At 35.1% G+C, this 72,089-nt stretch overlaps 1 long non-coding RNA gene across 7 annotated transcripts; it reads right to left on the reverse strand.

The window, feature by feature from the left end:
* Nucleotides 1-18,274: 18,274 nt before the first annotated feature.
* On the reverse strand, nt 18,275-40,038 carry LOC149787000 (uncharacterized). Of its 7 annotated transcripts, XR_016425063.1 has the most exons (10): nt 39,458-40,038; nt 38,830-38,951; nt 34,338-34,549; nt 31,652-31,766; nt 21,280-21,405; nt 20,845-20,934; nt 19,796-19,992; nt 19,138-19,295; nt 18,836-18,942; nt 18,275-18,385 (listed from the first exon to the last, which is right to left on the reverse strand). It is a non-coding gene; the product is annotated as an uncharacterized LOC149787000 (long non-coding RNA). The 7 variants fall into 7 exon arrangements; XR_016425064.1 differs by having other exon boundaries at nt 19,796-20,961; XR_016425062.1 differs by having other exon boundaries at nt 20,845-21,405.
* Nucleotides 40,039-72,089: the final 32,051 nt, after the last annotated feature.

Here is a 72,089-nt window from a genome sequence, read left to right on the forward strand (position 1 = left end):
TATTTATGCGCTAATTCTCTCATAGAATCGTGTAGAGACTTATTTCTGTAAATATCGCCGCGCGGTAATACAAATTGATCATATTTATCTTCGCTCGAGAATAACCAAACTGAAATTGGATCTGATTTACTTAATTCGCTAATAAATTTAAATATATTCAAGGAATTTTATGCGGAAAATTTCCGCGGAAAGAATTTAACCTTGCGTTTCCGTGGAAATATCGTTACCGCGCTTGACCATGCATGAGAGTTGTGATCGACAATCACTATTGACGATCCGCGAGATTTATACGGAGAGTCGTATAAAATTTCGCCCGATAATGTTTTGACCGCGATGGGAAATTTTAACTTTCTTGACAACGCAGCTACGTCATTTACTGATGCACCATCAACGACCGTTTCCGCCCATGCATTTATTTTCGCTAATCTTAATTCGGTCAATCCCGATCCGCGTTTTGAATTTTTCATATGTTCTATCACGCGCTCGGCAACGCAATTTATTACTGAAGATTTCTTCATCGGGGGTAATTTTTTCACGTCCGGGTTATTTAGCGGATAAATTCCATAAACAACAGCGCTAACTGGATAAGCCTTAACGTAGTACGGTTTATCAATGCCTAATAATAATCCAGGCCGGCTATTTGCATCAAGAATAACATTTTTCTTGCCCCCAATTACAGGATGTCGCTTATCACGAATAATCCATACGCCATTTGGCATTTGTACAATAAACTTTATTCCAAAGATAAATTTCTCATTAGAATGATTTTCTTGATATAATCAATTATTTTCTTGGCTCGTTCATCCGTCATCGTATTGTCGATCGAATTTGTTTTCCAAGTCGACCATGCATGAACCGCTCCGTCCTTCAAAAATTCATCTTTGGCCCGATTAGCCTCGTAAATCTCATATTCAGCCTCATCAAGATCAAATAATTTCATATTATATTTTAAACAAATATCTAAATAATAATGAATCAATGCAAATGGCTCCCAGTTGGTTCAACAAATTGCTCCGATAAATCATGCAAAAAAGAATATTGTGGCGCTCATATGCAAGCTGTTCGCGAGGGAAGTTTAGGACCGCAGCGTTGCATGAAATATCAAGTTGGCACGCGAGGAAAAACTCGATTGTACCTAAAATGTGGTGGTAAGCGCTATCGAGAATTAAAGCGACATTAAGATAACAAAACCGTCAATGGCGTAATAACCTGCGAAGAAGATTATCTTAATAGATTTCGAACAAATTATGATTTAGACTAATAAATAATTATATATGAATCCAATATTCAAGACTCACCCAATCATTAGCAGCTACGAAGCATCACGAGAAGGTATTGTTAGAAATATCAAATCAAAAAATCACGTTGGTAGCATTAACCAATTTGGTTATCTTAAATTTACTTTTGGTACCAGCAAAGAGAGAAAAACTTATTTTAATCATAGATTCATATATGAGTGTTTTCTCGGACTCATCAAGGATAAATTTGTAATTGACCACGTCGACGGAAATAAACTCAATAATGAATTATCCAATCTTCAGGCGGATTCTCCTGGCGAAAATAACTTACGCGGTAATACTGGCAGATACTCGAAGTATCCCAAAGCCGTTAAATCAATAAATTTAGAAACTAACGAAGAAATGGTATTTACATCAATGAGCGCCGCTGGTAAATATGTTGGTATCAACGCAGTGTCGGTTCGATGTGTTGCGGAAAAAATAACTAATTCGACATTTTCGTATAAATTTGGCGTGTGGATCGAATTCTCCTACATTCCTCTAATACTTGATGATTAAATTTTACTTACGAAATAAATTTATTCACAAAAAAATTTACTTACAAAAAAAAATATTTTTTTTACTCGATAAATATTTATTGAAGATATAATATTCATAATATGAACGAGGAAAATATTAATAATATGATCGACGCTATCGAAGATTTGAAAAATAAAAATATAAATTTACACGCAGATCTAGATACGGATAAAATTATCTCCGAATATGAAATGCTAGCTCAAAATAAGCTCAATCATAGATATGTTCTGCCGTCCGAATATAAATTCATAAAGAAAATTCAATCAGCGATGTATCAATCGCTTGCATCTGTCAACGAGATACAAGTTAAGATTCGTTGCGTTATCTGCAGCCGTCGAAAAAATCAGATCGGAGTTGTCTGAAGAATACGAATCAAGGAAAATTATTAATACTCGCGCTAGGCAACTAAAAAAATTAGTAAATGAAAATTAATTTACTGAAATTATTTATTTACTGAAATATTATTTTTTTAAACAAATTTCTTGATTTTGAGTACTAATTACCCCCCTCAAAAACAAGAAAAAATCAATATTTTTTTACAAAATACAACAAAATTGCACAAATTTCTTCATTTTGAGGGGTTAATTGGTAGTCAAAATCAAGAAATTCTTCACTTTGCTAAATTAATCCTATTTTTATTTTTATTTTACAAATTAATTTTATTTACTAAAATATTATTTTTTACTGAAATATTATTTTTTTTACTAAAATACAACAAAATTGTACAAATTTCCTGATTTTGAGTACCAATTGACCCGTCAAATTATTGAAATTGTGCAAATGTCTTCGATTTTGACCTCGAGAATTAAAAAAAATCAAATTTATTTATTTTTTGCCGTATTTTATCTATTTTTTTATGTCTTTATTTGAGGGATAATGATTAAGATTTCACTAACAAATTAATACTTAATGTTTCTCCGCGAATATCGAGCAAGCGTCCGTGTTGATCTGTTAGCTTGAAATTAATTCTCGACAAATATCGATTATGACATCGCAGGTAAAATAAATTGACCGGCTCTTTTATGATCAGGTAATCCGGAGATACGTCCGGCGAGAACGAATATAAAACGAATCCTTGCTGTGCTCTTTCCGATACATCCGCGTCAATGTTATAACTACCGTTAATGATATCCGCGTGAAGATTAACCGCGACAACATTATTTATATTCACGATGCCTGGCGAGATATGTCTTCCTTGTCCATCCGGATCATTGTCGTGCTTGAGTATCGATGATGGCGGTAATTTTTTTCTCCACGCGGCAACTAATTTTGAAAATAATTCATCAATTGTGTCGGTGACGGATTTTCTCATCTCAGGTACTTTATAGCCGGGAAATTTGTAATTTGGTAGCGTTGCCTCGGTTAGCCCGTACGCGTCCATAAATGTTTGTTTATTGCCGGATTTTTCAGCAACTTTTCCCCTTCTTTGTCCGTTCTTCTATGATAAGAAATATCACCAATTAGTCCTTGAATCGCTCTTTGATGGTAAAATTCCATGTCAGATGCAAGTTGATTTAGCATTTCTACGAGGTTTATAATCTTGCTGCACAATAAACTCGATAGGTTAAAAATACACTCCTGAAAATACAACCGTAATTGCTGCAATATTCTTTCGTGTTCTTGATTAACATTAGTAAAATACTCCATCATGTATCCAAATTCGAAGGGTCCAACACGACCCAAATGTGGAGCAGTGCGATAAAAGTACCATTCCATGCGATCTTTATTATAAAAATTAAAACCGGTCTGAAGATAATGATATCTTGTGATATCAAATCGCGTCTTATGATACCCTTTGATATTTTGATCACGTATCATATCTGCTGGAAGATTCTCCCTATCAGTGACGTAATCGGATTTTTTAGGTTCTGGCGGAGCTGGTGGTGCTGGCGTCATATTTTCAGGCCAACCTAACACGGATCTGATCGAAGATTGATAAACATCGACGATATACGGTGATTTTAATTCAATTATCGAAGTTAGTGTTGGTTCGTGTAAAGATATTTTTATACCCGGTTCCTTATCGCCGGTTATATTTACTATCCTGTAAATAAATTCTGTATTTATTTGTTCGATCTCGTAGCTACCTGTTGGTAATCCAACTGTGATCCAGTCCGGAGTACCATCAGGTTTATTTTTATTGGCAAAAACGAGCATGTTATTCGATGATAATCCGCCGAATGATTCTGATCTAATATTAGGCCAACAATAATAAACGCGCAACTGTGATAACGCAATTTCGTTGACGGGGATTGCCGTTGAAAAATTAACATTAAATTCCGGTTTAGTCGAGTTTGCCGATATCATTGTTGTTGTTGGCGGCGTTGTGTTTGTCACAATCTGAGATAACTCCGACATTATTAATATCGACAATCTTTAACATTAATGAAAATTCGTAATCGGATATAATTCCGTCATTGAGACTTTCAGAAAGCAGCGATGATAATTTCGAATACGCGATCGTCGCTGTATTTAACTTATTCACGTACGAAGTTAATTTTGCGTTCGCGCACGAAGATATTTTTTTTTATATAATACTAGCAACGCCAGCTATCGTTGTCGATGCAGAAACAGCGATAGTTACAACGACCGGAGCCATCATTGTTACCGCGGACAATATTATTCCAACGCTAGCGATGACCGCGCTTGTCGCGTACACAGCCACGTCGATAGCGACTAATCTACGCTGATATTTTTTTACCTTTGCCGCGTATGTATCTACGGATAATTTCAGCGAATCTTGCCATGAGCGCGCCTGATTATATCTATAATCGCTCATTATTAATGTCAGGTCCAACTAAATGAAGAATGTATTTCGGAGATGAATTCCGCGCACCACCAGTAATCGGTTGGAGTTGTTGTTGCGCGATCAACTGACTCCAACTCAAGTATTTCTTCGGAATCTTTTTCTAGCGGAATATTTAAAATTCCGAGATATCTATCGCTGTTGTGACGTCATTTGTATTTTTTAGATATTATTCTGAATCTCACCTTGGATAACACGTATACTTGATACGGGCCTGTAATTGGCGCCTTGCACGTAAGAGTATTATTTTCTGGCTCGGTGTTGCTGCTGGCGGAAATTTAATAAAACTCGTCTTAGTTATAATTCCAGGAATTAACGCGTTGACTCCACCAAATAAATCGACGGTGGTTTTAATCTCAGTTATTATTGTATTAATTTCGGCAATTTTTGCGTTAAAATCACGAATTTCTCCGTCGTACAACGATATATCAACTTTGTTGCGTATCAAGGCATTAATGTTAGTTATCAAATTATTCAACGCCGTAACATCCTCGCTGATTTTCTTGACGGCGTTAAATTCATTTACGTGCGCGTCATACTCGTCTCGCTTGATTATATCGCCTATTTTGACATTACTAGTTCGTAATTTCCCATGCTGATCCTGAAAAATAGCGACATCGTTAGGATCTATTCCTGTTATCGATAGTAGATTATTAAGATCGTCTTTGGTTGCGTATTTGGATAAATCAATATCAATACCAGTTGGAATTTTTTTTATCCTATAGAGCGATCTTCCGTAAATATCAACCATATTTATTAGATGTGTATTTAAGTAATGTTTTGCGATATGGATCGATCGCACGCGAAATTGCATCAAGAACGTTGATTAATTCTGGCCCACATATTGGTGGATCCGTTAATGTTTGAGTAGGTAGCGTCGAGTAATAAACCGGAACATTTAACTTTGATGTGTATTTGAGAAATTCCTTCGGCGGCGCTAATCCGTATGAATCAAAATAAATAGCTTCGCGCGGATTTATCGCGTAGGCGACCCAATGTGTCCCCGGACCAATACTTGAATCAAGATTTATTATTCCGGTCTCGTTGATATTCGGTTTGTCGGGAAGTTGATCTCGCATAAATACGCCTCTGAAGAATTTTATTTTTTTACGCGCTGCCTCGTTAGATAAATCTAAATTTGATATCGGAGTCATGCTAACCTTAGGCCGCGTCCTTATTTTGGTGGTCCCAGGCCAGCACCGCTTCCGTATTTTGGTCGTCCCAGGTAAGCGCCGCGCCCTACTATAAGGCGATTGCCGTGTGGCTGTTTGCCTGTTGTCCTCATAATTTCTATCAGCTCTGGACTCTTCGATAGGAGGGGAAGAAATCCGCCTGTTTTTACCGTATTTTCCTTGTTGACTTAATCCGCTGCCGCGTGCTTTACTTGACAATTCCTGTATAAACGGCGTCATCGCTTCCTTTATGACTGGTGCCATCGCGGGAAGCATCATTTTTAACATCTGGGGAGGCAGTTTTCCGCCTTTTTTTTACCATATTGCCCTCCCGTTATTTTCTCCAGTAATTTACTGGCTCCGAATCCGGCCGCGCCCGTTAATGCGCATTTTACTAATAACGGAGCTGCTACGGCCGCTTTTGCTGCTATAGCCGGAGCAGCGGCGGCCAGTATTCCTGAAATTGCGGCGAGAAACGGGAAAATTCCACCAACTTTGATCATATCTTTGATGGCGCCAGGACTAAGGCTAACGTGAACGCCTGAATTTGCCGATTTGTCCCCGATAAAACGTCCGTGTTGCGTCTTAGTTAACGATAATTTATTTGGCCCACCGTGAATTTGAGCGTTTTTTAACGTTAATTTTACCCCGCATTTTTTCGTCATCGACGATTGGAGTTTTTTTACCTGACTAGGAGTCAAGGTCACACTAACATGATCGTATGGCATTCTATATTAATTCGTTTGATCTAAATTTAGATTACATTTTCTCCACTGGTGCGTCAATGACTCTCATTCGACCGCTAACGCCTTCTAGAATCATCGTCCTGTCGCTGAGTATCACCGCGAATGCTCTAGCGGGCCCACCTGTGTTAATTCTAGCCTTGAAGTGTATATCGACGACGGATTGCTTTATCAAATCAAGATGCTCCAATGAAAAATAATATATAGGGTAAAGTGTATTAAAATCTAACTGTGATATTTGCAATCCCGTATCAATATTTTGATCTCTCCCCATGTAACTTAGTATGCGATGATACGCACGAGCCGTCAAATATTTCTCAAAATCGATCGATATTTCCTCGGATGGCTCTTGTTGTCCGTTTATTTTCAATGATATCTATGTTGCGGCAAAATTATCAAATATCATATGACTACGCGATTGAATGTGTCTATCGGCGGATTGAAGAGCAATGAAAATATGTCTTGGTGCGGAGACGCCTTGCTGGGCTGCAATACGCCAGGTAAAATTACCGTTGATATCTACGTCGATAGAGTCGGTCGATGTTGTTAGCCATGACATAATTGATTTACCGCCTTGTTCCATGAATGATATCAATTTTTGTTCTTCAAACATTGATGGTGATATCGCTGGCATCCAGAGGACAAATTTATCTAATATTACTTTACCAGCAAGAAGAGCATCAGCGTTAGCATCTGCACCAGCTTGTCGCCAGATGGCGCGATTACTACCATTTCGAATGAAAGTTATTGTGTGTTTCGCTCCAAAAATAACTTTCCTAAAATGTCTACAAAATCCAAATACATGCGATAATGGAATCGCGCAGGAGAATGTTCTACGAATGCCTGTCAACATAGCTTTTTGCGTGGCGAATCCGAGGTTGTAGTTGGGATTAATATGTTTTATGACGCTATATTGGGCACCATCAGCTAGTCTAGCTTCATGCTCACCATCCTCAACGGGCTGTAGAGTAACGGTGGTGACACCTGTCGTCATTCGTAATTTAATATGTTGTACGTGATCGGGGCGATCAGAATTATCTTTGGCGAACATCATACTGGGACCGGCCGATCTGGTAAAATCGTCTGAATATCTTGCTAGGCCGATAATTGTCGTAGCAATATCGACATCGCTGGTAATTGATTCGATTTCTCTTCCATCAATCATGTATGTGGCGCTCTTAAATAACGCCATAATGCCATTATTGACAAATCCGACTTTGAAATTTGCGTCATATGGAGTATTATCGTTTTTTATAATTTCCCCAGTAACTTCGATGAACGCCTCAGATGGAAGAAAATATCTTGTTGTGTCATGAACTTGAACTTCGGCGCGATTATCAGTATTAGGATCTACTGCGTAATACGAATAATATTGATAATCACGCACCGAAGTGTCCTTACTTACGTGTTCGTCCATGTCGAATGCTTCGTTAGATGCCCGTGCAAACATTATTATAAAGATTATCTTCTAAAACGAAGACCACTTCCTGATATAAAACTCGTATTTTCTAGTTCTTGACGCGCTATTTCCTTGCCGACTTCCTGATTTACTAATTCCGCTAATTTTTGATTTGCCGCGCCGTTTATTATCTTACTGATATCGCTAGGCATTACATCGGTGCTAGGTAATTTGACCGGCTCAGGCGGCGGTTTTTTCTTTCCTAGACGTACTAAATTTAATACTCTACCCTTGACAAATTCAAAGCCTTTACTAGCTAAATCACCAACTTTGGAGAGAACTGTCTCACCAATTTTTCCTATGGCTTTCATTGCGAGTTGCTTAGCGACTGGCCCAATTTTAGGAGCAACTCTCGTGAAGAGAGTCACGATATTATCGCCTAATCCATTGCCGTGAACCTATTTATATACGGGCAATCGAGAATTCACTACGCGAACCTGAGCTGGTCTGCGCTGATATTTGTGAACTATCATTATTTATTTACTATGATCTAATCGATTAGTTCGTCGATGAGATTTCTGTACACGTGCACATCCATGATGCCACCGCGAAATAATCGTTGACAAATATCCGAAGCTTCGTTAATTATTTCACGCGAGTTATTTCCGGCTCGTTTTCCCCCGATAAGTACTTCTAATCGAGATACGTCGTTGATAACACTGTCGGGACAGATTGTGTTATAGCCGCTGCCGAAAGCGGTAGGCGATTGTACTGGAGAGAAAAATTCTTCTTCTTTTTTTTCAATGGCATTAATTTGTTCTCGGACTACTCTAGATTTGAATTTTTTATAGTCCGAATTTTCAAGATCAGCTAGTCCACCCTTGTGGGCAAAATATAACGCGGGAATCCAATCATGAGAAGAAATTTGTCCAACATTATCTTCCTTCAGAAAATTTTTCTTATTATCGTATTCAAACGCAGCTACTCTAATCAAATTATTTGGATTCATTTCCCTTAATTTTTTAATAGCTCTATCTTGAAATATAATTTCGACTTGAAAATTGTTTATTTTTGATTGTTCCGGTGGAATATCTTCTTCAGGTTGTCGTTGTTGAGCTTGTTGAGCTTGTTGTTGTTGTTTCATCATCTCGTCTACTTTTTCTTTAAATTTTATGTAATCTGGATCCTTAAGATTAACAATTTTTTTCTTAGAAGCAAAATATACAGCAGAGAACCAATTTTGTTCTTTTAACTTATCGGAGTGCTCTGGTCTTAGATAATGATCTTTGTCCTTAAAACCAAACCTAGCAATATTAATTAATTTATCCTTGTCCTTGAAAGTTTCGAGAGCTTCTTCAGTAAAATAATTATGAGGTTGAGGTATTATTTTTTTTATTTGTACAGGCGAAGGTGACGATAACGGTCTTGGTAACGATATTTTTTTTGGTTGTGATGCATAATTATTAACCATGCCAATAAACATATTATAATCAGGATCATCACCTTTAACCGATTTGACATTTCTATATATATAATATATCCATCTTGCCCATTCTTCACGAGATACACCTTCGGCGTATTCAGGTTTCATAACCTTTCTTCGCCGATTGACATCGTAATTTTCCGCGGTAAATCTAACTAATTCGTCTGGCTTCATCGATTTTATATTTTCAATAACTTCGTCGGTAAATTTATTGGATCCAGGAATTCCACCAACAGCTCCTTCTTCTTCTTCCACTTCCGCTTGCAGAGCTATTTCCCTCGTCGCTGGTTTAGGTATGGGTCGAGTTTGCTCCTCAATCTGTTTTAACATAGGAAGAATTCCGCGTTTTCTCACCTCAGGATCTTTAATATCCCCGAGTAAAACTTGTTCAGTTTTTTCAGTAACAGGCCTGAATAATTCCGCGGACAATTCACTAAATCCTAGTTTCGCATCCTCGATTGCTCGGATTCTTCTCTTGAGAGATTCTCTTACAGGAATATACGTCTTTAACACAGCAAATTTTTCTCGTGCTAATCTAGCAGAATGTGGCTCTCCGACACCCATTATTATTTATGTACAAGTGATTTTAATTTATGACGATATTTTTAATCTAACCAAATATTTTAAAGTCTGTTTCAAAAATAATTTGTCTCCGCGCAGATGTTTTTCATATACATGTCATATGCATACCAGTCTGTTAATGACGAAAAATGACCCTTGTAGCAGCCCTCAAAAGTGAAAATAAAGGCTTCCTACGAAATTATTTCTGTAGAAGTGTTTATTTTCGTTGGAAAACCTGGTCTGTGACTCTCTTCTGCTGCTCACAGTATGAACACCTTTGCATGCCGCAGACATATAACAGTGTGTCAACATGCTTGGATGTCGCAGAGCTATACTATTGTGCAAACATATCTGGGTACAACAGGCATATTGCAATTTGTAAACCTTTTTGGATGTGATGTAACAGACATGTAACATTGTCTTAATGATTTTTGATCGCACAAAGATGTAAGGGTGTGTAAACTTGTTTTGTCGTCGCAGACAGTTGGGAAGAAATATATATATATATATATATATATATATATATATATATATATATATATATATATACACGTTTTAGGTGCGTTGTGGGCAGTCATCCCGAAAGTGGGTTTACGGGAAGGACATGATATAGTTTACATTTCAAATCAAAACACATATACATAGGTTGTATTTCTTACATAGTAATTATGTATATGTTGAAAATAAGTATATACACTTATGTTATAGTCCTATTCATGTTTTCGGTTCGTGGGCAGATATATAAATTTCATGGGCAGTTTTGACCTTTAGGTTGAAGATGACAAAGTAACTGCCCAAAAATACGTTCACGAAGAACAAACATATAGCATTCTGCCCGCGAATACGGCCCCGGGAACAATATATAGCGTACTGCCCACGAATACGTTCACAAGTAACAAATATATAGCATGACTTTCCGGTGTGCGCGCGCAAAATGGTTGTCAAGACACGACGATAAACATTAATCTATTAAAGCATCCTTTGCAATGGCCAGCGTACATATAGCGGACGTGAGGTTCGTTTTTCACAGCTTGTTTGAAATAAATGGATGATTATATATCCAGTGTAACAACTTGTCTTGACAGCTTATGGATGCTAATGTTTGACATTTATTGTGAAGATGATTGTTCACTGCTTGTTGATGAATTCGTAGCTTCTGTTAATCGATGCTATAGCTCAATTTAACTGTCATACACTGATATGTTTAAGTCTGCTTGCACAGTTAACTATGCAGAGTTATGGAAATATAACAAATTGGTTTTAATAACTTTCAGAGTTTGTTTTACTATTACTCAATATTTGTTTCAAGTACTATAAAGGCTGTGATAGGTTGGGTGGCTTAGATTACAAATCAGGCCCTTCTCACTTGGGGGGTGGGGGGTGGGTACTGCCCATTATGAATATTACTGGTCCTAGATGTCCAACCTGATATTTATGACATATAGGTTCAACATCTTACTGCCAGCAGAAATGGTGTTCTGTAGTATTTTTCCCAGTCAATAGTTTATGGATATATTATGTCATGTACTATGCTTGTTTAATTCTCTCATCTCAGTTCTGACGTTACCATTGAATGCTATAATGTTCCCAGACATCCGGTATTCTTGGTTATTAAAATTATATATATACACAGATAACTGAAGGTGAGTTCTCATTATTCCCTAACAATTGTAATTAGTGGGGCTGTAGCAATTGATGGTCTGAGAATTCAAGTTAACTGGTTCAAAACTTGGGTAAACAACAAACTGTTTTCTTCCTTTGACAGGCATCATAAAGTTTTGCATCTTTGTCACTCTGATGACTGTGGTACACAAGTTACAGACTTTGCCTTAGAATGAGCCTGATTTTTGATACTTGTTACTGAATGGGGTGGGGTAGGGAAGTAACAAAATTATTAAAGGTGGAATGTATGCAAACCATGCTGGAAATAGATATGTGCCAGCAACTGCAACATGTAAGCTTCAATCAATTTGGAAACTATAAGCTTTATCCTGTAAATATTAACAGTTCACACCCTGTATAAAAGATGATTTTGTGTTTGATTAACTGGAACTGTTAATTTATTATTTTAAGGAATTTATTGTTTTAACCCTAGTAAATGTAATATAATTAGGTCAAAAGTTCCAGTTTGTTTATTGTTTCCAGAGTTGATTATTGTAACTTGAAGAACCTGTTTCTAAGTGTTAAATGAAACGAAAGAGATATTGCTTACTCAAGTGATATAAAATAAAAGTTTAAAATGAACTGAAAGAAGTATTGTTTATTCAAGTGATACAAAATAAATGTAAAAGTGTATATTCATTAAGAAGTGTATTGTCAATTGCAAATAAATGAAGATTTATCTTATTTTGTTCTTTACTTGTGTACAAAATTATACCTGGATTGGGCAATAATTACTTGGACTCCATTTGGAAAAGAAAAATCTATATGTTCTATATACCTAATGTTCATATCTTAATGCTCTTTTAATGGATGATTATGCTTTTCAGCTGACGTTACCATATTGCCAAGTGAACTAATAGTATGGCCTTCGGTGTGGCCCACTAATCACATTTGTAAATGAATTATGCATACAATAGAGAAATAGCTCTTAAAATATCTTAGGAGTTGAACAATGTGTGTACACAAATAAACATGAAGCAAATCTTTGAACTTGTATGCCACACATGCAAGTGAATTGGTGGTTTTCATATTAACTTGTGTACTCTTATGGCTTTTGTCTATATTACTTTTAGCCATTTCTATTCACACACCAGAACACAACCTTTTTTGTCTGATTCAGGTACTAATGCAAAACTTATTTCAGCTGTAACTGAAGTATACAGAATTTTTCCTGATACTGAGGCCTACTGTGTAGACAGTATAGCTGTAAGTCATCAAATCAAATGGAAGACAACAGTGTGCAGTTGAAGAAAATGATATATACCCAGTACCATTTAGAGTTATCTTAAAGAAAAGTCACAATGCACACTGATACAAGTAGTTTTAGAAAATGCATTTGTTCCACATACATTTTAACTTAACCCAAAAATTCAATCAGATGTATGCATTTATTCCATAAAACACAAAGATATAATGAACCAAATCATTTTCATTATTGAGTTAGGTAGTAGGCTATGTTAAAGAGTGCAATCACTTTATCGATTTTTTTTTCCATTACATTTTTATTTATTATAAAATGACATTTCTTAGTGGAGTGCTAGCAACTGTAACTTGAGGAATATTTTGTACATGCTGGCCTAAGTGTCATGAATATACTGTGCTACATTTTGCTTTATTAGGTATAATACTATCATGAGACTTGCTTGATTAAATCCTGAATTTGTCAGTTACACTTACAAGTCCACTGGTAGAATTTAAAATCTGTGACAGTTTGGGAACTTTTTTTGCAGTAACTGCAAATCACTTTGCCTTCACAGTCAATGAATTCAAGCCATTGATAATTGTCAAACCATTGTGACTGAAAATGTGATTGTCTCTTAGTTGTGTCCTATTTGATAATTTTACTGCCACAGAGTCTGGATTGTGTCTCTGAAGAAATAGTTCATCTAGACTCTGTTGCAGTATTCCATTTTATATGTTCAATTTAATGAATTTTCTTTCTTTGAATCATTCTTATGTCATAACTTGCGAAAATAGTTTAGTTAACAATATTTATTCAAACAGAAAAGATAACCTCACTTGACAAATCATCCTACTAAAGTGATCATGGCATACACTTTTATCTTTGAAATTCAAATATTGCCCACTCGTTAATTAACATAACTAATATTGCACATTGAAGGTGATTATATGTATCATCAGTTTTAAAAAAATAAAGACATAATACTATCATTTAATCACTGCATACAGGAAACAGACACTTGTGTCTGTAAAATGCCTTTCATTGGATTACTTTGGTTTATTAAAACCAAACAGCGATCCACTCAGGATTTTCTAGGGTAGATACAGAGAATATATTATGGTCATTCAGAACGCTATCAATACATCAGACCAGATTGTTTTTATTATTATTTAGGCAAAATAACTTAGTAAGTCAGATGGCAAACATGAGGATGGTGATAGGTTATGTGGAATTTGCATTGAATCATCTGATCCCAGAAGATTTGATACAATGTCACTGGTTGTGGTAATCATCAAGTGCAGTTGCACGGCACCATAAGACTTATCAAGATACCATAAGCTAGAAAGATGAAGAAAAAGAAAAACGATGACCCAAAGACAAATCCTGCAAACTGTGTGCAAAAACGATTCCACAGATTATAGATGAAAACTTTACTATATTTAGCTTCAAGATGTTAATAAATTCGGATTACTTCCTCCAGTCTGCTACAGTAATTCATGCCCATTGCACTCATAAATTGATTATAGTCCTTGCAGTATTTTGTGTGGGCCACAATATTTTAATTGATGCAACTGATGCTCCATTCTTCAGTTCAGTGTTGATTCAAACATAGCAATGTCCCTTTGGGATGTGTGCATAAATAAAGAATGCCTGTCCCTTCATTACCACACTTGTTGAATTTATCGTGTCTCTCTGAAAACTGTACCATGTGAGAAAGAATTTTATAAACAAACTGGACATAAGTATTGCTAGACATATACTCAGACCTGAGACTTCTTAAAAGACTGCTTACTTGTGAGGCATTATTAGTGCTAGGGTTTGAGGTAATAACTTGCTATATGCTTGGTAAGGCAAAATAAGGGGCCTTATGACTTAAATTGAAACTGTGAAAAAACAAAAGGTTCAAATGCAATAAACTTTTGTTTTTCCTCATTTGTTATATTACAGTGCCATGAAAGGTCATTTCTTTTATCTTTTTAATCCCTTGCCAATTTTAAGTCATCATCACTAACCAAGTCTCTAAATCAATTCTTGGCATATTTAGCTAAAATGGTGTCTACTGTTCCATTATATCATTGATTGTTTAGCTTGCTTGTATGGAGCTTAACACCATTTTTCAGGACATCATAGACTTTACATGGCAGCCAACATATTTATTGGAAGAAATCAACACACATAACGCTACTGGCAAGCTTTCCCATATACACACATTGGTTGGACTAGAGAGAGTTGATTAGTGATGTGTATGCCTAGACCATTCTATAATCCAGGGCCCCATGATTGAATACAGCTTAAAGAAATTAACCCTAATTCAATTTCCTTGTTGCATTTAAATCATAACACCCACCATGCAAAGTGACACGTCTCAAGATTTTCAAATTTGTATATGTTTTGCAACTTTTAATTCTGAGTTGATGCATGTGGATGTGGAAATTCAGTTACTGAATACTTAGCTACTTATATAAGGAGCTCTCACACTGGTAAAATCATGCAATTGGGATTTTATTTGCAAGAGGGCAATTAATTGTTCAAAATACTGTTTTAGCTAACTACATATGCGAAGGGTTGATGTATAAAAAAGAGGATCAAGAAATCCTAGCTGGTAAAGATAATTGTATCCAACTTGATAGAAAGTCAGAAGGCCTTTTAATTTTGTACAGCAGTTTCATTAAGGAACCAACTATAATACCATTAGCAGTTTATGAGCAGCAAAAACCACATTTAGGACCAACTAGACATCAAAACCATATGCATAGTTCCATTTACGGCCAACCAGACATCAAATAGGTCATCTAGTGAAAGCACAATGTTAAAATGACCAGCCATCTAGGAGAAGTAGCAAGGAAGGGGTTTTCCAGATGCCCATTAAAACAGCCATATTGGAGGTTAGATTGGCACTATTTTCATTTACGTCCAACTAGACATAAGAAGTCTTTCACTGATATGACGATTCATTCAGGAGAAGTAGTTATAACAAGATTTTCAGGATGGCCACATTGGTGGCCTTATAGGATGTCTGTACAGCATCATAATTCTCATTCAGGACCTGCTAGACATCAACATAAGTATTTTGTACACATGTTGACACGCTGACACAATTATCCATTCAGAAGTAGCGATAAAAAGTTTCTTAATATGGCTACTGTGGCAACCACATTGTATGTGTGAGTGGCACCATCTTGTTTTTTCTTCCAGATATTTTCACACAAATATCATATTTAAAGATAACATGAATTCATACAAGATCTTGTCGGTTTATTTCATAACAGATTTTTCCCTCATATTAATATAACCTTTTGAAAACATTTATACATTATAGTTCTAGAAATTTTTGATGCTCTCAGAAACTATTAAAATCACAGCAGAAAGTGTTATGTTATATCTTTATTCAGCACTGAAAAATATTTATGAACTCTTAAAGTTTTTTCCCCTATATTAACTTAATTTAATGAAGATTTTCAGACTATAACCTTTCCATTGGATTTATTTTTTCAAACATGGCGTAAAAAGTATGTTATAGTAACCAATTTTTACATTGCCTTCACCATCGCAGAAATCTCTATAATCAATTTCCTAGTAAAGAAAAGCCAAGAAAATAAATGGACAGTTAATATTCACTTCAGGATCACAGACCTGAGGCAAATATGTCATTGTTAAATCAAACATTTTTATTGTGTTTCCTTAGACCTAAATATATATATATATACTTGCTGTTACTCTAAACGAAGGCTGGTGATCCAGTTGATAACCTTTTGGGGGTTTTAAGGATGTCTTTAAAATTAAGGCCTTAAAAATGTTGAGATCTTATATTAAAAATGACAATTTGAGCCTTGCAGATTCATGTCCACAGGTGCCCAAATAAAAAAAAAAGGGGGGGTGCAAGGGGCAAGCTTGTTGGTGTGTTATAAAATAACTGACTTATCATCGGTGTGCTGACAGGTAATGTGTAATTAAATCACTGTTGTAATATTAATAATGAGTGAGTCTGCACAGAGGAATTTCATACAACTAAACTAACTCAACAACTAGAGGCAATTAAGAAATATATCCACATTCGTGATTCTGTCAAATGGCAGATACAACAGCATCAGGAAGCTCAAGTGGCATTTACAGAAGGTAAAGAGCCGCTATACTTGTTATCTTTTTTAGGGATGTGCTTGGATTTTGCCCTCAAGCTGGAGCAGTCATAGGATATATAATAAATCGCCACGGTCGGAATTTATCCCCAAGCTGGGGTAATCGATGGGTAAAGTCTTATCCACAGTCGGGGATTTATTCAAGCTTCAGGTGCAAGTTTTTGTGCATCTCCATGCCCTTGCATAAAACACAGTTACACGTTTTTTTATATAGATATTTTTCAGTTGTAGACAGGAATAATATGTATTTGCGAGTGTTTGAAATGAATGGGTTTATTATGAATTGAGTGGCACTACATTTCAAAAGCAAAATTGGATTGAAATGAAAGAACTGTAGTACGGAATTAGTGTTGGTTCTGGATCGTAGAATGGAATTGTGTGTGTGTGATTGGATTTTTAACGTAGCTTGAATAATTTTTCAGTCATATTGCTACGATGTCTGCAGTGTGGCAGTTTATAGTGATGTATAGCACTGGGGCATCATGCTGCAAACATGTAGTATGATGTTGCACCCAGTCACATTATCCTGACACCAGGCCGATCAGTCCTAACACTAACCTCTTAATGCTGAGCGTCTAGCGAGGTAGCTGTTAATACCATTTTTGTAAGTCTTTGGTATGACTTGGCTGGGGTTTGAACCCATGACCTCCCGCTTCTGAGGCGGACGCTCTAACCACTAGGACACCGGAGTGGTCAGAATGGAATTGTAACAATTACAATGGAAGCAATTTGTATTATGCTTGTTGGGGCATTCCTCACTGATGGCTGTCAGTGACATCATCATGGGAATGTGTAACAGCCACATTTTGTAAGAACAAGGTGTAGTTGGTGAACAATACAGACACTTTTCTGCCATTTCCACTGGCATCATCTCATATGATGTTATTTAAAAAAACTTCCTACAACATACTCACAACATATAAAACCTATATGCAAATCTGATGAAAGCTGCTTGTGTTTCTGAAACACATATTCCATACTGGTGGCAAGAATGTCCAAATCTACATTACAAAAATGAAAACATTACCATCCACCTAGGAGTTGCAAATGTATGAAATCCTCTTGTTGGGTAGTTTTACTAACAGGCTTTACAGCAGGGCCTTCCATTAGATTTAAATGTGGCAGGTAAGTTGACAAAGTAGGGTGGGGGGTTGGGGGGACCTACCCCAATGGGGATAATTCATTTTTTTTTAAAGTAGCATGGTGTAAAGTAAAAGTAGATGGGCTGATAAGGAATCCACTGAATTTACAGACTAAAGGTTCAGACATTTGTTTTTAAGAGAAAAATGAAAGAAGGAAACAATGCAACAGATATTTTAATATGACTTTAATGTTTATTTTCTAGATTTAATTAAGATTATGAATCAGAATCAGTCTCCAACTCCACTGTAAAGTTTATCTATTACTTCTTCTGCTCAGGCACCTGCAAATTAAAACAAAATTGTAATACTTAAATAAAGTCATATCATCTCAGCACTAGTTACATATGCAGAAGTCATGTTAATCAGCATTATAAAAATGTATGAAATTTTCTTCACTGCACTTGTGCTTCCCTTACTATCGTTAAGCCATGATACAAGATAACTTTGCACTTACTTATCATTTCTGGCAAGTGGATGGTGCAATCAATTTGCACAAAGATGAATTTATTTCATCCAAATATTTCAAGTGAATAAAAATTCCAAATGGAGGCACTTGTCCGATCAGACAAGATATATGCATATTGTAGTTAGCTGGACTCTAGCTTTGATAGTCCTGGGCAATAGGATAAGCTGATTTTGTTATCAGTTTAGAAATGCATCCGTTTTGCAAATACTATGCTTTAAAAGACGAAACTGAATCCAATATTGATGAAATAAGTCATTTGGATTACCTTGTTTTTTATCATTCTGCGTTGGTTGGGTGCATATTTGAGGGTCTCTGATATGGTCTCTTCCATTCCATTTGCCTTTGCTTTGCCATTAGTTTTCAAGCAGGCTTCTGTAAGAGTAATACAATGTTTTAAAAAAGTTTCACAACAAAGGATGCATTGCATTTTTCTAAATGCCAGCAATAATCAATGGAATATTTTTAAAACATGTACTTTGAAATGTGGTCTCAAGTTACTTTATCAATTCATTTAAAAATCTCTGGCAAGTCACATGAAAAACACAATTTAAATCAAGCCATACTTACTTATCAAAACCTGACATATCACAAGCTCTTGAAATGCTTTTTTCCCTTTACATCCCTTTGGACTATACTCTGGCCAGTCTTTTTGTTTTAAGCTTTTTCATCATCCTGCAGACACTATCCCCAATTGTAAACCTGCCAAGGGAGCTCAAGTAGCATATCTGAAAATAATAATAATAATAATATTACTATTTTTTGATTTTGATATTATTATTAGTAGTAGTATTTCATGATCGATGTGACAAAATATGCTTGTATATAGTTATTTTTTGCCATGGTTTTGCAAGCAAATTTAATTTCTCTAACTTGAAAAAAATTTGATAACATTAACTATGCAACACAATGTACTAATAGCAATTATAAACCAAATTAACCACCGTGAATCTATTAACTTCATAAATGACATTCACTCAAGGATTGAATTAAAGTAGCCACATAATATGTAATAGTGTATATGTAGTAAAATACCTGTTACATGTTCATCTCTAAACATGTTTTGGCCTACATCCGTAAGACAAAACAGCCGACCACTACATGTTCACCCCACCCCCAAAAATAATTATACAGGCACTGCAGAACTTGCATAATGCATATTGAGGTTCACAACAGCAAATAAAGGTTATAACAGTTTTTTTAAATAGAAAATAAAGCCCCAATTTACCATCTTCTTGGAGAGTTTGGGATTCTCCTCCAACCTCTGGCAAAGGCCCTCTAGTTCCTCCACTGAATCACATGGCATTGCAAGAATTTCTTCTCTATATTCTGTGTCTGGGCCTTGTGTATGAACTTGGAGGGCCAGCTGCTCCAACAAATTCTCAATATTTGTGTCCAGTTTCATAAGTACATTGAACTGGAAATCTGTAACAGATTTGTGATGAAATTAGTTTTGAAAGATCAAGATCATTATTATAAACTCCTTAAAAAGATCTGTACAGTGAACATGGGTTTAACAATGAAATATATTTATGGAATGAAATACATGGTTTTTGTACAGTTTATATGAAAACTTTTCCCATAATCCTTTATTTTTTTATTCCCTGGATATGTTGTTTCACTGCTGGTGTCTGTAAAGTCTGCATTCAATGTAGATGGTTTAGGCGTCTGACTTACACAAGACAATGGTATACATCAGAAAGAAAAATAAAAAAAACCAATGGAATGATGAACAGTCGACACATCAATGAAAAACAATTCATTGTTTATTTGCACAAATAAGTCTTGAACAGTATGTTTTATGACCTATAATTTAATTAATTAACATCTCACAATGTTCTGAAATAACAGTATCTAAGCTACATGAGCTTGTGCTTTCATGTCATAATCTTCCATTTTGCAAACAAATTTTGATGTTGAATCAATGTATATGACCTTAGCATTGAACACTAACATTCAAAATGTCTACAAGATGACAAGACTATTATCAACTGAAGTGACAACAAACCAATGAGTTTTACGTGCATTGAACATAAGCATTTTTAAATGCTACAAAATGTGTTTTTAGTGTATGGCCACAAATTACCCAACATTTTGTCAAACATAAAACAGTTCTACTACCTTAGATGAGAATTAAATTCATAAATACAGTGTATAATTGACCTACTCTTATTTAGAGAGCTGTAAATGAAATAAGAGATTATATAAAAGTCAACACCTGTAGTATTTGTTTCATTATTCTATAATGTACATTTTTTTTCCATCCTCAATACTTACTACTTGCAGAGGAACTGGCAGAGAGAAATCTTTATATTCTCCACTCCAGAGTGGATGGGGATGGTGATGGTGTTGTCCTTCTGGATGCAGCTAAGAGTATAAAGATTATCACTACTCCTTAATTGCAGTAAAAAAGAAACAAAGAAATCAGACTGGATTTTTTGGCATGTAAACAAAATGCATACTGGTTGCAATGACCACTGTATATAAAGCAGTGATACAATATATCACAAAATGCATTCTTTTTTAACAAAACATCTAATCTCATATATACAGCATCATGAGTAAGTAAGTACTCTTAAACACATCTTATTAAACAGACAGAAAAATGATGAAATTTATACATACTTTTGATAAAGAATTTCCAATTGCGGCATGGTATAAAAGCAATTGATAAAAAATAAAAAGAGACCAGATAAACTAAATAGAACATACCAGCAGGATAAGAGGAAATCTTGGAGTCTACAAAATACTCTCCATTTCAGGAGGTTTTGGATGAGATGGCTGACCAGAAAGGTTTCCACTTGAGATTTTCATCTTTTTTCAGTTCTTCATTTTCATCTGAAATGTCAATGAGAACTTGTAAATACTGTATGAGTCCTTGAATACACTGACTCCTTGTGACATACAGGGTTTGCAGAACAATCGCTAGCAATATTCACCACTTTTAAATCCAGCTGGTGAATTTTCACCATGAAATGCATCCGAATGCAGTGAATAATCCTGGATCAAAGACAAAATAGTGTACAGAAATGTGCAATAAATTAGTCAAGCTCCAGACAAAACAAAGATATGATTTATCTCTAATTCATAATGACTTTTCTTGTGCTACACATTTTACCAATGCAAATTACATTGAATTTTGTAAATTAAATGGTACAATTAAGATATGTATGTCAAAAGATTACTAATCTTCAGCTTTCCAATTAATGCTAAACACAAGTATCAAGTCATGTATTTAGTCTCTCACCACCAATAAATGCATTTTTAAGTAATCATCCTAGAGTGCACCAAAGTCATGTGAACTTGATCCAATTCCAACATTACTGCTGCTTGAGTGCTTAGATCCAGTATTGCCTTCACTAACTGATGTTATTAATACCTCTCTCTCATCAGCATAATTTCCATCATTTTTCAAAACTCCCATTGTAAAACCTCTGATGAAGAAACTAACACTACACCATAAGGATTTAAAGAACTACTGCCCGGTTTTTAATCTCCAATTCATATAAAAAATCTTACAAAAGGTTGTTCAATCCCAGCTTGCATCTTGTCTGAATTCAAACAGTCTTTTTAGCAATGTACAATCTGCATATCGCCCTTGCCACAGGACACAAATTGTGTCTGCAAATAGATTACACTCCAGCCCAGTTGATCTATGTTGTGGTGTTGCACAGGGGTCTGTTCTTGGACCTGTTCTCTACACTCTATACACTCAGCTGCTCTCAAGTGTCATAGATCATCATCCAGTGTCTCACCAATTGTACACTGATGACACCCAAATATACAAATCTAGCCACCCAACTGAAGTTGATGCTACCATCCAAGGTGTAGAAATGTGCATTTCTGATGTGAAATCATGGATGACTTGTAACAAGCTGCAGATGAATGATGATAAAACTGAGGCCATTCTGATTACAACACAAAGACTTTCTCATTCACATCCTTTACCTCACACAATAAATATCAGCAACACCAACATTAAATTCACACAATCAGTACAAAACCTAGGTGTTACTCTGGACAGTACTCTCACATTGCACCAACATGTCATGAACATATGTAAGGCTGCATATCTTGAGCTGAGACGCATCAGCTCCATTCTCAGATATCTTTCAGTTGATGCCACTAAAACACTTGTGTGTTCATTACTACTTTCAAGACTATGGTAACTCAATTCTGTCTGGTTCATCTTAATATCTACTGCAGAGACTTCAAAAAGTTCAAAACATAGCTGCTTGGATCATACTTAGAGTACCACAGTCAGAGCACACCTCCCCGTTGCTCTGTACCCAACACTGGCTATCCATTCGATCCAGAATCAAACACAACATTAGTTCTCTGTGCTACGTTTCACTGACAGACTCTAGTCCAACATACCTATCCGACCTCACCTATGTGTACACACAAGCAAGATACTTACACTCCTCTTCCGACAATCATATACTCATTATTCTCACTATGAAAACAGAGCCACATGGACAGCATTCTTTTGCATACCAGGGCCCAGCAACATGGAATGAATTGCCCACTGAACTTAGACACAAAGACGCAGTGATCCCATTCAAGAGTGCTCTCAAAACTACTTATTCTGACTGCAAAAACAAACTTAATGACTTAATAATGTTAACTACCTTAAATATTCTCAGCATGTTTTTTATGTTTTCTAATTTCATGGTGTTTGTTTTTGTAATCATATCATTGTGTATGTTTTTATGTTGTCTAATGTTGCAAAGCGCTTAGAGCTTCTAAAGATTAGGCGCTATACAAAGTCCTCATTATTATTATTATTATATTTAGCTTGGATGAATATTTTTTAAATCAGTGGCCATAACTAAAACAATGGGATTTTGTTTTATGATCATAAAAGTATGTTGGACACCATCCATGATGTACAATGCTGTCTGACATTTCTATGCACCTAAGGTTTCCATCTCAAATATTAAAGCAAAATGCATACCAAATTTGACAGATTGACGAAAATAAAAAAAAGCAATGCTTACCGTTTGAAAAGAGGCAATTGTCACTAGAATATTCTATTCAAAATGATATTAATTTTGGACACAAGGGATACCACCCCCATGTTTTCCTGACTCGTCATATGTCGGCCTATTCTGTGCACAGCTTTAAAAGATGTAATGTTTATCCATCGAGCTATAGAAATGAAATACATTTACTGTAGACTGTTTCTGTCAGCAGTTAAGTTGAGTAATTAGGTCAGGTTTATAGCTAGTTTACAAAATTCAATGTAGAATGCCAATACATGACAAGATATATTTTTGCAAACTAAAGTGATCTTGAAAAAAGATTAGTAAAGTTTAACATTTTATAAAAAAATAAGCTATTATGTGGAAAAGAAACAACAATGAAATAGGATGCAATGTGTTTACGTCTAGTTTTGGAAGGTACCGTCTCTAAGGTACCGTCATAATTGTACCGTAGTTTAATGGGTGGAAAGGCCATTGAAAGGTAAGGGCAGTGCGGAGACCATCGAGTATGTTCCAGAATAGCTGAATCTTTGTAGATACATAGATCCATTCGTAACTTCAGTCCGCAAGCGAAACACTGTACTTCGTATCCCAATCCTGACTCAGGTCCGAAGTAGACAAATCCTGTTCTAGCTAAAACATACGAAGAAGGTAATCCTTCCCTATCCGTAGGCCATTTCTGAAACATGTCCAATCGATGGGCACAATCACAATAGTCAGGTAAGAAGACTGGAAAATGGTAGGGTTTGAACTTGGAGTTCTCGCTGGATTTCTCACTCGATTCTTGCTGTGGCGAAGTCATCCTTCTGGTGGGTGGCTATCCTCTTACAACCAATGTTTTATACCGACATGTCCATAAGGCAAAGTAAAGTGGGTGGGAAGCCGCACTCGCTTCTGCTACACGATTTGATAGACTTTTTCCAAGGGTCGACTGACGATGTGGTGTGTGGGTAAACGTACAATCTTGTTGGGTTGATAGGTGGTCACTTTCTCTAGACTGCAAGGCTTCTTTCAATACGCCAAAGTTGACCACTCGACTGGTACGATAATTCAGAGTAAGTCCTTTAACTTTACACTTCGTGTGCACTTCTTGTTTGTCCCAGTATTCGTAGCCGTAATATTTGGGACCACCACTGACGAAACTTAGAATCTTGTCATCGGGGTGCTCGTCTGTCCAGGCTCCTAAACGGTCTCCTTCGATGTCAGGGTGCTGTTGACTCGGGTGATCGATATAAATGCAACTGTCCACGTCAAAGTACAAGACACGTTCCCCTAACAGTTCTAAAGCTTCGTACAATTTTAAGCGAGCATGAGCTGTCATGTAAGCTGCAATGATGACATTTCCAAAGGGGTCATCTTCTACAAAGTTCAGATCTTCTTCGTAATTCACCAAGATCAAAATCCTCACGAACGACGTCCACGTGTTTCATGAATTTGGCTTTGTCGTGAATCACCTGAAAGTAGCGGGAAGGTTCGGTCAAATACTCCGTCTTGGGTAAACACGGTCATTGTGCCATTTTACCCCACAAGCAATTTAACATCACTTTGGCAAACGATCGCCTGCCTTCATTTTTCTCAATGTGATCTAAAGTAATGCCTTCATGTGCCCAGAATTTCTCTCTGAATGTCTTTTGGTCTTCGGGAGTGTGACACCAGGACAGATAGCCACTGGCTTCTTGCTTCAGTTTCAAAAAGGCATCCTCGTAGTCTGCGAAAATGCCTTTCTGCGTGGGGTCACCCTTGTGGAATTATTGTGTCTTGGGAAAGTGGCAAATTTCGTACACTTCTAACAGTTGGTATCCCATGTTCAGAGCTTTGAACAATTCTACGCTGACCCATGTCCCCGTCAAGGCCCGTTCTTCCTGGGTGTGATGACAAGGTTGATCTTGGTTGCACGTTTCAGCACAAGTACGGCACAAAGGAAACATAAGTTTGCCTTGGCAATGGCGAGGTAAGACGGGATGGTATAGGTTCGTGGGAGGCAAAACTTTGCACTTGATCAAGCCTTCGTAGTGTCGAATGTTTTTTAGGTCGATGTGTTCGGTGAACAATTGTGGGTGCCCTGCAGGAAAGCAACAATATTTGCACACGTAGGGATACAGTGAACACACGTCCAAGTATTTGATTTCTTCTCCTTTCTCTTCATCAGCTTGGTACAGCAAACAGGTGGCATTGGTCCTTCCTCCGTACAAACTATCCCTCGGGTTCAGGGGGTCCATGAACTGGTAACTTTCCATGAGGCGTTTAAACTCGGGATCGGTGTTCAAACGGTGATCGTATTTGTGTTCCCACATTTCCACCACTTGGTATCCTTCCTGTTCTAACTTTAGGCGTCGCTGACAAATGGCCTGGTACAAGTCTTCCATGGTTCGTTGTAAGAACTGATTTTTAGTGCCGCGGTCAGGGTAACAGACGGGACATCCGTGAAATAAGCAACCGTTAAACTCGTACATGATCTTGGGGTTTTCTAAGTCCCAGCCATCGACCGAATGCATTCCGATGATCTTTTCGCCCTGTCCGTTGCGGGCATGCTGAATCCATTTGTCTTCCTTGTCGCACAAGTAATGCAACCAGCATGGGGCTTTGACCGAGTATTGACGTTTGACATAGTTGGTCGTTTGAGGACTGATGACAGCCACAGTGTTTTCAAGCATGAATCGTTGTCGGTAGACTAAGGAACACGCTTTGGCAATGGTGCAAGCTTCTTTCAAAGGATCAACCCCTCCGTGTTCCATGAACAGTTCTCGAAATTTTCCACAGCATCGCCGTAAAATGTCCACGTCGGAATGACGATACTTTAGCATTTCTTCCTGAAAGTCGAAAGGGTCGGAGGCGTGAACCTGGTACCAAGCGTAGAAAGTTTCTCGTTCGGTACGCATGTTGTCAGGGTCGTAATAGTGAGCCTGAGGCAAATGGGGTAGAACGGCGTGTTGATTGGCTTCCGTATTGAAAAAGTGTGGAAAGTACCCTTTAGCCATTTCTGTCATTCTAAACATTTTAGGCATTCGACTCAAAGGCATGGCTAAGTAGCTCATCGAATCTTTAAACTGCACTTGTCCCACTTGCAAGAAAATGATTTTGGCTCCGTTCAAAGTGACTTTAGGACGCTCGGTGCCACGTTCCGTATAGCATCTCAAAAGAAACTGTCCATCGTATCCGGAGAAATTATGAGCCATCACCGTGGCATGGTGATGACATTCTCCATAATAATGTTCGATGTCCTCTTGGCTCCATGTCTTGTCGATGGGGTCTAAGACCCATTGTGTGAAATCGGCTAGTGTGTTCGGTCCTTGAAAGATTTTTTCACGCCCTCCAGGAATCTTACTGCAGTGAGGGCAATAACTCAAGATAGGTTCTTGAATCACTTCTCGCACGCTCGATGAGCCACGCAGAAATTAGGAATGTGAATACCGGTCTCTTGCATGCAATCGAAATCGAAAAAGATGAAATTGCCTTTCTTCTTCTTGTGACCATCCTCTTTCTCTGGTTGGGATTGGTATTTTTGCATGTAGCATTGGTGTTCCAAGTCCACGATGCAGTGACAAATGTGACATTTTTTCTTTCCTGAACATACGTGTGCCTTGGTACTGTTGATACATAGACCTTGTCCACACATTGGGCACAATCTCAGGAGTTGACAAGCACATTTCTTCTGTGAACCTTGCATCTTCAGATGTTGTTGGTAACAGGCAGGGCTGACAAATGTGCGCAGACAAGCAGGACAATGCACTGGTTCTTGCCCTTCGCTCAGACAGGGTTGAGAGGCCAAACATCCTGAGCATTTCGATCCACAATGTTTGTGTTGCTCTCGATTATTATAACCATCATAAGTCACATTTCTCACAGTAATATTTGTATCCCAGGAATCCAGTGATAGTGGTAATGGTATCGAAATGGTCATCGTGATGATAGAGGTGAATGTATTTTCCATCCTTAAAGTCTTTCCCTCGAAACAACAGAGACCCGCGCACTTCTTGAGGGTGCACTTTCAAGGTGTATCGTGGAGCTAGGGCATCTTGCAATTTTTGCATCTCAGGAATGCCACAGGATGTGTCTTTGGACAGGCATGCTTGTTGTAACAGAAGTTCTGCTTCATTTCGTTGTTTGGCTCGGTTCGATTTTCGAATGTTCTCCCAGGCTTTTTTCCATTCTACCGTGTCGTTCTTGTCGGCATAGGTTCATCCCACCACGATGGCTCGGGCTAAACACATGTGGTCTTGAAAATTGTTAATTTGGACAAGACTTGTTTTGGTAATGCGAAGGTTGTTGACCAATAAGGTCTTTCTGCATTGTCCGGTCCCTTGAGGAGGAGAGACGTGGGTCATGTCCAGTGTGGCTTTTCCATCGGTGATGTCAAATTGGTCATTAGATTGTTGCACGTGTTGAATCTCCATGACTTTGGAAGTGGTCAATTCTGCAGGGCTGCTAAACTCGATCCAAACAGGGGATTTCAAGCCGTCATGTTGTATGGAAAGTCGCAAGCGATCATCTTCTTTGGGTTGACATTGTCGCTTGAGTGTGGTGAGCAAAGAATCCCACATGTCGGTGATGAACCCTTCTGCTTTCTCTAACAGTACTTCAGACTTGAAATCTTTAAACTTCACTGTGTATTTGTAAGCCGTAGTTCTAAATTTTCTAGAGGGACGCTTTTCCGTCTCTCGAATGTCATAGTACTATTCAGGGTTGACTAAGGGTGGTAAACTTTGTTTAGAGGGTTTGGATTCTGGTTCACTCATGTCCTCTTCAAAACCACTGGCATGAATTTGTGCCAAGACTTCAGCCCTGGTACGAGGCGATAGATCACGTTTCTGCCTCTTACTTTCTTCTTCTTTCTTCTCAAATGAATTGGATCATTTCATCTCGATAGCAAAAAGTCAAATGACTAAAGTTTAAACACCATGGACTAATTTATAGTCATAGCAGACCAGCGTATATAAAGGGTATGTGTCTTGTCCTTTCACTATTCATTTCACTCTCAAACTGAGCACAACGATGGAAGAGACTACCAAGATCGAACGTTTCATCAGAGCTTTGCGAGGGGTCATTAGAAAATTCTCTTCAGACCAGCCGAGGGACTACTCTCCTTCCTTTCAAGATAAAAGTCAAGATACTTGCTATATCTGTCAGAAGAAAGGGCATTGGTCTTCAGAGTGTCCAGACCGTCAAAAAAGAAAAAAAAGGGGTTAGAAGAGACAAAAGTCAAGATACCTGTTATTATTGTCAAGAAAAAGGACATTGGTCACCAGACTGCCCAAAAAAGAAACAAGAGGAGTCAGAAGAAGAGAGGGATTCTTCAGAGGAAGAGGAAGAAGAAGAGGAAGAAAACAGACAGGTGAAGAAAAAGAAACAGAAGAAGAAAAGAAGGGAAGAAAGTGAGGAGGAAGAGGAGGAAAAGACTATGACGGTGAAGAAATTAAAAAAACAGAGAGTGAACAATGAGACAGAATAAGTCTATGAACTTTTTAAAGTGCTCTGTTGTGAATTGTGAATTGTAAATATTTATAAAAGAATAAATTAATTATAAAAGGTAAGTGTCTTTGGGTTTTGATTTTAAAATAAGAACCTGCACTCACGCACACTCATACACAGACAGGTACTATTGGGTAAAATGATTTTTTTTAGTTATTGGCAATTGAAAGTCTATCTCTTTTCGAGAGACGTGGATGGCCCTGAAAAGGGCCTTTTTTGGTGTAAGGGGTGAGTTTAAACAATCAACTTTAACTGTCTTAAGCCTTTGCCACGGCCAAGGCCTAATTCTGGACTGCGTACTGTTGATGATGATTTCGTTGAAATCACTAAGGGTGGTGCGGTAGGCGTAGTCACAGGGTTGGAGTGTTTAGCTTGGGAAGGTCGTATTCTCTTCAGCTGTAATAAAGAAGTCTGATACATTTGTTTCAGACTTCTTAACTCCGCTAAAATGTCTAACAGTACCGTGACCGTTTGATTTTGACACCCTTGTTTCTTTGCTGCTGCTTCTTCTTGTTGTTGTTTTTTTCTTACCTCTTCTTCTTGCTGCTGTTGCTGTAGGAGAAAAGCTTGTTCCGCTTCCTTTTGCTGTTGTATAAATTTCTCCAATTCTTCTTTCTGTCTCTGTCTAAAATTTTCCATGTGCGGTAATGAAGGAGAAGGTGACGAAGGTTCAGGAACAAATTCTTGCAAGGTAAAAAAATCCACAAAATCCCAATTCACCTCTTCTGAAAGTAAGTCTGGGTTCCCTTGGGTAGTCTCCACCATCAGTGCACCCCAACTGATCGTTTTCTGAGTTTCCGTCATGTTGAAATACTGTCGCTTAGATTGACTGCACACAGGCGCTAGCGAATCTATATAGACTATGTGACGTCACAGACTGCTCTCTTCGGATTGGACGTGGGCTGACTGAATTTTGTAACGCGTGTTTGGATTGGTCAACAAACTCAATCCGTTTCAATCCTTCCTCTCCCTATAAATAAGTACAGTTCACTGCATTCCTTCACCTGTTACTCAGCACCCCAACATGTGGACCGACGTACAATCTTCAACGCTTGTGTCTTCGATGATGTTCCGGACGGACATACTAATGTATGTCCGATCCAACTGGACAGTTGTCCACAGGACAGACACCAGCCTGTGGATGCGAAGAATCTTATGTGGAGCATCAAGGATGCCACAAAAGAGTCTTAATCTATGGTCCTGCAGTCAGGCGCAGCCTAAGGTCAAGAAGAAGATGTCACAGATGCCCTTTATGTTAAGGGTATATTAACATAAAACCAAAGGCCCTTTTCAGGGCCATTCCTATCTCTCGAAAAGATCTTGACTTTCAATAGCCTACCCCTTTTTTTATTTTTTTGTTTAAAAAAATAATAAAAAAATAGAGACCCCTCCCTGTTTCAATTTTCGCCTGTTCCATTTTCATAGACCCATCAGGTCGGGACCTTATTAAAATAGGGTCCCAACCCTGTTCCATTTCCCCTAGTCCCAAGACAGTCCCACGATTTATTCCCCATGTTCAATTTCCCTTGTCCCTAGAGTGAATAGTTTTTTTTCTTTCTCCCATGTTAAATTCCCCTTGTCCCTAGAATGGATATTTTTTTTTTCTCCCATGTTAAATTACATAGTCCCCAGAGTGGATATACCCTTTTTAACATGGAAGTTCCCTAGTCCCTAGACCGTCCCTATTCACTACTACCATTGTCATTACCAGCCTGAAACCCAATTTAATGCCATTTGTATAAATTCATTTCAAATAAATAATTGAAGTGTAAAGTCAAGCAAGTATTCTGTTTGCAGATTTTACATTTTAGATATTATAGTAAAGTCATATTTTCTCTTGTTTAGTAAACTTTATTGCAACTGGTTCCAAAATAGTAAATCTTATTTAATGTTCATTCACCAGAATAGGTATTAATACAATCCCGAATTAACTGTATGGTACTAAAATATACCCTGATCTTGTGTGAGATTGTAATATACAGAACTATACCTCAAGACAACAATAATATATTGAATTTATATTATATCAAGACTGTCATGGTTATGAACTCCAACTTTATTCAGGTTTTTTCATAATAAATGATCATCTTGTGCTATGGTTGAAAAGAAATCAAAGTTCAGTTTAACTCCATTCTCTCCACATTTGTCAGTTGTTAAGAGGCATACTCATCCTCAGTGTTATAGTAAAATGTAATCTTATTTGGATCAATCTTGGTGGTGTAATATATGAATGGAGAAAGAATATTATCATCCAGATTAAAATATGTTTTATTCAGACTCTACCAAAATTTTTAGTTGGATATGGGTTACGGAGCCTGATGTGTACGAACAAAGCAATGTGTACCATGACCTTTTTAATTTAGCATTTTAAACTCCTGCAGAAGAAAGAGATTTTTTAGATCCATTAAACTGTATTAACAAAAACATTTCTTCAGTATGATTTTCCTTTACTTAGTATTGACAAAACTCATATTTTAAAGTTGTTATTTTTTTGTGTTTGGTTTGGCCTTTTATGGTAAACCAACACAAGTAAGTTATTTAGTGCCAAGGCACTTTAAGTATAGTGCCTTGCCCAAGGACACACCATGGTAGCTAACCCAGGTTGGTCTGATGGTAGAATTTGAACCTACCTTATTTCACAGGTCCAGAAAGCTAACCACTGAGCCACTACAGCTCCCCATCTTATAGTGGAATGCTGGTATACTTTATGATCAAGAAGGATGGGTTGGGGTATGCATGTTGTATCTGAAAAAAGTGATGGAATTTTTGTTTACATAATATTTTAGTCATACAATATGAATCATTTTCTATAGATTTAAGATGTATCAGATCAAGTTAAGAAAAATCATATATTCTGTTTCCTGGGAATGTACTAAAATTCACTGTTATTGTTTGATTTTTTGGTAGTAAGCTTACTTGGTATTTTTTTCTTTTTAACTTGAATACCTAATTTGTTAACATCCTATTCTAAATCTTCATAGTTCTGTCTATTAAGTGACAAATGTTGATACATGTAGGGAAGTTTCTGTTTATATCTTTTGATTTTTGTGATTCTGGAAGTTGCAGTATTTGTTGTTGTATTATTAACCATTTCAGTAATTTAATGAATGCAGAGTACATGTATACTGCTCTATAAATGAAATTTAAGGGAAAATAATGTAAAAGTATGTTTCACTGCAAATATAAATTGTTTAAAATAATATATCATTTATCATATGACTATTCAATTGTGGTAACTAGTATTCCATCCAATATCTATATATTAAAATATGTCTTTTCATACAGCTGGTGATCATTTAGATACAAGTCCAATTGAACATAATCAAATTATCAATGCAGGTGTTTTTATTAGTAGTAGTATTGCAAGTATAAGTGTTAGTATTAAGATTTCATATACAGGTATGATAAGTGTATCATAATGTTTAAATGATGCTCCTTGTTACAACATAAAATATGTTCATTGAAACAAATGGTTCACTGGTAAATTGGCAGCAAAGGTCTTCACTGAATTATGTTGCATAAACTATTTTACAATAAAACATATGATGCATCTCAATTATGATGAATGTGAGGAGGAGGATTAATAATAATGCAATTTAAGTTATCTTCATAACATAAGTTCTAGCAGATGTGTAACTTTTATGTGGTTCATCATCAGTTTGAAACTGGTCTATGATTTCTGGATCTGGACATATCTGGTCCCCTGCTGTTGTGCTGCTATGGTCTTTACAATTCATTAGGATATCAGTTACACTTGGTTTACATTTAGAACCCCATGGGATAGAATGCCCAGTTTGAAACTGAGAGAATGGTTAATTATCCATAATATAACTCCTGCAGTTATTATTAGGTTTGATATCAAGGTCTTTCTTTAAAAGCTTTTCAACTCAGGTTCTGTTCTACCATACAGATAAATAAAGTCAAATTCAAGGCTTTCAGATTTGTCCAGTTTGTTTCATGTGTTGCGGCAGACAGACTGTATATTGCCACTGTACCATATAAATATCAGTGCTTAGTCTGCTCTCAGTTGCTGTGGTTTGATTAGTTACAAGTGTCATCACATGTGACTAATTATTGACCAATGTAATGAAACTTGTATAATTAGAAGGCTGGACATAGTACACAATTAATTATATGTTCTCTACATTTGTTTCTCAGTACTGACCTTTCCACTGTGTGACAATCAATGCAAATCATATGTTAATCTAAAATACCTTCAAAGATGACTTCACGGTGAAGTTCTTGTCAAAGGTTGACCTGCTCTTTTTTTAGATCATTGATTGTCAACATAACAGCATGTAACCAGAACACGTATTTCACTTCCGGATCATCACCAAGGCCTTATTACTCACTGTGCACTGTCGCCAAAATACATACAGACAACAACACCCTGAGCTCATATTATCAAGAATAAACAGTTACCTTTAAATCCCTACCAAAAATGCATAAATAAAACTCTTCTATCACCACCAAAATGAGAGAGGAAAAAATGTTCTAAAAATAGACTAGAACTACATTCGTGGGTACTGAACTGGAAGTATTAATTGTGATGTAATTCCTGACAGGCTCCATGTTTTACGCCAATTTTAGTCAAACTTTTATATTTGCATGCTATACCTATTTCAACTTTATACATGAAGTCTTTTTGAATTTCCTTGCAAGGAAAACATGTGACACCTGTCAGAAAGTATGTAGTGCTGGTGTTCCACAGGGTGCTCTTGAGAAACCAAAACTAAATTTGCTATATCTTCCTTAATTATAGGAATTTTTCAATGCAGTAAAAACCTAATTGTGATACAAGATAAGCCCTGTCTGAAAATATGTTTGAAAGTTACAAATTTTGATAAATTCAGTTTTAATGGCAAATTAAATAAACATTTAAATTTTAAAAACTAAATTTTATTGAAAACTTAAATTTTCATACAAGTTTTAAAACACAGTTTGACAAATTTTAGACAGAAAAGTTGACTAATGAATGATATTTAAAACAAATGGTAGTTTGGGTCTGTATATCTGATAACATTTTCCCCAGGGGTAGTGAAGCATCATAGCTCATAGTGATTTTGGCAGCAAACCGCAATATGCCTGTCCAGATGCATATAGGTGTACACACTAAAGAAACACTGACAGGTGCTATGTTCCACATTTATTGTGTCAGGTACTTAGGCAGTTGTTTCCATAACTAATAGCACATTCAGATTTAAAGTTCTAATGGGACCACTACCATGTTTTATAGCAAAAATGCATTCCATTTCAATGTCGATAACAACAAAAGGTGGCAATGGGATAGGAAAATAGTTTCTAGGGAGGTTCTACCTTACTGAAAAATGGTGCTGATCTCTCTCATGAAAACCTAAGCCATGTCTTTGAGGTGCCATATATCAGGGTGGTGATATGAACTAATCTTGGTCACTTATGGCAGTACACTGCACATGCCCTTATGAAACCATGCTATTACCACCAGACTACTCAGGAGAGCTTCCAAGCTGATCCAACTCTAACACTTTGTTCCAGATACCAGGCTAGACCTGAAAAGATACAATATGTTTCACTTAATTCTAGAAAACAGTAAGATCTATGTAAATGAAGTTAAAATGTGTTAGATATGGTGATTTCAAATTAACATTAAGGTTGCAAGCATGGGGGAAAATATTAAACTTGACAGAGTGACACTCAGAAATGTGAAGCAATGGCCATGTATTAAAGTGTTAAATTCATCCTAAAAGTATATGAGGTTTCTAGAAGCACATTTAGCCATTTACAAGTTAAATAACTAATCAGGTAGACTATGTATCATAAAGTTTAAGGCAATGTTGGAGTGGTGAGGTTTGATCATTGGTGTAAACATTATTACATACCAGTATACAGGAAAGTCAAGTGACAATGTACTAAATTAGAATGTGTTACTATAAGCATTCTTATTCATGAGGGAAATAACAATTTTGGATATTGCAAGTGAATACAGCCAAATGTGGTCATACAAATCAACTATAAGCACCAATAAATCCTATATCATCAGCTAAATGTGAAATTCTCATCCCCAAAACTTGTAAACAAGGATGGAAATTTGCATATGTGGGACATATACAATGTACTTGTTAAGATCAAATGTGCAAACATAATTCAAATGATCTATTTGAACATTTATATGGTATTTTGAAGAGTGTTGGTTACCAATTATTAAGCTCATTGATTGAGTGGAATCAGATATCAGCTGATGTTTCAATACCGCACTCTGTCAAAGTACTAAATTGAAATATGTTACCATACATAGGCATATTCATGATGAAAATAACATTTTGGGATATTTTCAGTGCACATAGCCATAAATGTGCTTTACAGGTTCACTATAGGTACAATGTCAGCCTATATGATGTACTGAATGTGAACTTATGATCCCAAACATTCTAAAATGGATGGATATTTGTATATGTGGGATATGTAACCATGTACAAAGTTAAATTCAAATAATTTGTTTGAATGCTTCTTATGTAATCTTTAGAGTGTCAGTTAACAAATAGTATTAGTAATTAATAATGCATAAAGCAAGATGGATCATTAGAATTCCCATAACATCATATAGGCCACAATGCCGCACTACACCAATAATATCTTAACCTAACTGAACAATGAAATGGAATGCATTTTGTATTCAACTTACATCATTTTGCTTTTTTCTTACATCCAAGGGTAAATATACCTGGGGGAAGCATATTTTATCCCTTTGACCTGTATTTCATTCTCAGACAGCTTAAAATGATTTAGTACAGAACTTGAGTAGGTTCTAGTATAAAGTTTTCATCGCTGTCCTCTCACTAAATACCTTATAACTATGTTTATAAAGAATTACTGAAGGCTATACAAGCAGATGTTTGTTACTCAGGAAGTGACCCCATCGTAAACACATAAGTTAACTGATTGGACCCCTAATAAATAGTCTGAATGGCCAATACAAATTATAATTTTGTCTTCATGTATTTTTAATGAAGGTCTCATTTTGACTACAAAGATATTTTCTCTGACAAAATGTGACAAAAATCCAACATTGGAGCTTTTATATGGTGTAGGAATACATACATGCTGATAACATTTAATATGATTCCCAAAAATATTATATATGTGCATTTTAGGGGTTTTTTTATTTTTTTTATTTATTTTTTTTAAATTTTATTAAAATTTTTAAAATAAAAATTAATTTTTTACTTTTAATTTCATTTTTATATTTTAAAAGTCAATATACATGACATATTAAAATTTCATGTGTCTATCATTAATAATAAAGATTTTATACCAATTTAAACTTTGCTCCAATACTGCCCTGACAGGGCATAGTACACAATTAATTTTACTATATGTTCTCTACATTTGTTTCTCAGTACTGACCTTTCCACTGTGTGACAATCAATGCAAATCATATGTTAATCTAAAATACCTTCAAAGATGACTTCACGGTGAAGTTCTTGTCAAAGGTTGACCTGCTCTTTTTTTAGATCATTGACTGTCAACATAACAGCATGTAACCAGAACACGTATTTCACTTCCGGATCATCACCAAGGCCTTATTACTCACTGTGCACTGTCGCCAAAATACATACAGACAACAACACCCTGAGCTCATATTATCAAGAATAAACAGTTACCTTTAAATCCCTACCAAAAATGCATAAATAAAACTCTTCTATCACCACCAAAATGAGAGAGGAAAAAATGTTCTAAAAATAGACTAGAACTACATTCGTGGGTACTGAACTGGAAGTATTAATTGTGATGTAATTCCTGGCTGTATTTAAAAACTCTAAAGATCTTAAATGTGTGCTAGAGAGTAGGGTTAGCAGTTATACTCCCAATTATGTTTGTGATGAGCAAAAGCAGCTGCACAAATTTGAGCTTTTAGTTTGGTTCTGGTAGGGTCAAAGGATGCAGGTACATTTTACATTCATTTTTTACTAGAAATAGCTATTTTCAATATTTTTCTGTGACAAGGCAACTAAAAGAATCAGTATGTGCCTTATGCATGAATAAAGTTCACTAGTACTATAACAAATTAGCATACTTTTCATCACCCCTCTACCATCAAGATTTTTTTTATATTTACCTCTGTAGCAGACACAAATAAAAGTCGGCAGCTCATTTGCAGACTAAGTTACGCATGTGATCTCCAATGCTCATCTAACTGTGACAGGCAGTCACCAACAAGCCAACCTATTTCCATGCCTAACTCAAAGTAAATCTGAACCACATTATAGATTTAGCTTATGTGTAAATTTATAAATGCTAGGCTTGTGATAATTAGGTTCATGCCTTCTACCTTAAAAATTAGAGGGATGTCAAAATACGAAACTATCCAGTGAGACCTATGATGTTAATTTTAATCCCTATGGGATTTGTGACATAAAAAACCCAAATGCTTTATGTATTAAAAGGTAACTAATGGGGGCAGGATCTGCAGTGAATCAATGGTTAGTATGCTAGACTCCTGATAAAAATGTTTGTGTTAAAATCCTGTTATCAAGTCAACCAGGTTACCTACTGCAATGTACCCTTGCCTTACTCCAATTCCCTCAGTACTCAGTAAACAACTAGTGTTGCTGTACATAACAAAACCAGTCCATATTGATTTTACATATTTTACTAAATCCTGACAAAAATAATTCTCTAAATAAAGAATGATTAATATGTGATGGTCTCGCATGTAATCAAACTCTTCCAAGCTTTTAATGATATGAACCGATTTATCAATGTTTATCAAATTTGCATGAAAAACTATTTCTTATTTGTCATCAAATATGTTCAATGTTTTGATCATATAAGCATTTCTGCTACATTAGATCAAAATAATCTTTTTGTCAGAAATAGAGCCCTTATAGTATTTGCAAGGTCAACCAATCAGATGCAGAATTTGAGTTTAATATAAATGAATATTTTTTTTACAAAATTGCTCTTTTGCTATATCTTGATGAGATAAATATATTCACCAAGTCTGATAAAATTAATGAGAAATAGTTTTAAGAGCAGTAGCAAGAATGGCTAGTGAGATGTAGAACCACCACATTATATGCATAGATTTTGCTTATAGCCTCAGACATACAAGCAAATAATTAAAAAAGTCAGATCTAAATTGGATCATAAACACTGTTGTGCAAATCATAAGAAACTCTGCCAATCAGATGCAAGGTCACTTCACTACCATACCTTTATCACACTCATAATAAGCATCATTGTGAAACTTGACTATATAAGCCCAATGGCCAAGCATGATCAAACTTGAATCAGCAGTAGTGGTTATAACCTCATGTATTTGTATGCATCTTCACTTCTTCAATCTAGATCTCATTTATATAAGCATGTATTCTAAGTTTAGTAAAAACTGCACTACATGTATAAATATTGCATGCGGTGGTAACATACTCAGATGAAAGATCACCTTATTATTATTAATGGTTAACACTCATCAAACTTCAAGGACAACTTAATGATTTTAGCCTATATTGTGGAAGTATGGCTTTTAGGCTGGTTAAAAAACTCAACTAATCTTATACATGATCACATGTATATACTTGGATTTTGCTCATTATTAGATTTATCCAAGATGTTGATTTAAGCCCAAAACCAAGTTTTATATAAACAAATTGATCAGAACTATGGACTCCAAAGTAGCTAATTTCTTACTGTTGAAAGACAGAAGGGGATGTGAAATAAATAACACACTCTGGACCATTACATAAACCCACTTAGCCTTTTGACCAGTTGAGATAAAATATCAACAATATGTTAAATAAGATTGATAAATTATGTTTTCTCACATTACCTCTAGCCCTTTTCAACATGGATGGTATTTTTCTTCCACATATGTCAGCTCTTAATTAGTGGCCCTTTCCCATCATGAATGTTGTAGGTGAAACTCTCAGAATTAGGCTTTTTAATTTATATCTGTAGAAGAAAAAAAACTATTGGTCTGCATATATCAATGTCACCATTTCTGTATTAGATTAAAATACCATATGTGTGTGTGTGTGTGTGTGTGTTAATTTTAGAATTTAAGCAAACTTGTCTCCATGTGTTTATTTTAAAACTGATGATGATAACACATAACAGGTTCAATGGATAAAATGTTATTTCTTACTTCTTACAACTGCTCATTATATCTGAATTTACATTCAATGTTTGTTTTAATTAACATATTTGGGATAATGGGCAAATTATTTATTTTATAGTTTATCATTATATCATTTACCAGTCTTTTATCATTCAAATATGTAAAATATAGTACCATTATACTGACTTCATATTCTATATGATATCCCAGCAATACATATTAAGCAGATAAGTGCAAATAAAAATGTTCAGAATGTAAAATTTACTCCAAGCTCAAAGAAGATCAGCAAAAGATAATATCCAACAAATTACCAAACAAAAAGCGAAGTTAACGCAGTTACCTTTATTATGATGTCTCCAACACCAACGGTACTGTACAGCTACGTCTTCCGAGTTTTACCGTCATCTTGTCTTTCAAACCAGAATTAATTTCTTGAGCTCTTACAAAATGAAGAAACTTTTAAATACTGTAATTTAAGCAGCTTCTTTACATGCCATCAGATAAATTATGGCACAGTGTTATGTCTGTCAGCAAAACGCAACTTCACATTTGGACGGCGCGCTGTGTGGGCATCGCCGACACAGCAACTGACATGAATTCTCTATTAGCAGACAATGATTCGGAATAAATCCTTCGCAAATCTAACATTCTCGATTTTTCATAGTTCCACTTTTCATTGTTGCATCTGTTTGATTGTACAATTGCTAATGATGTTCAATGAATCAACTTCAATTCATCTGCTGTCTGAAATCCCGGTTCAGTTGGTATTTTCTTCCGCGCATGATGCCGTGTAAATAAAAGATACGGTCGACATTCAAAGTGGTTTAGGTTAATTTATTATTTTTCTTTATTAAGGTCATTTGCAGAAAGTGTTTCGCTAGGGTGAGAAAAAAAAAATATAACAAAAAGAAAACTTTCTTTTCCAACGCTAATACTGCATATATTTCAATTTGTGATTGATGCTATAAATAAAAAAAAATGATAATAAAGCATTTTAGCCCGTGGCTTCGGCACGGCACTCGTTTTTGTGGGTTTTTTAAAATGTTGTTAGTATTGTTTTGGGGTTGTTTTTTGTGTGTGTACCACACTAAAAAGCATACCAGGTATTAGGCCTAACGTAGGAAAAGAAATTATCCTCTATTTATTACTATTCTTACTGTCAAATGACGCAAAAGTGATCAAATTGCTATTAAGATTTTGTTTTGTATAACACTTACCGCTCGTTTTCCTCGAGATAAAGCAGCCACTTCAAAATGATTATAAAATCTGTGACAGATGAAAAACGTGGTTTAAATAATTCGTAATCGCCTGCCTTAAAATACTGTAGGAATTTGCTAATGTATTTCATGGCCCTCGTTTGAATAGATACCAACGATCATGTATATCGACCAAAATTTGTATATTCCTGCCCACAATCATGTATTTTGTATTAAACCGTATATTACACGAGCGCTCTGTGGCAAACTCGGGGGGGGGGTCTCTATTATACCCAGAGGCGTAGCTATGATATTTTGCGCCCGGGGACGAACTATAAAATTGGCGCCCCAGCCCCCTCCCCGTTTAATCACATTTTTGAATATTACCCTTGTTTACTTATTATAATGTAACGTTGTAAGCCTCATTTTGGCGCCCCTGTACCTTGGCGCCCGGGGACATATGTACTCCCCTCCCCCCCCCCCCCCCAGCTACGCCTCTGATTATACCTGCTGTATCAGTTGAGAAATATATTGAACAGATCAGGCCCCAATACTCTCGCTCTGAAAAACATTAAAATAATTATATGCAGAATATCGGTAGGTCTCCTTCTTGCCGAAAATGTCAGCACCGTATATATTTTGCAAGTAATGTAATGGGTATAATAACACACACACACACACACACACACACACTTTTTTGGGAGTGGGGTGGGGGCAACGGACAGATGCCCCCATTTCCAAAAAAAAATAAAAAGTATTTTATATTTGTGTATTTCTCCCTCAGATGTGTTCTACGTTTTATTAAAACAAAATTTTATATAAAAAATTTAGTTTTTAGAATTTTTGATGGGGTATTTATGTTTCCATAGTGTTATCTAAAGGGTTGTTCGTCCGAGTCTGGTTTCCCTCACCTTGCTCGAAGTTCCTTCCCTTGAAATGTTTTGTAACCTTTGCTATATGTCGCCTAGGTCTCAGTGTTTGCTATATGTAATGGTGTTATATTGTGTGTATGCTATATTTTCTTTATGTTTGAGACAGCAAGTATAGATCAAATATCTTTCCCAGTTGTATTTCTTCCTTTATGATGTTATATTGTATCTTTTAATTTGTTTTATGGTTTTCTAATTTTGACGATGGAATGGTGTACTATTTAGATTTTGTTTAAAAAAAATAATTTCCTATTTTATTATTCGAGTGATAATATGTGTCGTTCCTCATAATAGTCTTTAAAGATGTTGATAGGTAGGTTACGCTCGATCCAAGGTTCACGCTTCTTTATTCTCTATGTGTTTTTCCTGGGTCGCGTTAGGCCTCCTTTATTTAGTTTATCTGATTATGCTTTATTGAAAGATCCAAACGTATTTATGAGACCACATTATTCTATAGTGGTCAACCATGCAGTGCGGGAGAAGTTAGTAGGGTTTTAAACTAAGTGTTATACAGTATGTATTTGTGTCTTTATTTTGTCTGTTTATGTTCTACATTGGGTGTTTTCAAAGACTCATGATGGGCCTGTGCACTTCACTGAGCCCTGTGACTTAGCCCCATGATGTCATCGCCATTTACTCCCCCCTTATATTTTCCCTGTATCCCTTCCTATATATGTCTTTAGAATTTTCTTTCAGAGAAAGAAGAAAAAAAATTAAATTACAAAATTCTTTTATTTTTTTCTTTCTTCCTTTCTTCCCTTTTCTCTTTTAAAAAAAAAGTTATATGGGTTTCTTTGAAATATTTGAAATAGAATTTGAAATTTTCTTTGAAATATGGCTGTTGTGGGGTGCGAGGAGGGGGTATGGGTATGGCATCAGCTCGCAATTGCGCTACGCGACCCTTCGGTCTGTAATACCTATTCCTCCCTCCCCCTCTCTCCCCCAATTCCAACATCAATTGCGTTATATCAACCTGACGGTAAGTATCTATTCGTCGTAAGACGTATTGAGTTCTTGTTGTGGTTAATATTCTTATTTTTACCACGTATCTTATTTAAAAATCTTTATCACCTGTCCACAGGATATATAGTCTATACATTTTAGAACGATTTTGTTTTCGTAGTCTAAATCTATGAATAAAATGTTATTTTTGTTATACTTATATTTTTTGCAAATTTTCATTATTAACTTTATCCTATTATGTTTAGTTTTGTCACATTGGACAATCTTATGTAGTTTGGTGAAGTTCGCTGTTTTACACAAAGGGCATTTCGGCATTATCCTCAGCATACTATGTTTGATTGTTTCTTCGCCTGTTAGCCAGGTGTTGTGCAGGTATTTAAAAATTATACTTTGTGTTTTGACAGATCTTATTTTCCCCAATTTTTCCAATTTTTTGTCCAATTTACCCCCTCAGTTGTCCTGCTCTACTCTACATTTTATATTTTTGGTTACCTCCTCCCTAATCCAAGCGTGACTTTCACTTATTAAATTTTGCATAAATCTGTTTTGTCTCTATATTTTAAAATTAGTTCTCATATGTTTGCGTGGCACTTCGATTTTTTTATATTAATTTGTTATTTTTGTATATCTCTGGTCGGTTTCTCAAGGTGAAGCCGAACCAGTAGATGTACGGTGCTTCTCACGCTGTAGCCGGGTCTGAGTGCATTTTTTTTTTTAATCTATTGATTATGTTAGTTAATTATAGTAGTAGAGGGCTCGGCAACCCCAAGCCCCCTCTACTTTTGGCCCTATATAATGTCTCTTTTTTTACATGATGCATTTTATGATTCCATATATAATCTATTATTTCGTTGTCTGTTTTGTTTAAAATTGTATTATCCATATCTATGGATTTAATTATGTAGTTAATATTTGAGTATAAATAAGTCTTGGCCACTTGGGCCCGCTCCATGATAGGTAATGGCGCCATGGCCAGATTTTCACATTTTCTCTTATTTTATTGATAATATGTTCATAATTGTCTACAGCTTCTTTTTTTATTACCAAAGTAAACCCCTAGAGCCTTTACAGTGTCTCTCAGTAAGTGTGGGGGGGGGGGGGGCGATAATCCAGGGTGGTTGCCCCTCCAGTTAACTATTTTTAAGATTTCGTGCTTGTTGTGGTTTATTTTGGAACCCGACGCTTATAGCATTTCCCCTCTCTTATAAAGATGTTGCAATCATATGCATGTTAGAGCATTTTTTAATTCTTTTTTAGGTTTGGTATTTGTATGCCTTGTATAATCAGGGGCGGATTAAGGCTCACTGGTGCCCTAAGCACTGACAAATCTTGGTGCCCCCCTCTTTTCCACGTACACCTGAGAAGATAACCCTAGGGTGTACCATGATCAAGAAACAGAACATCATGATCAATTTGCACTAGTTGTATCAGTTTTTTTTACAAATCTTCATTCTTTTTTCGTTCTTTCTTTTCACCCTTTTCTCAACTTTGTGGTGCCCCCTTTGGCCCTGGTGTCCTATGCACGTGCTTAGTCTGCTTAATGGTTAATACGCCCCTGCTTGTATATTTGGGTTGTTTCGTATCGTGTGACGTAGGATTTATATTGCCATTACGTATTCTAGCATTGATAGTGGACATCCTTGTATCACTGATCGTTATATTTCAAATTCTTTCCTGCATTTCCCGTTTAATTATCCCAGTGTGTAGGATTTTGGTCCATTTTGGAAATTGGGTACGAAACCAAATTTTTTAAAAACATTCTTTATACAGTTTTGTTCAAATCAGTCGAAAGCTTTCTCCTGGTCGAAGAGTACCATAGCACTCATCATACCAGTTTCATTTATGTAGTTAATTGTAGTTTTAATGTTTAAAATATTGTTTTGTATATCCCTCCCCCACAAGTTTGATTTACATTAATTATCTTGTTTATCCTACCCTTTACTGTATTTGTTAAAATCCTACTTAAAATCTTATAGTCCGTGTTTAAAAGTGATATTGGCCTCCAGTTTTTAATCTCGTCTCTATTCCCTTTCCCTTTGTATATAATTGTGATAACTCCCTCCCTCATAGATTTAGTCATTTTATTTTTACTTAAAACTATATTATTATACAAAGCGTTTAAGATCGGCGTCAGTTAACCGTGGAACTTTTGGTAGAATTCCACGATGAGTCCATCTTTCCCTGGTGACTTTTGTGAGTGTTGATATACTTTTTGTGATTTCTTCATCTGAGATGACATCATCACATTGGTCTCTATGTACTGCTGATGTCATCTCACAGTCGACATTTTTTAAGTAGCTGTCGATTGTGCTGAAGTATATGTTCTGTGTGGTGTGTGGTGTATAGTTCATTATAATATTTGGAAATATTATTTAGGATATCTTCTTTTACAGTATGGGTTACATTGTTTATTTTGATATTGTTTAAAACTGTATCACCCCCTTTTCTAAATTCTTCTCGCTTATATACGTTTTTTGCCTCGTTGTAGATCTCTGTAAATTTTCCCGCCCTTATTATTCTCCCCTGATTTTCGTCTTCTTCAACGATTTTAATTTTGTCTGTCAATCGTTTTTTTTTTCTTTCTCCATCGTCGTTTGTTGTTTTGCTTAGTTCTAATTTGAGTTCGTGTTTGTCTTTTTTTTCTGGGGTTTTTCCGCCCTCTATTTGAGTATTGAATATTTATTCCTTTTATTTTGTTTTTTAAAACATCCCAATCAATTATTATATTAATATTTTCTTCATTTTTGACGGTTTCAATTTCTTTTTTTAATTATTATTTCGACATATTCTTTGTCATTTAAAATCTTATTATTTAGTTTCCATAGTCCTGGCCCACATTTTTCTATTTTTTTCATTTTTAGGTCAATAGTGAGCATGAAATGGTCTGATAGCTTTTGGTTGGTTATTGCAGTATTAATATATATTAATGGACCATAAAAATTTCCGTAAAATTTATCAATCCTGCTAGACTGGTTTAATTTATAGTTACCCAGTTGAAATCTCCCCCTATGATTAGATTTTCCATCGAATATTGTTGTAGGTAGGTATATAAGTTTTCTTTAAAATTAGTTTCTTATTTCTATTAGCTGGCATGTACACATTTATAATATGCCAATTAAACATTTTAACACGTAGCAACCGTCCCTTAAAAAATTCCCCCCCCCCTCCTCAAACCTTTCCCAGCTTTTTAAAAATATTATTGTTGCAACCAACTCTAATATCATTATTTGCAAAATTGTTGTATATCTTTATTGCGTTAAGTTTGTCTTCTACTAAAATTTTGAACTCTGGCTTAATTCTATAGTGTGTTTCTTGTATCATTATTACATCAAAGTTTGTTTCTTTGGCTACTTTGTCTGCTTTCGCTTTGTCTATCCCATTGCTGTTGATAGTAGCGATCCGGAAATTTGTTTCTTCCATTTTTGCTTTACTCCCAGGTGCCGCATCACTTTTATATTGAATTTAATTGTATATATTTCAGTTAAAGTTATTATATTCCATTTTTTTTGTACACACACACCAGCACGCTCGACAAAGAGCGCTTGAGTAATATACAGTTTGATACATCCTACATGGTAGTGGGCAGGAATACATATATAGGTCGTTATCCTTCTCGACCGAAGTAGTAACATTGTTCCAGTGCTAACACTCGACGTCCTCGATTTGTGCTTCATCGTATTTGCAGTCTATACACTTAAAGTTACAATGGAAAAGTGTACATGAACATATTTATACCATAGACAGAGCCTTGAAGTACTACTTTTTTCGGTCTAAAACTGTCCAAAAAAAAAAAAAAAAAAAAAAAACCAGCATGTAATAGTTCATTTCGATACAGTTGCACAGAGCATTTGACGTTCATTTTGATGTCAATATATATTGATATCGATTAAGTGCGATTTGTTTTCAAAGCTGCTTTATTGCTGGTAGTGCTTCTGTTTTCAAGTTCGATATATAATATACCCATGGAGCAGTAGTAATACAGAAATCAGAACAACAACCATCATCATCATCATCGGGAGTATTATTATCGTATATGTTGGTCACATCGATGATCATTAATAAAAAGCGGTTGAAATATGAACAATATTCCATCTCTTCAAATAGCAAATAACCAAGTAAAGTGTGTGTGTGTGTGTGTGTGTGTGTTACAGCGAAACCGTCATTACGGCGACAGTTCATTGTCACTGGGTAGTCATTATGGCGACAGTAGCATTAGGGTGACCAAATTTGTGTCACCTTAATGTTTGCTCTCGTGCTGTACATTACCTCTATAATTTTTTCACATACAGAATTTCATATAAGTATTATAATATCGCCTTTAACTAATATTTAATGTTTTTTACTTAAGATATACATCTAGTTATTAAATATTGTTATGCAAAAATGTATACGTGTGTTAAAGTTGTGTTTAGCCCCACCGTCACTAAATAACCATTAAGGCGACATTTTAAAAAATGCTTCCACTTTTATCAAAGTCAAGTAATATTTTTAGGATATTTAATGAAATGATTTAAAATAGTAATTAACACTTTGTAATGGCTTTTCTTTAAGATCAAATTCAATGACAACTCATAACACACTCAACTTTTTGAAATGCAGTAAAAGAAACCGCAATATTTGGTGTTCTCTTCAAGTACTGTTTTGTTAACTATAAATATATAAATAAACGAAACGAATTTATTGACTATTAGTTAGATGAAAGACATTAATGAAGCGTATATCACATTTTTATTATATTTTGCATTAACTTATAATACAATTTATTAAAGTTTTAATATATGCAATTTGTGTACGTTTAATTTCAATTATTATTACAACCTTTAAGTTCTTTTCGTAAAATAGTTTTCCATTTAGCTGTTACTTTGACGGTATTAGCCAGGGATCATTGGTCATTGTAAGTATCACTTTATAGTGTTTTTCTCAATGATTTAAGTAATGACTTTTGCCCATACTGTGTTTTATTCATGAGACTCTTGACTTGCAAGAATTGCTTTTCAAATTGGGTGTCTTTGTACTGTAAAAATGATATATATAGGTCATCCTTTTCACGCCGTTGAAGAGCATTGATGATAGTTACAGTATAGCCTGGAATGCTGTATTATCACGGTACTTAATGTTCTTATCGGTGATATTAAAACTGTTTTGCTATTGCTGCTTACTTATTATTTATAAAGTTTCAGTGACTTTCCTCTTTCTATTCCTATAAGAATGCTTTGTCAATCGAAGCTCGTAAATGTAAATATAACATCATATGGTGACTGACCCAGATTAACCTACCATGAGGGAACAACTCTACATTATCGCGGCATTAGCCTAATTTACGTATGGTAGCACGCAGGTATTATAATAAATATACAATACCTCTTACCAATGAAAATAAATGTCCCCGCTTGTACAGGCATAATATTTCCAACATAAATGAAAGGATCCAATAATACAATCAAGCACACATGTAATTCAACTGTAATTCCATGAATAACAAAATTACAAATTAAAAGCAATTATTATTTAACTTTACTGAGTATATGAATTTTAAATGCAATGTGAATATATAACAACTATTATTAATAGTATTATTGAAATATTACTGATTTCAAGAACATTTAACTATTATATTCTTATTTATATACGAGAAGTATGATCATAAGTAACATTTTGTAAATTTTGGTCCATATTGGCTACCATGGAATGAAATTCCAAGCTTAACCTTGTAAGGACATGTATGACACAAGCAGTATATGACCTGTACTCGTCAAACATCAGACAATACACTGAATATAATTCATAATCAAAGCCAATGCTGGTATAGCAAGTTTGACTGGAGTTTTCTATATGATGATAAATATAAATGAATGAACTTTACAAAAAAGTGATATTCATTCTTTTTCATTGTAAACTTATAAAAAATGTAGACATTTTAGAGGATATTGTGCTGTACGATATTTGCATCCTTACTGGCTACAGCTTTACATATGTAAACAACTGCTAGACAGTGCGTGTCCAAAATTAATTGGGAAATCCCATTTGCCGCGATAATATAGAGCCCGCGATAATACAGCGTTAGAGTATACATTACGGTATTATTTAAAAACAAAATTAAGAAGAACAGCATGACATTTCCAAAAGCAAATTGAGGCTGACTTTTCTGGAGATTAAAATAGCGATCTAGTGAGAACATAAAAACAAAAAGTACTCCTGTAATGCCTTGAATGGTTTGTCTATGGCACACAATTTTGGCCATAAGGTATACACTCTTAGCTATCAGCATTCGCGAAAATCAGTCAGAAGATGCTTTTGAATCTCATTTTTAATAGGATATATAATAGCATATGTATGATATATAAAAAAATATAGGGCTTTAATTTCGATATTTTGTTCGTATTCATTTCCATTGTCCTGAGAGAAGAAAAATATTCAGATTAGGGTCAGTTATTTAACTTTTTAAATAAGTAGTGTGGCACCTTTTTCTAGGAATGGGCACTTTTTTAACTAAGGTATTGGTGTCAACCATTGGGTATCTGCAGATAATAACAATTAGATTTTAGCATGCATACCTCCACATGTCTTGTCGGATTGTTCAAAAACTTGTTTCAAAAGCAGAGATTTTTGCAGTTTTGAGAATAGGGCCTGGTTCATAGAATTTAGAATTTTTGCCATTAAAATGGTCCTTTGGTAAAATTTATTGGAAAAATCTTAATATAGAGTAATTATAAAAATTGTGTAGTAATAATTATTACATAAACAGCAAGTACTTGAAATAAAGAATAGCCTGGTGCCCCAGTCCTACAATATAACATGATATTTGTGGTCTGTTGCAACCAAAACATAAATATCAGGTGATTCATCGTACATTTTAGTACTACCTAGTGCATGTGACCACCCTAAATCTAGACCAGGAACATTCCATATTCTAAGCAAGTTTACAATTTGGTTGTCTCCCAAAAAGTGATATTTAATTTCCATGACAAAACCTTGGTCACACATACAAAATGCTGCATTTTCATTGTAAAGTTCTTTTAAGAGTCTGTTAAATTATTCATATTCAGCAACTTACTAGGGCTCCATTAGTTGAGTCTTCCACCTTAGGAAGATTTTTGCATAATTCAGGACCCATGCTACCAGGCGAAGTGGGTGACTAAGTATAAAAAAAAATGGTAAGTTCAGCTTTTTCTTTTAGTCAAGCAAAAACAACTTTGCCCTGTGATTGTTCAACTTTACATCAAGTGACAGTAGTGTCTGACTGTAGATGTGCTTCCTCTACTTAGCCAGGTATTTCCTGTGTAGTTGTCTTGTTGCATCATACCTCAAGGCAATAAGCATTGCATATATCAGATAAATGGTGTTGATATCAATTGCGCCAACAATCAAAGACTGGCACAATCACAGGCATGTGCTGCAATACACTGACCATAAACCCCACCTAGAGTAAGTTATCATGGTCTGATTTCCACAAGTTATATTTTACTGAAAAGATAGCAGTTTTTGTTTCCAAATTAACATCTATATGTATATAAAAATTTGTTTCAAAATTAGCAAAGGGCTCACGGATTGTTTGGAGTTATTTTAACTGCCGTGTTCTTCATAAAATCAGTTTGACACAGTAAATAAACCTGTCATGTGGCTTCAGCTAATGTGGGTATGTGAGAAAGCTTGCCATTTGCTTCTCGCGGATCGGTGGTTGTTTCCGGGGTTTTCCTGGGATTTTCCTCCACCATTAATACTGGCTGCCATGTATAGCCTATCATGTGCTGAAAAATGGCATTAAACCTTACAACAAAAACAACCTGTCATGTGGCAATAAGGGCAGATATCGCTGTATCTAGGAAGTACATCTTGATTAGATTGTCTTGGGGTATTTTTTACTTAATTTAATTCCTTTTTTACCTAATGGGCAGATAACTTAAGGAAAAATATACAATTCATAGAATGCATTTGTCAAAATATTATGTGATAAAGATTAAACATAGAATATAATTATGTAAGTCAGAAATGTAGGAAATAATGCTACAATTGGAATTCAAGAAGCCCTGTAAGGTGAAGATTGATTTCTGACATTGATAATAATACAATGCAAAAGAAAGCAGTGAAGCATGCCATATTTAATGAATAACATTACTATTAATATGTAGATAAATACTAAAACCATAATCATGCAATCCTATCAGTTGATTATTTTAACAAAACTAGCAAGTGGCTGGTTATTGATAATTTCAACATGACACGGGTCAAGTTAGACTTGAATTTTAGGGATACGTGACTTCTTCTTTTGGACATAAGAGGGAGAAGTGGGAGCTAAACAGGGAGAAGTGAGAGCTGAACAGGGAGAAGTGGGAGCAAAGCAAAAGATGCAATATATATATATATATATATATATTATATATATATATATATATATATATATATATATATATATATATATATATATGTATACAGTAAAACTTGTCTTGAGAGACTACTGCTATGAGAGAAAATCTGTTTTGAGAAACTAGGATCTCCATGTACAGTTTTATTGATTATAGTGTTTTGACCTGTTATGAGAGACCACATATCTTGAGAGACCATTATTGTTTGATAGATGGGATTGTCTTTCAAGACAGGTTCTACTGTATCTGCTTTTGTGTGTTGTTATCGTTCTCTTATGTTAATTATGCCCTCTATCTCCCAGTATGCATATTTAGATTTAACATTGGTTTTAAGCAATAATTTATTTTCATGTAGAACATTTTGTGAGTTATCTCCAGTTGTCAAGCTAAACTTGAATTTTAGGGAGAATGGACTTTTCCTTTTGGACAGAAACAGGATAAGTGAGAGCTGAACAGGGAGAAGTGGGACACGAACAGGGAGAAGTGGGAGCAGAGTGAGTCACGCACAATATATATATATATATATATATATATATATATATATATATATATATATATATATATATGGGTGTGTGGATGTGTTTTATTCTCTTATTTGAATTATGCCATCTTTCTCCCAGTATGCATATCTGCATTTATCATTGTTTTTTTTAGCAATACTTTATTGTGAAGAAGAAATTTTTTAAAGTTCTGTTTCATTTATAAATGCATTTGGTGCATGTTTATAAACTATCATCTATAACTATACTTTGGCAATATGACTTAAAAAGAAAACAACAGAAGTTATACATTGTAATGAATTTTATCTGAGTAACTAGATTACAATATTGTAATTTCAAGTTAGTACCAATGCTAATCAACTACCCATAATCATGATTTTTTTACTATTACTTTCTGAAAGTTCATTATAAAATGGCATTTAAAAAGATTTCTAAACTTGTTTGAAACAACCCGTGTACCATGTACATTAGAGTAAATACACACATCTTTCAGATCATACTGTTCGTCCAAATTTCTTTGTCCTGATAAAACTTTACCGTAACTGTTCATAGACAACACATTGAAGAAATAAATTCAGTATGTGAATGAACTAGATCCTTTTTTCAAATGAATCGTCATAGCCGACATGCAAGTCACCTATTTTAGTATCTACAGAAAGAGGGGTTTTCTTAATGTAACCGCTCACTTTATAACTTTGTTATGGTTACGACAGTCCTTTGATATGATTGCAAATGTAAAGTTTAATTATTTGTCTATATTAGGAATTAGTTCAATAATATTTGCTTTGCTTTTTTTTTTTTTTTCACAGAAATTCGTGAACTTAGAAAACAAGCTTGACCATACTTCATCTCTTGAATTCCACAACATAGAGCATTGTCCGATGTGTTTCAGACAGACATAATTGCATGATAAAGCTAAGTATTCAATACAATAATATTTAGACTGCTTTCTATGAATTGTATATTTTCCTGAATATATTTGCCCAGTGGTTTACAAAAAGAGACAGTCTAACAAAGTGGTACTTCCCCGACACATCGATGTCCACCATTGATTCCACATGACAGGTTCACTTAAGAGTTCCAAAATGATTTTTGAAGATAATACTGTACATGCAGCAGTTAAAATGTTCAAGTTACCAATTTTATTCTTAAAACACAAATTGCTGTTTACTAAGTTTAAGTTTCACAACACAAGTTTGTATGTTTTTTATCATCAAATGATAGAAACTTACTCATGAAATGATTAACGATAAAGCACCTTTAAAAAACCCACATGCCAGTGAATCTGTAAGAATTTGTTTGTTGGCATAATTGATATCAACACCAGCTATTTGATGGCTTGATGCCCTCACTTTGCACTGAGCTATAACACTGGAACTAACCCGTCTAAGTGAAGAGAGCATCTCAAAAAGGATGATCATCAATGTACCTGTAAAAAATCACAGGCGAAGTCGTTTTCCTAACAGAAGAAGGTAAAGTTTACATTTTTTTAGGCAACTTAGTCACCCACTTTGCCCGATAGCATGCCTCAGTGGCATTATTCCTATCATTCAGCCAATCAAATAACACTATCTGACTAATTTGAGTAGGTGATTGACTTGGTTTTTATTCTTTTAGACCATTGTCTTTGCTAGCGAAGAAAAATCCTTCAAGCCTGCGATTTGTCCTTTAAAACTAAATATTTATAACTAAAACTTGTTGAAAATTATTCCTTAGGTTTTCCAATGTTTATTTTGAGAAATACAGTGATGACAAAATGAGACACTTGTAAGATGAAGGATAATGTCTTTCTCCTGCCGGAACCATGTGTCAAGCCTTTTGTAACACATATATCAAAATTATTAGGAAAGTCCCTCATTCTAAAAATAGATGCATCCACATTTCATGCATAGCATCATATATGTTCTTGGCTGTGCCGATTTGGATGGAAAGAAGGGTCTAGCTTATTCATTTATTGACTTTTATGCTTTAATTTTGCCATCAGTGCATAGCTGCAGTAATGTTTTATCAACAACAGTGAAATTAGGATATACTATGGTGTGAAGGCGTGTGGTTTCATGTATATGCTACAGTTATTGTCTCAAATGTTAGTTTAGAAATCTTTTAAGCGCTAGCTGATTCAGCATTTTTATTAATTTGCAATTACATTACTGTAATCTATGTACTCTTATCATTTAAAATTATTTATAATGTATAGCTTCTACACTGCTCTTTTAAGTCTTATGGCTAAAATACACTGCATATGAACATGATACATTTGTACACTTACAAATGATATCCGTATTGAAAAGTATTATTATGATTATTATTATTATTTCCATTTCCACAGCTCGGTCTATGGTATGATTGCTGCTAATGATTATGTAATAATTGAATGGGTGACTCAGAAGAAGGACCCACCAGGATTCAGAATACTTAAATCTGATTCATAATGAGGTCTGTTTTTTATTTCTTTCTTCTCCATCTTATATAATGTTGTGTGTATTTAGGTAATTTTACATGTATTCATTAGGTTAACATACATTATTTGAACTCTTTTAGTTAATAATAATGTTTTTAATGACATGGAGACTTTGCATACTTATATGCTTTCACACTCACCGGTAGTTTTGGAGTTTTAAATAAAGTGATGGTAATTGAAGCAGAAAAACAGTAAATGAGCATTAAAGTTTACATTCAAAGACTTTGCATAGAATAACAGTCTTAATAAAATTAAAAGGGATACTATGGTATTTACATGTTTTTATGTAACAGCTTTTTTTACATAATATTTACTTGTTATATTACTACATAGACAGCCATTTTTAAAGTTACTTTACTTTTTTTTATTTATGTGATATTCAGGGAAGCATTAACATTTAACCAGTAACATGAAAAGTAATTGCTGTCAACTTGACTTTGACTCGCTTCTAAATATCTTAATCAGTGTTTACATATATGTAAATTTGGTGATGTTTATTTGAAAAGATAATGAAATAAATTCATACATTATTTACATTTAAGACAAATGCTTGTAATCAGTAATATTTCTTGCAATAGATTTGCCACAAAAAATATAAAAATATGTTTGGCTGACCATCCCTATTTTTCTTGACTATGCTTGTACTTTTTGAACCCCAGGGTTAAATTTTGTTTTACATTGAACCACTCCAGTAATCTAAGTGGTTGTGACATCTGTGTTAGATGCAGTAAGTTGTGGGTTACAACCCTGGTCCAGGCCTACCAATGACTTGTTGAAAAAACGGTATTAGCAGCTGGCTGGGTTGGCGCTTAGCATTAACAGGTTAATGTGACTAGGTGGGACATGATTCCACATGTTTGCGGCATGATGCCCCAGTGCTGGACATCACTATAAATTGCCACACTGCTGACATCATAGTGATATGACTGAAAAATTGTTAAAGCCATTTTAAAAATCCAAATCAGACACATGCACAAAAGTAAATAAAGTTCCAAAATCAATTTGTGCATGCAATTGAGACGGGTTTTTGTCCAGTACATGAATAATTTAATCTGCATCTAACTTAGCTGGTTTAGCCCATCACTTCAAGTACATAGAATATATTATATACAATGTTTTAAAAATAAAAAATCCCTTTTTAATTTTGTTTCGTTCATACCCATATGAACCCAACTTTTTTTAAGCCATGCCTGCCTGTACTATTTTTCTGTACATAATGATGATTGAAGACTATATTTAGAATATGGGATGATTAAGTCATATTTCTTACATAAGATTTTAATTAAGAGCGCTGGACATTGTTTATAAAAAAAGAGATGTCTTTGCTAATGCTACAAGTAATATAAACTTTAAAAGAAAAAATAAGCATCATCTGCTTACATATCTTGTTAAGACATGATGGTACCATGAGAAATTCTTCGGTTTGTGTGTGTATTAATCAGTTATTTGAAATCATTATACCATTAAAATATGGAAATTTAAAATTTAGTCTTTATATTAAAATGAAGAAAACAATAATCTGATTACAGGGGGACTCAAACCCAGGACATTCGTATTATTGACACAGCTGTAACCATCTGAGCTATGCAGTCACTTGTTAGGTGTAGTATTAGATAATTTATAAAAGCCAGTGAGCTTGAAAACTTTCTCTGATTAGTTGTAAATATATCACTGGGATTCATTGTTCTGTAATTATTGTGCCTTAATGAGTGAAATTCAAAATATGAATAAATAAAAGAATGTTATAAAAATATGAGTCTATTTATTTATGCAGTTGAATTTAATTATAAGAATTGGCCATTTATTTTTTAATATTCAATGAAGCATGAACCCAAAAATTCGTGCTGTGCACACTTTGTATGATGTGCATAATAACTGGACTACTTTTACTGTTGGGGCCCCGAGTGGCCGAGTGGTCTAAAGCGCTCTTCGTTACGGATCACTGCCATCTCACCTCTGAGTGGGTTCGATTCTCGGATCAGCCAATGTGGATATGTGAGAAAGCTTGCCAGTAGCTTCTCGTGGGTCGGTGGTTCTTTCGGGGGTTTTCCTGGGTTCTTCCTCCACCATTAATACTGGCCGCCATGTATAGCCTATCGCGTGCTGAAAAATGGCGTTAAACCCTACTATAACAACAACAACAACAACTTTTACTGTTCATTTTTTTTATATAATGTTAAATGTCAAATTTATGTATTTGTCTTACTTACAGCATAGTGTTTAAGATTGTCTGCACATGAAAGGATGTACTTTTTACTTAGTGGCTATTTATATTTTTCAGTCACATTAGCATATTGCATACTGGCTTTCATTATTTTTAAATTCAATTACAATCAGTGCTCCTTTATTGCAGATGTTGGTTGAAGAAACATTGAATCAGATGCCGTTCCATCCATAGCACTGTCAGATAAGTATTATGATAAACATTTTTATACTTTACTCCATCAATATCTTGGATTTAAATGGGTTTTTTCCTGGGACAGAATTGATTCTTTTCATGATTGTGAAATGAAATACTTTATGCAAATAAATATAGTAAAGCTTGTGAAATGAAATACTTTATTCAAATAAATATAATAAAACTCAACATTTTTTTTTTTTTTACTAATTCTGTCTTATGCCTCCATTTGTAATATTGACCCCAAAACTCTATTTCATCATTATTATAATTATTAAAGTATATAATTTATTTTTTGAATGTATTATCATCAGTTTGCTTATATCCATATGTGTCACTATTAAAAGTGGCATTGAAACTAAAATATTTCATTGGTATTAATAAAGATGAGTATATAAGAAAAATGTTTATATTTTTCTGACATGATGCTTTGTTTTTCCTAATATTTTATTTTTCAGGTCGTGTGCTATAAACATTGATAATCTAAGTAAGTAACGTGATGAACAAACCAGCTGGAAGTAGCCTGTCAATGTACACCTCCCCTTCCCATTTGGTACCTTAAAAATATAGAATACTCCCTTTGATTATGTTTGTTGGTATTTTTTATTTTGAAAGAAACATCAGTTATTTTATTATGTTTTGTTCTTTTATGTGTTCTTAATTGGAGGCATATGCACTGCACTAATTGAAATCCAGCTATTTTCTATATTTGTATGCTACCATAGCTAATGTATTTTATTCTTACGGGTGATGGCATGAATAGATTATGTCCATTACAACAGTTTTAAGGGAGACATTATTTTACAACTTGTTATCTGCTTTCCAATGAAGTTTTTATGCAGATACATCTGGACAAAATTAGCTTAAATATAAGACAACTCTGACCCAACTCAAAGGCTTTTGTATTTTGTAAAAACACATATTTGTTAATTACTCCCTCAAATGCATACATTAGTGAAAATATTTACCTAGACACATCTAAATTAAAGTAACTCATTCTTACAAAAAAGATTGGATATTGTGACCTTTTTTGCACACTTTAGTGGTTATAATGACATGGGTGTTTCTGTAAAAGATTTCTTATAATGTCTACTTGATCCTAAATGAAAATTATGCCGTTGTGATATCCAAAACCACAACCATGATGGCCATCTTGAATATATTCTTATTTATTTCTCTTTTTTTTCATATCATACTAAAAAGAACTGCCTTATCATTTGTAGCACATTTGATGCTTATTGTAGCATTGACTCAACATTATCAAGACAGTTTGGCTGCCGCATTCAGAAGAACATTAACAATGCTAATGTGTACAGAGAAGTTATTGTTATTAATGGGCAAATGCACTTAATATACAGAGCTTCGAAAGTCATTTTCCCTGGTGATGCAATGATATGTAACAAAGAAAATGGTGCTGAAGCCACTGATCAGGTAAGATGAAGAGAAATTAACACTAGCGTTAGTTGGAAACTGAACATTTAACTAATCGGAATACACATTTTTGTCAGGTCAGGTCTGCCAGTTGTCTATGGGGTCTGTGGGGCTTTAAAATTTACATCTCCATCAAACATTTATGAGTGGTAAATGTCTTGTCCATCTATTTTTATACAAGCAATTCTTGCCTATTTAATAATAAAGCAGTTTTGCCAAAGTCTCTTCATGAAGTGAGAGAAGGATGACAGAGATCACATTTGTGTAAAAGGTTAATGACACAACAGTACATCATTGGCTATATTGTTTCAAATAGGTTTAGGTATTTGAAAAAGGAATACAATATATGGGCCAAAAGAGTAAAATCAGTAAGATACAGCTAAAATTTTGTTAAAGAAAATACAATTTTATATTTTAAAAAATCCAAGACCTCGGACCTTTAACATTATGATGGGACACATCCAGCTGTAACATTATGATGGGACACATCCAAGGTCAAACAAGTTGCCTTAATTAGCAATCATACTTAAGTGACATTGAGCTGAGGTGGCTAGATCTATGTATGTATATTACTCTATATTTTATGTTCCCCAATTTTTCATGAACTGCTGCATAAGTAACGAACGTACTCAGTGCTGAAATTCCAAGAAAAATCATTCTATCAGCTTGTAAATGTTTATTCCCCTTCACTTTACCATATACTATTCCTGCAGTTTGATATTCAGAAGGGACTTACTTGTTTATCTAAAGTCTTATCAACTAAATCAAACACATTCTTGAATTATATCATTCCTTATGATTTTTTTTCAGGTGTCAAATCTAGATATTGTAATGGACTCTGTGAAAAGTGACATGGTAAGAAAATTGGTATTGCTATTCTCTCTTTCAGACAGAAATATGGCATCAGTATTAACAAATCAAGTCCTATTACATCGCCATTTAATCTTAAGAATTTTCCATCCATATTTCTGTGTTTCACAATTATACTGGAAAATGTCTAGTTATTTTCATCTACATCATTGGTGTTTGTGGATGTACCCAATCAAATCTGTATATTCTAAGTTCTTTTCAATTACATCCCCATTGTACTGTTAGCAGTATCTGAAATGTATGAATGAGGTGTTATGTAATAACATACGAAATGGCATAAATATTTTAGTTTGGGCATAGAACTTGTTTTTATAACAATGATTGAAATGTTTCGGCATTAACAAATCTTTCGGCCATAATTCATTATTCTTAATTTGCACCAAATCTTGGTTTTGAGTATGTACCATATCACCATATATCATCAATATTTGTGTTAGAAGAATAACAATGTGATGCTTTTATTTGCTATGTTTATCCAATGAATTGACTTCTACTTTTAATCAAATCTCAGATGTAAAAATGTTGCTTTAGCTCGACAGAGTTTATGAAGTAATATAAAATTACCATGTAACTCTTTGTTCCCAAAAAACTTAAAAATGACCCCTAATCCTGTTTTATTCATCATAATGTCATATTTCTTATGATTTTTTTATCAATGGGGTTTAAAACTGGGTCTCAGATTATCCATTGAAAATATTATTTGAAACACTGAACTACTCTCAAATAGTCCTTGTTCATAAATATTGTGCCATTACATCGGTTAGTTACTTTCAGATTTTCATAATTACTTAGGCAAGTCTGAGATTAGAATGTCATCTTTATCTCTTCTTATTTATTTTAAACAGATTTCTGAACATTTTGATGACATCATGATAGATCCAGACTGGATTCTGTACAAGAATGATAGCAATATAAATGTAAGGATAAAATAATAAGCAAGCCTTTCTTTGTGTTAGTGTCTGGCCATATTGCATGGCAACTCACCTCCTACCACCAATCCATTTCAACAAAAATTTCAGATCTACATTGTAAATATCTAACAAGATTCTTCAGTAATAGTTAATATGATGTGATAATCCTATCATGCACACAGATTATATTAGTACATAAGATACTATTTTACAATCTAGTCCAGCTGAAGTTATTCAGAGTTGCAATACTGTTCAACAACCTGTCTGCTAGCACCACTTTCTACCAAAATAGTTGTAAATTATCATGACATAGATGTCTTTCAGTCTGAGGCCAGTGTCATATTGGGGTGTTTGCCTTTTATACCAGTGTAAATCAGATGAGCAATACCAATCCCATTATCTATTTAAGCCTCCTCTTAAATTCAGTTTAAACTGAAAAACTGCTTCTTAAAGCAAGAGCAGAGGCATATGGCAACGAATGAAGTCAAATAAGTCATTAATAAGCGAGAAATCAAGGAGATGGGGAGCTGGCCATGTGCACTTATTGTAGTTTTTTTTACAACAAAAAGTATTTTTACAGGCACTTCAAACTGCCATGCGAGAGAGGAAACAACATCACCTGTTTCTAAGCAAGACATGAAATACATCAAGGCAAAAACAAAAGCACACCTTTCTGATAAAACTCAGTTCATTCGAGACAGAGATTTTAACAAATTTTAAAATGGAAACATCCTGATACCAAATAATATAGTAGCTGCTATAAACAAGATAATTGAAATCAGAGAGGATGCTGGAGTGGCAAAAAACAACCCCTACCTATTTACAAACACCCAGGATCCATGGAACACTGTAGAGGATGGGACGCAGTCCATAAAATCACCAAGGCTGCCAATCTAAATCAGCCGAGCAAAGTTACAGCAACATCTGTTAGACATAGGGCTTCTACATACTATGCATTGCTCGATGTCAGCAGAGCAGAGAGAGTCACTTTTCTACAGCACATGGGTCACTCAAAGGAATATTGCTGTTGCTGTTCTAGGGTTTAACGCCATTTTCAGCACAAGATAGGCTATACATGGCGGCCAGTATAACTGGTGGAAGAAGAACCCTGGAAAACCCAGGGAAGAACCACCGACCCACGAGAAGCTACCGGCAAGCTTTCCCACGTACTCACGTTAGCTGAGCCCTGGACTCGAACCCACGCAGACAGAAGTGAGATGGCAGTGATCCATAACGAAGAGCGCTTTAGACCACTCGGCCACTCGGGGCCCCCTCACTCAGAGGAAGTGTTGAATAACATTTATACCACACCCTTAAGTTACATGTACATGGAATTATGTAAAGTTGGCAGATTTTTTGAAGCACTTGATGAGGGCAATCTCAATCCTGCAAGTTCTGTAACCATAGTATCACTGCCCCACACCAAGAATAATTCAGGTTTTCTGTACGTTTTATCAGGTAAAATAGCCTTGCATGTCATTAATAGGTCAGCATGTAGTTATTTTATTAAAAATTTGAATTTCTGCATGCCCAAACATTTAGTGTCATTATGAGGAACCATCTGAGAAAGTTTCCATTGTTGTTCATGGTTGAATGATATTTAACTATGAATGTTTTCGCTCCAACGCTGAAAGACACTGAATAAATCTATCCAATTTAACAATTTTTGGATGATTTAAAAAAGCCATTATGGTGTTACTTACTTAAATAATTAACACAATTAACTGGAACCACACATGTATATTTATCATAATTGTGTTACAGCCAAGAAAGTAATGTGGAAGCCTGATGATGAAGTTAAGGTAATGGATTACTTCCACACAAACCTCGTGACAGATGTGGTGCCTAGTAAGCAATATACGCTTCACTATCAAGTGTCATTCTAGAAAAATGAAATTAATATGTTGAGCTAATAATACTTTAATATAGCATTTACATTAAAGTATATATAATTGAACCCATTGCTTCTACTCATACACACGCCACATTCTAGATAATCTGATGGTGTAAAACTTTTAATAGATGATGTGTAAGTAAAACATCATTGTAAATGGTCATTTGCAACTTAAATTTAACAAGTATGCATATTTCACAGAATGATAAACGTCTACAATATTTGGTATTTTTCTATCTGTAGAGAGAATTTTGTTTTTATATATATATATATATATATATATATACACACACAGAGTGTATAATACAGTTGAGTTCTATGGCTCCCAACTACCATGTCATAGTAGGGTCAGACTGTGTGTGTATATATATATATATAACATTGGTGAACATAAGCTGTCCTTGTCTCTAATGTTTGGATAAAGAGCTTTAGTATTTTTAACATAAATTTAATTACACAAGTCTTTTTAACTAAAAAAATTCAGACAAAAAGCAAGTAGATGCATTCTTTGCTTTGAATCCACGCATAGCAGAGAGCTGCAATGGAAATTGGAGGAGAATAAAATATAAAGTCTACAATGAAATTGTTGCGAGATCAGATACAAGTATTCATTTCAAAATGAAAATTATGATATAAGTAAAATAATTTCATCTTTTTTAGGCCTTGATTGGAATTATTTGACACGTTCATTCAGGGATCGTCCTGGGCTTCGCCAGTTTCGCAAATTGCGATTTTTTTTCCTTATTGGCGACAAAAATATCCCATCTGGCGATTTTTTTGGTGACATACTTTTTGGTTATTTAATTTGTACATACAATCATGGATTTGGACTGAATAAAATTAAAGCCAGAACGAAAGGAAGCCATAAACTTGACTAAGCAATGCATTGGAATCAATCTGTTACACAAACGATCCTTTGTTCTTATTGACAACCCTATCTTTACAGTGCATTGTTACATCATAATCTGCTTATGCTGACATCTGGGCTGAGTACTGTATGCTGCGATACTGTCAGTCATGCTACCTAACTATACCTACAACTGACCGACTTCTGAAGACGTGAATAGAACAGATACAATTAATTGAATGGCTAATCCTTCTGTTGTTTGGTTTTTTTTTTACATATACCAATATAATAGTTTTGCTGAACCTTCATAGAAAACTGATAACCTTTGAAGTACCGACTACTGTGTATAAATACAAAGCAAATGGAAAAAATCTCAATCACAATTACATCTGTCGCCAGTGCAGCATTTTACTCATTGATCTTTTCCTTTTGCCATCAGTCCTGTGTTACTGCTGCAGAGACTTAAACTCCGCAACAAGAAATAGCAAAAAAAAAAAAAAAACCAGTTTTGCATAATTAATAATAATTATTTATTTCTCAAAATACAGGAGTGAAAGAATCCCTAAATTGGGTGTGAATTTACGCTTATATATACGGTCCAATATTGCCAGGTGTTGACTCGTGTAAGTTTCATTCGTGGGAATGGAGATCCTATTTTTCTTGTCGAGAAAATTTATACAGCATTCAGTGATCATTCTTGGGATTTAGGAAGCAATTCGCTACAAGCTTTGTGAAGCTAGCCATAAAGGGCGGGGGGGGGGGGGGCTGCTGAGAGACTACTGGTGTCACCTGTCAGCACTGAGGACTGTGAACGTGGATTCAGTAAGATGAACCTCATAAAAACTGACATCAGAAATAAGCCCTGCATCTCATCTCTCGAGAATTTAATGAGAATCAGCATGTACAGATGTGAAAAATTAGACTTTGAAACTGCATTCAACAAGTGGGCAGCCCTAAAATCGCGACGGATCTTCATGTAACACTTTGTAACATTTTGTTAATGCTTGTTGTAATTAAAGTATTAACTAATCCATCTTTTGTAATTTTCATTGCCTGTTACATTAATAGACTAAATTAACACTTGGAAAAATGTACACTACTTTTTTTGGCGACACTTTTTGAAAATTGGCGACAAAATATTGAGGTTGGCAATTATTTTGGCGACAGCTTTTTAAAAGCCAGGACCATCCCTGTTCATTCATTTATTTTGAAATGAGCATAAATGCAGATTTTATTTACTGCATGATTAAAAATACTGATGTTATAACACCTAACTGCAGATGTGTCCTTAAATGACTATCGGATTCATTTTGGAAGCCATATTTATTATGTCTTTCAAATGGATGACTTGATAATATCATTTGTGATGTCATGAAATGTAATTATGTTGTTGTAGTTGTAGGGTTTAACGCCATTTTCCAGCACACAATAGGCTATACATGATGGCCAGTATTAATGGTGGAGGAAGAATCCGGAGAAAACCCTGGAAAAAACCACCAACCCACGAGAAGCTACTGGCAAGCTCTCTCACATACCCACATTAGCCGAATCCGAGACTCAAAACCATGCAGACAGTTGTGAGATGGCAGTGATCCGTAACGTAGAGCGCTTTAAACCACTAGGGGCCCCGAAATGTAATTATGTGTTACTTGTATGATAAATTTAAATCCATAACAATGTAGTCATGTGATACAATCTTATAAGCCATTGTGTTTATAATTTTCTGACAAAAAATTTAATGGATGTATTTTTGTCCCACAAAACAACAATTTTGGAGGACTGATCCCATTGGAGAAGAAAATAATGGATTTAGCATATTAGATAATTTCAGCTGACGTGTAATTTTGGTATGTGGCAGCAGTACTGGCTGTAACAAGTATAATTCCTGTTATCAATTATAGTAGTCCATAGACCTGTGGAAATGCATAATGCCCTAAACTAGATCTTATTAGTTAGGAAATCAGTATACAATAATGTATCACTTGAAAAACTAATTGTTCATATTTCTGCTGAGTTGGAGACCTAGATCATGATTTTGTCATTTAAATAAGTTTGCCATCCATGAAGAGCTAATGAGCAATCAATACTTGGGTGCACAGTGCATACACTTTAAACTTTACATTTCTACATTATTTTTTTTTAAATCACACAGTAGCTTTGATAATTTATGACATGTTATTTATTTGAGCAATCTATAGCAAACAGAGAAGAAAAGTTGAAATCACTATTACATTTTTTAAAAATTAAATATGGGGAATTTTGTAATATTTTGAAATTTGCTATTTAAATTGGTGTATGTTATGCAGTGGTAATCAGGAATCTATCAGAATTGCTCAGACAAGCTAGAAGTCAGGTTTTTAATCTGAAAATAATGTCAGCCATTTCGTTTGTCATCAACGCTGTGTGCTAACTTGACCATAATTATATCACACTGGCACCTAGCCAGATACTTGTGGTCAGCAGTCTATTGTTAGTTGCAGTGTGCTAACATGATGATAATTATATGGCACTCAGTAATACAGCCAGGGCAGCAAGACTGTATTTGATGCAGTGTGCTACTCTGAACATAATTATGTAATACTGATAACTGAGCAGCAATACATGTTAACAGTGATACAATGTTATTTGCTGTGTGCTGACTGGAGTGTAATTATATAACATCTACTTGTGATCAGCAGTCTTAGTTGCAGAGCTAACCTGCACATAATTATATAATACTTGCAACTAGCCAGCAATACTAGCAGGTGAGTAATGAAGTGTAAGTTGCAGCATTCCAACCGGATCATAATTATATTACAGTCACAATTGACTATCAACATTAGTTGATCTTTTTCTTCTTGAATGATGTTATGTGATTGAATTTCATTTTTGTTTTCAAGCTGACTGGTATAAACTGTCAGTTGCCAAACTAGTCATGCATATATATATATATATATATATATATATATATATATATATATATATATATATATATATATATATATATATAATTTATTTGGTTCTATTGTACAATCAATTGTTGGGTTAAATATTTTGTCAATTGTTTCTTATTGTTTTTATTTATATGTTAAGTTTTTTTCTCGAACCCATGCATCCCCTTTTTTAAATCTTGACACTTTCTTCTGTCTCACTTCACATGACAGGCATTTAAGCTAGTATCTGTACTAATGAATAAAGTACATATTTCTAACTAACTTTGTCTTTCTTTTACTTTGCAAGAAAAAAATGAGTTACTTGTGTCTAATGAAAATAATTTGTCTATCCATCATAATATGTGTGCCTGTCAATCATAACATAAATGTGAGCATCATTAATATGGAAATTAACAGTGAACAGAAAAGTATGATTCTGTTTTACATCACCATTCTCCTTCACTTCATCATCTGAAACTGTTTAAAAAATGTTTGCCCTCAAATAGGGAGCAATAAATATAATAATAATGTCCATCTGATTATCCATACCAAATCTCTTTGAGGACATTAGCTGAAATAGCAACATACATTTTGTAACATTTTTATAATCTGGGACATTTAAGAGTAAAACACGTATTACAGCAGGGAGTTCTAGATTTTGTTATGTCTGTCTCTGTTTCTCAAAATTCTGCCGTGACGGCCAGACCTAACCTCAATTCCGTTCCAAATGTTAGTCAGTTCCGTGTGATGTACGCCTCGCGAGAAGGTTGCAAGCAGTTGTTCTTGCCTTGGGGTGATGCTGCTTTCAACGCATGCGTCAGCAATTTCAAAATAAGGTCATTAATAGATGTATAGATAGGTGTTCTGTTCTGACGGATTATTACTAAAAAGTGAGTGTTCTGAAGGATTTGACGCCATAGGTCAAAATAAAAGGGATCTTAGTTTCCATCCGCATAACAAAGGCAGTCGAAATTAATTAAGTATTTAATAACGAGCGTCCAATACGTCAGATGGATATGCTAGTGTGTATTGGTACTATCGCCCCTACGTGGGTTACGCTAAAGACATGTCACCGCGAACGTTTCGTGTGTATGACCAAAACATCTATTGATTCTGTCCAAGGTAAATTGTCGTACGTAATTAGGAAAATATTCCCACAACATTATTGTGTTACAGCAGGCGCAGTAATTATTTTGTCGTTGTTTAAGCGTCATGATAAAGTCAGCATCAAGATCAAACTCTCGTATATTTTGTATTCTTTTCGCCGATTGCCAGCTAATATTTTCTTTACCATGCCTGGGACTGGCACGCGGGGGATCCCATTTGTGGATCTCACCTGATGTTGGTTATAAACCATCTTGGAATTGTCGCAGACAATTTTCAGAAGCTGACACATTTTTGTAGCTCTAGATAATGCTAAAATACACTGTTACCACTCGACGTGATCATCGACAATCCAAATATAGATATCTGAGTTTGTTAGCCCCTGCAACGAATGAATTGTTATTACATATCCTAGAGTCCATCATGGTGGTTGCTGTGCCAGATCCTACTCAGCAATAGATATCTGAGTTTGTTAGCCCCTGTGATGAATGAATTGTTATTACATATCCTAGAGTCCAGCATGGTGGTTCCTGTGCCAGAGCCTGTTCAACAACCTCCACAGGACCATAAACTATATTATTGAGAGTGGCAAGGTCTCTTACCGTAGTTTTTTTCGGGATATATCGCGCGGATCTGGTTGTGGTTAAGGAGAGTGCCTCTGACTCAGCTACCTTTTCATTCCTTGTTTCAGATCTCGTTTTTACACCTGATTTTCTCCTTTCGCCTGTTGCTTTATCAAGTTTACGCGTCAGTTCTTCCTGTTTTTCTTTCGCTTTCTGTTTTACTCTTGCAGTATGTTCCTTTGCTGTCTGGTCATTGATAACAAAATTATTAATGTCTTCCTTAGACGTGATCTGCTGAATATTAAAAGCAACGCAATATAAATATTTAACAAAATGGACAGCTTTTAGGGTTTTAATATATTCTGGTTTTACGTATCCAAACACGGCAATATCAAGTATTTTGTCTGAATCCCTGATAGCGGCGACACACCTTCCTCAGTAAATTTATCTATCATGTGAGTTCTAACGTTGGTGGTGGCGGTGGTAGAACTCCGGGCTGTGGTTGAAGAGGTTAATGAGGTGGTGAAGCGGGTTGAAGATGACCAGCAATATCCTCGGGCAATGTCTTAAGATCATTTTGTTGCCTAAGTTGATGTAACAATTTGTTTTGGTTGGTTAATAATTTAATATAGATAACTGTTCTGTACCTTCTGAACATTACACCTGAGCTTCCTGACGCTGTTATAGTTGCTATTTGATAGAATCACGGACGGGGAGATATTTCTTAAGTAATTCTAGTCGATGTCGAGCTATTTTAGCTGTGCAATATTCCATAGTTAGAGCAGAAACATTATTATTATTATTATTATTATTATTATTATTACAATAACGATTTAGTTACACATCACGGTCCGCGGATATACTTAAATGCACATCAAACAGTTAACGCAGTAAACGCGGCGACATGCGCGCACATTATTTTTGTTTGCACTACTTACCGCATCTGAGTCTTCTTGTCGCACCTTGTGGCTCTTGACCCGTGTGGATTTCAAAACAACACCGGGGTCTTGCAAACCAGGCTTATATACAAGGTTCGGGTTGGCTTTTGGCAACAAAGAAATCTATAATTTTACAAGGCCCGATTGTAGAATCGGGGCCTTGGCGGAAGGGGAGGGGGCTAAAAATGGTCAGCTGACCCACCAGTTCTAGCCTGAACTCTTTTTGCCCAATCCACTTATGGGTCTAGCCCATTAGGGTTTCAAAACATCAACTAGATCTTGCAAACGAGGATTTTGGCAAATAATAAATCAACCAGGGCCCGGATTTGGAATTGGGGTCTTATGGGTGGAATCTTCGCACCCAATCCCAAAGGTAGGCCAACCCGACACACACACACCCCAGCCCCGCTGCTCAGGGGATCCAGTAAAAAAATATGTTATCAATCTTGTACTATTTCTAGCCAATACATCTGAACATAAAATTAAAAGAAAATTTGCTTGGTCTGAGTGAATAAGTGAATAAACGATATATTTCATCTCTCCGGTGAAAATCTCAGATTAGCGTCATTAAATGTAACTAAAAGTACCTAATTCATTTTAAGCACTTTGCGTGACACGAATAAGTCACTTTTAGATGCATTTAATGACGCTGACCTGAAAATTAACTGAGTTTTAAAAAATAGCGATTCAATGTGAAATGAAGTATTTCGCTCGTAGCTTCGCCAATTGTTAAAATACACTTAATGAAATATACATTTTATTCACTTGGAGCAAGAAAATATGCTAACTTTATTTTACTATAGGCCGTAATAATCTTGATAATTCACTCTATTGGAATATGATAAATTTTGACTGCTCGTCAATATATATTGAGAATATTTTGAGCAAGAAATTTACATATTGTATCAAAGCACATTGGTGGTCTAGAGGTAGATATGGCATTACTCATACTATCGAACTGGGTTAAAATCCAACAATAGACAATAATTTTTTTAAATCTTGTTTTGGTCAGCTTTTTATGTGCTGTTGTAACTTCAAATGAGATGGAGAAGTATGAATTTGGTTATATTTTCTATGTGAATGTACACAAACACATGCAGCTCATAAACGGTAGACATCTTTCATTATCGCGTGGGATGCAGCAAGAAATGTGCTAATTCAGCCTGTGATAAATATTGCAGGCAAACTTTTAGAACATAAAATAAGAGAATTCGATTGCTTTTTGAGTGATTAATGGATATATTTCACTAAAATATTTTCGTCAACCCGATTAAACATGTCGGTTATTAGCTCATTTCAAGCAAATTTCTAATTGAGGACACTTCGATATGTGGGATGGGGGGGGGGGGTATTTTCATCTACTTATTGGTGCAAAAACTATTATGACCACACCCTTTTAGAAGGAGTTAAAAAATTACTATGGCTTGAAAACAATAGTGCAGCTTCTGTCTTATATTTGATTGACTGCCTATGAGATTTAAAAAACAGTTCAACATAAATACGTTTGGAAATGGATAAGCAGATGTTGCGATACAGTTTCTAATGGCATATTTTTTTATGATTTTGATCATCTTAAAATATAATTTTATTATTTTGTTTTGTTTGGTATAGCAATAGGGCCGTTACAAATATTGTCGCCTTAATGCTGGATTAGACAGAATATGTGTGTGAAGATTATATCGCCATAACGATGTGGATGCACATACGTATTACAGTTTTAAAAGGCATATATTTATGATTCTGATCATCTTAAACTTTAATTTTAGTTTTATATTTTGTTTGGTATAGCAATAGGGCCGTTACAAATAATGTCGCCTTAATGTTGGATTAGACAGAATATGTGTGTGAAGATCATATCGCCATAACTATGTGGATGCACATAAGTATTACAGTTTTAAAAGGCATATATTTATGATTCTGATCATCTTAAAATATAATTTTAGTTTCATATTTTGTTTGGTATAGCAATAGGGCCCTTATAAATACTGTCGCCTTAATGCTGGACTAGACAGAATATGTGTATGAAGAGTCTGTCGCCATAAGGATGTTTTGACCATCGCAGTTGTGTGTTGGCATTAAGGCGACACGGTATTAAGGCGACACATGTGTGTTTTCATTTAACAATACTTTTTGATGTTTTAAACATGAATATTGAAGCTTGATAATAGGAATTATAGATTATTTTGATGAATTCATATACAAATATGTGCTTCAGTTTCATAACACAACATGATGTCATTCTGTCACCCTAATGCTGCTGTGTGACATATGTCGCCCTAATGCTGGTTACGTACTCATGTGTGTGTGTGTGTGTGTGTGTAATTTTTAACGTAGCTTTAAAAAAAAATGCAATCATATCGCTACCATGTCTGCATTGTGACAGTTTATAATGATGTCTAGCAATGTGGCATCATGCCACAAACATACAGCATTTTGTCCCACCCAATCACATTATCCTCACACCAATATCTTAATGATGGGCGCCAAAAGAGGCAGCTGCTAGTACCATTTTTATGTCTTTAGTATGATACGGCAGGGGTTTGAATCCGCGACCTCTCGCATCCAAGGCGGACGCTCTGTACAGACACTGCACCACCTGAGCGATCGCTTAGCAAAGAATGTACGATAGTGTTTCCTGTTGTTCATAACAACTCGACCTGGAGACCTACCTGACGGAAAATGAAAGTGCATTATAACGTTATAATATACGAATCCGGAATTTTTTGGATTATTATAATTTTCAAGAAAGTTAGTGCCTTTTAGCATTTGACAAAGTGTGCTTGCAGTTGCATACTAAGGGGAGGGGGAGTTTACAACATACTTCGATGCTGACTACTGATTTGAAGCATAAAATTAAAACTAAACAACAGCACAACATGTTTATATATCTTATTAAATACGTCTTCATTTGTCTTTCCGTGCGCCAAAATGCCTTCCTACACGAACATGTTCCATATAAGTAAATAAGTTGTACCAATCGTAAATAACCACCGATTTCGACATATATGATATCAATTTTTAGGTTTCTCATCAGTTTAAATCGATCTGTGCAAAAAAAAAAAAAAAAAAAAAAAATAATAATTAAAAAAAATGTGTGAAAATGAATAATAAAAAAGTTGCTATTTGTGACTCATTGTCGCTTGCGACTTTACCGATCTTCGTATCCTTGATGCTTCCATCCTTCCCGTTTAGGGATGGTAGCACCTACTTGGATGCTAATACTATAGATTTGAAGCATATAATTAAAGATGTACAACAGTAAATAATATGTTTATGTATCTTCTTATTAAGTACGTCTTCATAATGTATGTTCGTGCGCCCAATGCCTTCCTCTACGAACGGTTTCGATATACACGAATAAGTCATACCAATAGTAAATAAACACCGATTTTGACAAATTTCATATTAATATATAGGTTTCTCATCTGTCTAACTGGATCTGTGCCAACAGACATGTGTGAACATGCAGAATACAAAAAAGTGTACTTTTTACTGAATATTGGGTTCGACTTTACTGATCTTCATATCCTTGCTACGTTCATATACCGTTCCCGTTCTGCGATGGTAGCACATACTTCCATGCTAATACTATAGATCTGAAGCATAGAATTAAAGCTGTACATAATTATAAAATATGTGTATGTATCTTATTAAGCACGTCCTTATCTGTCTTTCCGTGTGTCTACATCTGACCTATACGAAAGTTTTCCATATGGGCGAATAAGTCATACCAATCGCAAAGAACGATTTTGACACGTTTGATATCAGTTGATAAATTTTTATCAGTCTAAATAGATCTGTGCCAATATAAATGGGTGAAAATGCAAAATAGAAAAGTTGGTATTTTTCACTCAGTATCGCTTGCAACGTTACCGATCATCGTATCCTTGCTACGTCCATCTGCAATTCCCGTTTTGCGATCGTATCACATTTTTTCGATGCTAATTCTATAAACCTGACACATATAATAAAAGCTGTTCAACGGTAAATAATGTGTATGCGTCTTATGAAGTACGTCTTCATTTGTACGTCCTTGCGTTTAGTGCCTTCCTAACCGAATATTTTCCATATAGGCGAATAAGTCATACCAATCGCAAACAACCAACGATGTTGACAAGTTTGATATCAATTGATACGTTTCTCATGATTCTAAGTCGATCTCTGCCAATAGACATGTGTGAAAATGCAAAATAAAAAAGATTGTTCTTTTTACTGAATATCGGGTGCGACATTACCGATCTTCATATCCTTGGTACGTGAAACTACCATTGCCGTTTTGCGATTGTACCACATATTTCGATGCTAATACTATAAATTTGAAGAATATAATTAAAGCTGTACAACAGTAAATAATATGTGTGTGTATCTTATTAAGTACGTCTTCATTTGTCTGTCTTTTCTCCTAATGTCTTCTATACGATCGTTTAACAAACAGGTGAATAAGTCATTACAATAGTAATAAACACCGATTTAGCAAAATTTGATATCAATTGTTAGGTTTCTCGTCAGTCTAAATCGATCTGTGCCAACAGAAATGTGTGAAAATGAAAATAAAATAGTTTGTATTTTTGACTCGATATCGGTTGCGACTTTAACGATCTTCATATCCTTGATACGTGCCTCTACCATTGCAGTTTGCCACGGTACCACATATTTCAATTTTAATATTATAGATCTCAAACATATATGGAA

This window comes from Sinohyriopsis cumingii, chromosome 12, assembly GCF_028554795.1.
Source record: "Sinohyriopsis cumingii isolate HCF-2022 chromosome 12, ASM2855479v2, whole genome shotgun sequence".
Classification (NCBI taxonomy): Eukaryota; Metazoa; Mollusca; class Bivalvia; order Unionida; family Unionidae; genus Sinohyriopsis; species Sinohyriopsis cumingii.